We start from the raw sequence: 72,089 nt of genomic DNA, 5'->3' as shown, positions 1-72,089 counted from the left end.
GATGGACTGTCTAAAAACCACGTGTTGCATGCGTATTCATATGACACGTTAAGATGTGTAGAGCAATTTTCAGAAAAAGTGTTTCTTAAATTTAAACATATTATCAGTTAACATGAGAGTGAAATACAGATGTGTTAAAAAGTGCTGTCACGTAGCTCCCTCTCAATACTTGTCGCTTGGAACAAGACACTTCAAGCACAACGTCACGTGCTTTTATATCGTGCATTTAAAACAAGTTCAGAGATGTATGTATTGGGTAAAGTATTATAGTGAGGCCTTTGCAGTTATCCACAGAATGTTAAATATATATAGCTTCGTTTCAGACATACATGGTAAACCGTGTGTCAGATAGATGACTTCCATTTCACAAAAGAAATTAGTATGAAAGCTTTTCTTGCACTGTCTTGAATTGTTCTTAGTGTACATGCTTTTATTTTGGGAAATATATGAGCCGCGCCATGAGAATACCAACATAGTGCGTTTGCGACCAGCATAGACCCAGACCAGTCTGCGTATCCGCGCAGTCTGGTCAGGATCCTTGATGTTCGCTTTCAAAGCCTTTTGCAATTAGAGAAACCTTTAGCGAACAGCATGGATCCTGACCAAACTGTGCGGATACGCAGGCTGGTCAGGATCCATGCTGATTGCAATGCACTTTGTTGGTTTTCTCATGGCGCGGCTCATATATCAATTGAGTTTGAAACAACGACTAAAGACTAATGACAAATAATGATCTTATCGACTGATGACGAATATTTACGATATTATTATAGTACCTGCAGCGATACGCGCAAGTTCACACACTGACTGATCAGGGCCGGTAGATTTCAGGAAATAAGTAGCACTACTTGTATACTTTCAGAAGCAGATAGATTGATATGGTACTCGAGCTCTTTATTGGTATGGAATTATTTCTAATATGAGTCGCATATAACGAGAATATGGACATTGGTCGGGATTAAATTTTCAGCATTTCATTTTGAATGAGTAGTGAATGCTCTTCACACAACAATTTTGACGCATAGAGACAAAAGGCAAACTTATCGCGTCTTTAACCATTAGCTTTCTTATCTTAATTATTCAGCGTAAGGTATATAGTGCTTGTAACGAAAATCGGCAATTTTTGTGCACTCGCGTATTTTCGTCGAATATGTATTTTCGGCATTGTTCGTTCATAACAGAAAATTTCGCTTTCATAACAACCGGGAATTGCCGAATCCACTCACGGAGATTACGTAATCGAACGGAAAATACCGACAGTCATTATGGGTCTACTGCCTTAAATATTAATTTTGAAACACTTAAACGTCTTCTGGTTTTAAAATAAATAATTCTCCTTTTTCTTGAATAAGGACATAAATAGCCTATGGAAATTTTATCAAATTGTTTTATTTGGAATCAAATACCCGGTTTGGTGTTCAAGGGTGATATAGGTATTTGAACCTACATTCTAGTATAAAACTGTTCTTGCCACATTTCAGGGTGTTTTAACACGAGAGAAAACGTGTGTTAAGAGAGAGATTCTCGCGCTCACGCGGTGTTAAAAAATCTTTTCAAATATGCGCGGTCTGTGACAAAGCGTAAACGCAAAATTACGGACTCAAAACGGATATTTCAAAAGGAAATGAAGTCAACATGAAAAACAACGGAGACGGTCCCGTGTGTTTCATGGAAATTAAATGACATTGAGGGATGATTTATTCGTTCTTAAGATTTTTACGCGTTTTAAGTTAGAAGAGCGTCAACGTGTTGTAAAGTGTTCAGAATCTCGCGGGAAACGTTGGTAACCTAATTATTTCACTCTAATATTTCTATATTTGACAGAAAAACATGCAGTAAAAGTGTGATAATTCTGTACATTGCAAAATGCATGTAAAAGTTTTGTAACCGTAACACTAACCTCTATAGCAGTGTAGGTATGGCAATGGATGAATATTCACAGAAACCATGGAGAAATTGAAACAATGAGGACTAAGAGACAAATAAACGAATACAATCAGGCTGCATGATTTGTTAAGATTGATATAATTATCAGTAGTTAAGTCTAATTCAAAATTTACAGAAGATTTGTCTCGGAATACTATCAGATTATATCTACTGTACAAAGATAAAAGCACAGGGCAAAATATATTGCTTCGTAATTATAATTCCTTCCAAGACCATGTCTGAAATGGGAAGACAAGACGTTTTACGTAGGAAATGACACTGTTTATTGAAATGGAATTATTCTTTGAGGAAAGGGATGGTTAATTTCATTAATGATCAGTATACTGAGGTATTACAGTGCCTGATGTGTTACGATTGTTTGATAATCTAATATTTTCCTTAGTAAAATTTTACCCACACTGCTTGCAGAACTCTTTCAGAACAAACATTTTATTTTTGACATGATAACTTTAGAACGGAAATATTGGAGGACAATTCATTTTACTTGGAACATTTATTTATTCATTTTGTTGGGTTTAACGTCGCATCGACACAAGGTCATATGGCGACTTTCCTGTTTGGTGGTTGAGGAAGACCCCAGATTCCCCTTCGTGAATTATTTCATCACGAGCGGGCACCTGGTTAGAACCATTGACCTTCCGTAAGCCTGCAGGATGGCTTCCTCACATGAAGAATTCAACGCCGAGAGTGAGGCTCGGACTCACATTGATGTTGGGCAAGTGATTCGATGTCAGACGACCTTAACCACTCGGCGACGGAGGCCCCCTTTACTTAGAACAATTAGAAGAAAAACGTGACCTGGCATTTTGAAAGCTTTTGTAAGATAAAGTTTTGTAGTCCAATGAGTTTTTTTTAAAGAATTATTGATAACACAACTGAAAGGAAAATAACAGAAATAAAGAAATAAAGAGAAAGGTCTGCTTACAAACAATGAATCCATTTAATTTCGATAACTTTTATTGTGAAACATATATACATAATTTTCATGAGCTACATAAATGATGAAAATGCAATTATAATGTGTATGATATTTATTGAACTACGAATACCCGTGTATGGCATATCATCCAAATACGAAATGTTCGATGCGGTATGGAAAATATAAAATTGTTAAATGTCCAATTAGCTGTCATCCTTTTGTAATACACAAACTGTGTATCAAATAATCAAGGCTTTTTCGTGGTCTTGGTCGTGGTTCACAAACCTCAGATGCACAGGAATACCAAAGCAAGTGGTAGACTACAAACTACAAGAAGTCTTTTCTCATTCCCATTCTAACATGCTCGATGAAATATTACTACGACAGAACGTATGCTAGACAAGAAACCGCATGACTTCATGCAGCATTTGACGTCATAAATGACGACATAATTTTCTTTCAGCGTTCCACGCGTCAACTGTTGTTTATCTCGGAATATCCGTGACCTCTTTCTTCGTTTATCTGACGAGAAATTCGAGCTATGTTATGTTATGCTATGTTAGAATGTTAAATAGTAATATTCTAGGCAGGGTATAAATGTAAGGAAATAACACGCATTACATCTGAACAAGAAACAGTAGAGATTTGTAATTTCCCATGTAAATAAATCCATTCTAAATTCTGGATTCGCCACACCTCCTTTTAGAAGTTTAGGCCTGTAGAGCTATTAATGTAAGAAATATTAGATTCTACGCAATGTAGAACGAGAAAAATACATAGACAACACCCAGTGAGTCGAGCACTACTCTAACCTGAAAGAAGTCTCAAATATCATAAAAGTGTTATCCGTTCATTTCATTGCAGAATACAGCTAGGGAGTATTGTTAATGACTGTCTGCGACACGACCAGGAAAAAAAACAACAACAGAATATACTGCTTGATAAGTAGTCTTCTCCCTACGGTATAATGGCCATTTTTCTTTCCTATACTAGCATTTTGATTACAGAGAAATGTTCAGTATGAAGAAATGGCGGTATTTTATGGAAATGGATGCTAAATATTTAACAAAACTTGGACAGGATTCACTGATTAAAGCACCAAATATGCCACGATTGTTCCCTCAGGTTTAGAAAGTTAAATACACGCAATACCAGGTCTATTTCAAGCACCAAAGTGTAACTTGGAGTTTGGTACTATAATTTTGAAGGGGTTAGCAAACATATTTTATTAGAACAGATCTGAAGTATTAAAATAAGCACTTCGAAGTTTGCCTTGCATCAAGAACAGGGTTATAATAATTTTTGAGATTATTATTTCTTATACCTTATGTCGGTGTCATGTAAGCTATATATTACGTAATAATTATAAAGATTTTGTTGCCGACGAATGCTTATTTTGCAAATCAAAGTGTTAAAGTGTGATGCAATTTTACATTTGGAGCGGGCAATTTATATGTCCGGACAAGAAGGAAGCAAATAACGTCACAGTAGAAATATATGTAATAATGATCTTTTTATAGTTGAATTATCAAACAGGATTCAAACTGATCCCATACTCTTGCAATTAACACGCGCTTGTAAATACGTCTTGGAACATCATACCAACGCTAGATAAAACAAAATGCAAGTTGTCCTGGTAATATTAAATTGGCTTCTCAAACAATAAGCTAAAAATGCTAAGTTTCTGTCCAAAGCGTGTTTCGAATTTACATGACCGAAAGTCATGTTTACAGTCTACAGGAACATGTTTCCAGTGAACTGAAAACAAATTGAAGTAGAAACGCTCTTAGGAGAATAGACCTAAATATTTAGAATAGCCTAAGCAATCTGCGTAAATTGTATTTATGTGGAAACAAAATACATTGTACGGCGTCTGGGGGATTGGCATAACTCAGAAACTTAGAAGCATTTGACATATCATATCACAATATTCATTCACTATACAGTGGGTCTGATAAGGATCTTGAAACCTGTTATTTCTAAATCTCGCTTCAAATAAGCTGACAAATCCAAATTTATATTTTTGGTCACATTATTCAATTGTTTATCGGTTTATCTAGGCGGACAGGATTTTCTCAGATTCGAAAGAAGGGTCTCTGAATACATGTACATGAAATACATTTGTCTACTTTGACAGATTTAGGATATACACTGGACGATACCGTTCGCAATGACGATTATCACAAAATTTGAAACAAAACAACTGAGCCGTGCCATGGGAAAACCAACATACTATTAGTGGGTTTGCGACCAACATGGATCCATGCTGTTCGCTTTTAAAGCCTACTGCAATTAGAGAAACCGTAGGGAACAGCATGGATCCTGACCAGACTGCGCGGATGCGCAGGCTGGTCTGGATCCATGCTGGTCGCTAAGCCACTATGTTGGTTTTCCCATGGCGCGGCTCAATTGATTTTATAGATTAATCTTCCGTTCGAAATATGTCACTATGTCACATTTGATGTTAGCCAAACCAGCGTAAAATACCATAGTACTTGTGTTAGATAATATGGCAATTAAAGCAACGTTTTTTCGCTGAGATGTGATTGTACTTCAATTGTAGATATATAAGTTCTCAAAATGATTCATCAAAAGATTACACTCAACATAAACAATGAATTCGATAAGAATACGGCACAATTAGGCGAAATAATTACAGGTTTGCTTCGACTGAAATATATTGATTGAAACCTAAAGCACAGCCATGTAGAGCCATGGATCGCTCACTAGGCCCACAACAAAAAGAAGCTGTAACGGAAAAATATTGTAGACAGTTTGCTTAAAAATTTCAGCAATAAGTACATTTAAATTATACGCAGAATGCAGTAAAAGGGAAGGGGTAAGTGGTAGATAAAAAAAAGCCGGGTGTTAGGGGAAAGTGGAGCAAGGATGAATATTCAATAGGTAAAGCCACAAACTGAATGTATTCATATTGTTTTATAGACAGCGGACAACTCTATTACGTTCACCAATGTCTTTGTAGTCGATCAGCCATACCGTATGTGACATCGGAACGATTGAATTTGTATTCAGCTAAAAAAAAAATGATAGCGACGCTTCATATTTGCTCTGTGACTTTGAATATAAACTAGTAAAACAAAACACAAAACAAAAAACAACAACAAACAAACAAACAAAATAACAAAAAAAAAAAAAAAAGAAGAAGAAGGAAAAAAAAACGCGAGGTATTCATCACATACAAATAAGTTTAGATTCGTAGATAACGCAGATTAGAAAAAGAGAGAAACGTTAATAAACTAAAAGGCAAACATAAAGAATATTTCATCAGCCTTATATATAATATTGTTGAATATTGCTAATACCCGACACACTAACTGACAATTGGTAAACATATTTCATATAACGCTGATTTGTAAGTTTACATGGCTCGTACTCCTCATAAAATAAACAAACGTGTTTGTAAAACAGAAGTGGATCCATACTAAAAAGTAGTGACAAAATATAATGCATATCGCATATTCGTAGCCCTGACCAACCTATAAGCCAGGCCAGTCTATATTATAAGTACAACAACACTGTTGACCCATTTAGACGAGGAGTACGTGGGTATTTCCACTTTTGGTTTGAATGCGATAGAATAGCACATCGATCCCGTATCAGTTATAGTCAATATTTCCACAATTTCAATCAAATAAAATACTTCAACATTATTTTCAACAGGCGCTTGTATCATATACAATGGTTTTCGACTATAATATTTATGATAATTCAATCTACAAAGTTTTAGTTATGATAATCGTGTAAACTAAACAAAATTTAACGTGGAGGGAAAATACCGTGTTGGTATCTCAAAAGGTGTGGAATTTGAACAGAAACGTAAAGCAAAGAGATAAAGTGAATAAATTTGCAGGCGTTCGCAAAAAATTAAAAATATATTCATAAATCTCTGGTCTCAGGAATTGCCTAGCTCATATTACACGAATTCTTCTTTATTACAATTCAGAAAATACACAATTAAGTAGGTCATGTTAAACCGTGTTTCGTTTTTCATAGTTCTATTACACTGTATAAATTTTACATGGCGATTCTTCTGTATTCATTTAGACAGGGTTAAATAACTATATTACATATTACGTGGGATCGTAAATATTGTGGAAAACCTGTAGTAAATAAAAAATGGAAATGAAAAGACAAAAATTGAAAAGAAAGCAGCAGAGAACAACTTCAAACACGTGTTGCGGGAAAATAGATTCTTACCAGCATTATTGTACAGTCAATATCGACTAGCATTAACAAATCAAAATTGACAATAAGACGTTGCTAACATTGCCCGCATAAATACGTTTTTGGGAATCAAGAGTTTCATCTAGTCACAGAATTGCGTTATCAAAGTGTCCTTGTTAGTACTTTATGGACATTGTTTCTTGATTTTTATTGAAATGAATGCTTAATTAGGACACATTCAGACTTTATCACATCAGATTAGGCGATTTATACCATGCAAGAGTAAAGATGTTCTTAGGATCAATATGGGATTTTATTATATACCTAGTATATGAATTATGTCAAAAATACAGCTTGCATTTCACAAGAAAATACGAACAGGCTGAAGGCTGAAAAAATCTCGTGTTGTACCTTCCAAAATCCCGTATTGTACCTTCCGTATTGTATGTTGCCGGACTACTTTCATTAATATGCATGAGCTGACACAGTTATATAAATAGCGCACACAAAATCATCACTTATTTCATGTTAACATCAACAGACATTTAAGATTTCGTTTGATTATAAATAAACACACAAAACGATGGGGCATATAATAAAAGTATCCTTACAACAGTAGCTAGATCCGGGAGTTTGTATTCGGCTCTCGTGAATTTTGCAAGGACGGATCGAACCCGGCGTATGCGCGCCTCGTGAGATCCGATCTGGTAAAATTCATCCGAGCCGAACACACCATCCCAGATCGAGCTACTGTTATAATAACCCTATTATACCGGTACAAGAAATTAAAATGCAGACAAATGGTCAGAGACCACCAATTCAAAAAAGTACAGGGAACTTACTGGGAATGAGGTAAGTGTATACCTGGGAATAAGGTAGCATGTGTGTGTTCTGATTGGTCAGTCATGTAAACAAACCCAAGAAGTGATTATTTTTTTCAAAATGGAATATTTTTACTGCATGTACAGTATATCATTATACATTTTGACAAAATTTGCTACATTTTATTTGTATTGAAAAAAAGTTTCATCAAATGAATTTCTCCCGCCATGACAACGATGTAAACAGGGGGTCATCTCATTCACACGAAAATTACTTAAATAAAGTATCACTATTCATATGTTTTTCGTCCGATATTTTGGTGGAACTAAGATAGTTCTTGAAAAAAATGTGATTGGATATACATGTTTTTCGATTTATGGAAGGCCGTACACGCCATAATGTTATAATGGAAGTATATGGGAAAACAATTGGTGTTCTCTACCCAAATGATTGATTTGGGTTCAGCGTTGGTTTTCAAACAGTATTTCAGTTATGTAACGATATGCAGTTAAACTAACCTTGTTCCTGGATCTGTATCAGTACTTATCAGTTCTCCAAAAGTAACTGCTAACTTCTCAAAATGAATCAAAGGTGAAGGAACAGATTTTCAGACACAATGTCTTTTATCAAATCATCACGGAGAATATATGCCTTGCCCAGAGATCGAACTTATACGTCCCGCGATCTCTAGATCTGAGATATAGCTTAGTTAGATGAAGGCGAGAAATATAAAATGGATCTATTTGTTACTTGACCATAAGAAAGTGATGCCGTCCCTTACCAAGACTACTTCTTATGTAAAATTTGAAGATTTTAAGGAAAGTAGATGAAATGTTGAAAATGAAAGGCGCTATAAAACTGATACTAATGAACTTGATAACAGGTACAGTAGTTCAGATTGAAAAGTTTGCTATTGAAACCTCAACCTGCATGTAACGGCGAGGTCAGCACTTACGCCGACGGCAATGCAACGGCGAGTAGGGCGCAATATCTTTCGAATAATGGAACGGATAAAACGGACTTGAAAAGTGTAATAATCTATGCAGATGCTTCGAAATATTTCACATGGATTTCTGTATCTAAGCAACGGAAGCATTTTTGAACATAAAATTGTATATCACAGCATGATAGACACACAAATTGAAGAAGTAATGAAATATTTTCTCTTTAATTTCATTGACATAGCAGTTTAGATATAACAATATTTGTATGGCTTTTCACTAAATCTATGCCGCCAGATTTCTAGTATACCAAGGTAATCTTTAAAGGTATTAGTTGATTCCAAGAAGCTTATGTACAGCCTGTTTGTCTAGTGCGCATCCAGAAGGTGCATTTAACAGAATAGTAAAAGGGATAATGAGGACAATCTGTAAATTACAGAAGCCATGTATGATGTCTGTACTAGAAATTCTCATGTTTGACCTTAAAGGAACAATTCTTATTGTTGTTCAGTTAAGTAATTAGAGATTTTGGATTTGGTTTTGTAGCAATGGTGAGAAATGCTTCCAGTCCAGTCAGTGCTGTTTGATTTTTAGTACAAATGTACCTGGACTTGCTGTAGTGACATTAGGAACTCGTATTAACTATTAGTTAATAACTAATAGTGTCAATAATGCATTGTACAATTTACTATAATAATTTTCGCATTTTGTTTTATATAAATTGTGCAATGTACGCCTAGCTTTTGCTAGGTTTTCAGTGACGCGTATGAGGTAACTATTAACAACATTACACATTTAGTTTTATATATAATGTGCTAATTTAAATAATAATCAATTCAATATATCGTGTGACAAGAAAAGGATGGATTAGATGACATATTACGTATGTTATCTAGTTGAAATATATTACAAGTATCATACTTTCTTTCGTATTTGATATTTGTTTCTTAATGTATCCAAACTTAAATCTACGTGATAGTTTGAAGTACGGGAGCAGCTGTTTAATTAAAAGTTTAGTTTTCAAATGCGATCAACATATTGAAACATTTCTGAGATAAGAACTAAAGTCTTATTTATTGAGGTGTCATTTCACAGAGAAGTGTATCTCAATTGTTTGGTTTATTGTTCACATTTTCATATCTCCTTTAATTTAAACTGACTATCACATTCAGTTATTTCATTTATTTTATTTTCTCGTGGGCAATCTAAATTATTTATGTCTTATTTATCTTAGACCCCGATGTTCATAATATCCATTATGTTGATAATGTAGTAGCTGAAACTGAATAATTATATTGTAGTTTACTGTTCTCCAAGGAATCTATAAGACATTTAACTAAAAACACCAAGGATTCAACCTTCAACGAACGGACTGAAAACAGTCAAATGTACACTTCTAATGTATAGTTTCTGTTAATTCAATACAATTATATCAAATACATGAAACACAAACTTTATAACTTTACTACTTACTATTCTATCTTTTGCTTTTGACAGATAAGATGCTTGGGGGAAGAAGGGAATTACATGGCATTTTGAATGGCAGCTTGGTTAGAACTAGAGGGAACTTACAATTTACAAGATCTCCTCAAGACGGCCAATGCTCGACTATTCGGATTGTTGTCCGAGGAAGCAGAAATATTACCCTAAATGTTAAAATATGTATCAATCCAGTTTCAATCCAGTATCTACATTAGTTTTGGAGATAATAACTTGCATGCAAGGCTTTAACAAGAAGTTTCTTAGTCCAAAAGGGGGCATAATTTGGCGCAATCAAGGGACTGGACGATATCACCTAGTTCTATGACCTTGAAGACACATGTGAAGTTTAAATTTAATATCTGCATTAGACATGGATAAAGTTTGTGCATGCAAAACTTTAACAAGGTATTTATAAGTCCAAAAGGGGGCATAATTTGGCCAAAAATACATGTCAGAGTTGTGGGATTTGACCCATTGAGGTTGGTAATTGACCTAGAAAAAGAATAAAATAAGTTTCAAAGCTATATGCCTCTAAATGATAGTTATACGAACCTGCATGCACTACTTTAATTTAGGTGCGTCGTCATGGCGCCGACGCCGACGCTGACGCCAGAGGTAAATAGAATAGCTCGGACTATTCTTCGAATAGTCTTCGCGAAAACATTGTCTTCGAATAGTCGAGCTGAAACTGACTACGATACTTTTACCTCTATATTGGAGATACTGCAAATAATTTCCATGTGATCCGTACCAGTTCAACTGTCTGTAAGTATGTCTGCAGTAAAACTACATTTCCCAGCCATGTGGAAAGCAGTTGTCTTGATTTGACTGATAAAGAGTCCTCAATGTATGACCTGACAGTTTAATTTAGACCTGTTCATTTACTTTCACAAAATATTTTGGATGAATTTACATATCAAACAATCGTATCAGCAATATAGTTGGGCACGTTTCTAATGAACTGAGACTGTTAGATTGCTTGATTCATCCACAATTCCTGTGATAGGAATATCTCTTAATGATTTCAATAGCATCAATGATAATCGTAAATAGAATGCAAATTGCAGTGCCTTGGGCGTAAATAGAATTCGGAACTTTAAAGAAAAAACTTGACCTGTTATATAACAATATCCTCCATTAGACATTGTGTTTTTTAGTTAAATTAACGTCTGGTCGTTGTCTCAAGTCCATCGTTGTAAAGTTTAGTAACACATTTATTTTCAGATTTAAAACTAGTGTTCATTTTTGTATTTCACCAACATGAAATATTTCTGAGCAAATTCCATTACGTAACTTTTTAACTGTCTGGCACACATCTTTATTTTAGCATACTAAATGGCAAATAATTGATTAACGTCATTTTCGGAGAAAGTAAAACGTTCTTACTGTAAAGACCATAATTATAATGATAAAACAGACATTCGACATTAACAGACTGGTGAAGTTATGGTTATAATATACTTCCCTTGCCGTCTAAAAATATTGTTTTCATACACGGAATTAGCATCTCAGCTTTATATTTATTTTTACTTACACTACAGACAGCGATAGCCATTTCTGTACATGATAACGATAAGCTACTTTTGATTACTGTGTCGTGTTTTAGTTTCTATTTCAGTAAAACATTTCTAAGCGAGTCATGAACGAACTTCTGGCAAGATCGTGATATTGCCTAAAATGTCTAATTAATTGAAAATGCCAAATGCCACAAAATTGTTTTTTTTTACATTTAGATAAACTCTATCTCTCATTTTACACTTCTGTTTTCTCCGTTACACATGGTAGCCAAAGACATCACATTGTTAACCTGCTAAATTTTACAATCGACTGGTCCATTATTCAACTCGGGTCGTACCACTTATTATTCAAAGGGGTATCATGGCAAGAAAAATGTCTGATCATGAAGGCAGCCACTTAAGTGTGTTTATGCAGTCATTTACTCACTGCTGAATTCTTTATTTAGCAAATGAGGTTTTAATAGAATACTTTCCAATGTTTCTGGAGTGTAAGATGTAAACCATGGTAATTTCTTCCATTACAATCGGAAAAAGTAGAGAAGTGATTTGACAGAAATAAGCACAAACATTCAAAATATATATCTAAAATTTCAATTAATCTGCCATTTTGTTAAATGCTGCCATGGAAACACAACGGCCGCCATTTTGATCAAATATTGAAATGTTAATAATCTTCTTATTTTGAAAATTCTTTCACTTCGAATAATTCTAAAAATCCTATAGCAGATGGAATCTACACAAGAACAACATTGCCTTTCCCGTTCCAATAACAGAAGACTAAGTGCACGAATGTCAAACTTTTGCTGTAAATGGAGGAATACTGCATCTGTGACTTATTGCCATTGCTAAATGTATTTATTGTAACCCTTTCTTTTTATGACGTCATTTGCTAACTATAGTCAACACTATGGAATTAAAGAAATCAGTGCAGTGACTCTTCCGTATATTACTAGCTTCTGTAGAAAGATATTTATACAAGGATGAACGAAATTACAGAACAAGGTTTGAAGATGCTAATTAACACTTACCCTGCTAAATTTCTATAATGAACTTGTCCATCTAATAATTTGGAGAATACCATTAACTGTTAAAAGGAGTGCTTACCAAAAATAATTATACTGACGGAATGGCGAGCAGTGAAAATCTTGATCAGACTGCACGGATGTGACTGCTGATCATGATACACTGGTAGCAAAGACAGAATTAATCGTGTCCAGCATGATTAGTATAAAACAAGACGAAGGAACGGCTGGCATTGGAGTTTTTTTATGAAAATGGTTGATACAATAAGAGTCAGAAAACACTTTTTTTCTGTAGCGTATTAATATTTTTGGACTTTGAAGACTGGCCGTGCCCTCCCTTGCGTCTCCTTAGCCGATTTTCAAGATCATTATGCTCATATTGGTTCAATACAGACGAAAGTACATTTTTAGTTAGCAGAAGGGACCAGTATAAGGTACAAAACTCATATGTATTTTCTTTTGTATGTGAAAAAGAAGCAGTTACAGATAAATAAACTGATACAGGTTTTGAAAAAAGCAAAAACAAAAAAAACAAAAAAAAAAAAAAAAAAAAAAAGAACCAAACATTTGAAGTCATTATAAATAAGCAACTCATCGGCTTTGTGTTTTACCATGGATATTTGCATTAAATCTTTTTTTAGTAGATCATAATAAGTTTTTATAAACTCATTTTTGTTTTGAATTGCTGACATTTTCTATGATACACGCCAGTTTAATCTTGTTAATCTTTATGCATAAGTAAAAGTTTTAAGGATTCGTGAATGACTTTGCAATAGATCTAATATTATTCAGGAGTTTGTCCTATTACCTGTTACATGTCGAAATAAATGTAGGCTGCAGTAACATTTTTAAATGATCTTCTTTCATATGGACGCTGTCCAGGTTATTATTATATATATAGTGTTTATGCAGCATTTCCTCGTTTATAACAATTTATGCTTAATAACTGCTTGTCCTTAATATTATCAAAGCTTCAATTATCTACCGCACACGTGTATACCATAAACTGTTTCTGGGACCCCCTATGAATTTTAATAATTTATAAAGTTTAACATACATAGCTTTATGTAAGGGCTTTTTATACAATATAGGGTAAGATGCATTGTTACTGCTCCTGTAATAACTAATATGCCCTGTGTCGGAAATAACGTACATTTATGTATCACAACGTTTAACGCTATTTATTTGTATTACGTTTTGGCGTCACTGACGTCACTTCCTGATATTGTAAACATCTTGAGTTTGAATAATAGATTCATATGAACCAGACGTGCGTTCTTATATAAAGTTTAACCGCAACTCCCCACATTTTGGTGCCGTGACAAACGCAACGATGAAAGTAGATAAACTGCGATCACTGAGAGACAGTCAACGCAAAGTTATTGAAATTCAACTTGAGAAAATTCAACGTGCTAAAGAAAATTCATCGATGTTGGAATTTCGAACAATCTTGGAATCAATTACAAACAAAGTAGAAAATTTGAAATCACTGAACGAGAAAATTTTAGAACAGACAGAAATAACCGAAATTGAAGAGGAACTTATCAGCAGTGAAGAATTTTCGTTGCAAATTGAAATACAACTTCGTCAATTTCGTGAATTTGACAATTTTTCAAACCAGGAGAGAAATAATTCGTCATCTTCAGATCAACATCAGACTGTATCTTTTCCGAGCGCTAGCAGTGTAAATTCAGCACAGTATCATCGTCTTCCTAAATTATCGTTACCTACTTTTGACGGAAATATTCTACAGTGGCAATCGTTTTGGGACTCTTTCAGCACTACTGTTCACACAAATCCGAACTTGTCAGATGTGCAGAAATTTAATTATCTACGATCGCAGGTGGATGGCGACGCAGCCAGAACTATTGAGGGATTTGCACTTACGAACTCCAACTACGTTAAGGCAGTCGAACTTCTACAGGAACAGTATGGGCAGGCGCATAAAATTGTACACGCATACATGCAGGCTTTGTTACAACTTCCGTCACCAAACAACACACTCAGCAGTCTGAGAAATTATTATGATAAACTTGAAACCTATATCCGTGGACTTGAATCATTGAATCAACATCAGGAATCTTACGGAACACTTTTAGTGCCAGTTGTCTTTGATAAACTTCCGGCGGAAATACGAAAATCCTTAGCACGAGAACATAAGGGCAGTAATCTTCAGCTAAACGAACTTCGCAAAGCAATTTACGAGGAAATTAACGTTATGGAAGCAGGTCAGATCAACAGCCACAGCATATTAGAAAACCCCGCTACAATGTCACTCTTAACAAGTTCCGGTCCTAAACAAGGATTTCAGCGGAATAAAGATAGGAAACATTCTCAGCAGCAGCAACATTCTCAGCAACAAGATCGACGCCCTAGTAACCAAAAGGTATGTGTTTTTCGCTCAAGTAACACACATTTAGCAAATGACTGTAATGTAATAACTGATTACACATCACGAATGACAGTTGTTAGAAATAAACGCCTCTGCTTCAATTGTTTGGGTACGCATCAAGTGTCGAAATGCAAATCGCAGAAAAAGTGCAGAAATTGTCAAAGGAGACATCAAACAAGTATTTGTCAGAATACAGGCAGTATAGAACAGACACAAAACGGTACTATATATTCAACACCAGGTCCAAGTTCAGGTAATACCCAAGTTCATCAGCAAGCGGCGACTCTACATACCTACGATGACATCACACGCAAACAGACGACATCCTTACAATTGTCTTCCAATGTGCTACTGAAGACGGCTATATCAACAGTTACTTCCGGCATGTGTACAGCAGACACAAATATATAATTTGATGAGGGATCACAACGATCATTTATTACGCAAAATCAAGCAGAAAAGCTTAAACTTACAACAACGGGAACTGACACGATACATCTCGCAAGCTTCGGGAATTCAACAAATGAGGTCCGACATTTGGAAACAACCAGAATTTATTTGATCACAACTTCCGGTGAAAAGATCCCGATAGATGTGTTGATAGTGCCAACTATTGCAGTGCCTCTACAAAATTACAACAGAAGTGTGACAAACCTCCAATACATAAAAGGTCTGAAACTTGCACATCCAGTAACTGATGACGAAACATTTGAAATACAACTACTTATCGGCGCAGATTTTTACTGGAAGGTTATTGAAGATGAAGTGATCCGTGGCTCGGGACCTACAGCTGTAAAATCCAAGATTGGATACCTCCTCTCCGGTCCGGTTCCATTTCAACCGTCAGGACGAAAACCTACAACCAATCTAACTCTACATGTTATCACGCAAGCTCCGAACGAAATCGATTTAGAAAAATTCTGGAAGCTTGAAAGCTTAGGAATTGAACATGATGACTCTGAATACGACAAAATGGATTACATGAGTACATATCAAGAGAATTCCATCACGTTTACGGGTAAGAGATACACAGCCGAGTTGCCATGGAAATTAGATAGCCCACCCCTACCTACAAACTATGACATAGTGAAGCGTAGAACTGGAAACTTATTAAACAAGTTACGTCAAGACCCAGTTACACTGAACCATTACAATGTTATAATAAAAGATCAGATAAAGAAAGAATTCATAGAAGAAGTCATGCCTACAGATGAACCCGGAAAGAGAGTACACTACATTCCCCATCACGCCGTGAAAAAGGAATCTTCGACAACACCCATACGCATTGTGTACGATTGTAGTTGTCGGATGTCACGAAACCACCCGAGTTTAAACGATTGTCTGCAATCTACACCACCGCAACTCAACGACTTGACAGCCATATTAGTTCGATTTAGATTTCACAAATTTGCAGTTGTTAGTGATATCGAGAAGGCGTTTCTACATGTGGGACTACACGAGAAGGACCGAGATGTCACACGATTTTTGTGGCCTTCAGATCCAACTAATCCCTACAGCCCATTGAAAACATACCGTTTCAAGTCCGTACTTTTCGGATCAGTTTGCTCCCCTTTTATATTAAATGCAACAATACTGAAGCATCTACAGAGAAACTGCGACAATTGGGTCAGTGAAAAACTGTGCAAGGATCTGTATGTAGACAACTTCTTGTCCAGTTTTGATAAGGAAGCAGACGTATTAAGATATTTTCGAGAGTCACGTGATCTTATGTCAGCTGCAGGATTTAAGCTACGATCGTGGAATTCAAACAGTATCTTGCTCAGGGAAATGGCGACACATAACAATGTACTCGACGAAGATAAAGTAACAAAACTGTTAGGATTACGCTGGCAACCAGAAATGGACATAATGACATTTGCAGAAAGACCAATAGACACAAACCCGATTACGACCAAACGTTATATTTAACAAAGTACATCACGAATATATGACCCTCTCGGCATACTCAGTCCAGTTACCGTAAGAGCCAAGTTACTGCTCCAAGATATTTGGAAAGAACATTTCACTTGGGATACACCACTGCCTATTACTTATCAACGGAGATGGTTGAACATAGAGGCAGATTTGAATACTTCAATGAAAACACAGTTTTCAAGACATTATTTTGCAGTTGCAGACGACAAATCAGTACCCTGTTTACACGTATTCATCGATGCTAGTACACAGTCATACGGTGCTACAGTTTACATCAGCAAAGGCGATATTTCAGCCTTAGTAATGGCAAAGAACAGAGTTTCGCCAGTTAAAACACTCACTCTACCAAAGCTTGAACTGATGTCAGCCGTCATAGGAGCTAGATTATCACAGCATTTACAGTCAGCACTAGGAATACAGGAGATATACTATTGGACTGATAGCCAAATTGTACTACATTGGCTCATTAACACAGAAAACAACAACCGATTTGTGAGAACACGTGTATCAGAAATCACAGCTTTAACCGGAAATCAGAATTGGCGATACTGTCCAACCCAAGAGAATCCGGCAGATTTATTGACCCGTGGAATTTCTGCCAAACAATATCAAGAAAGTAATTTATGGTTTAATGGACCATTGTGGATCACCCAGAAGTCTCAGTGGCCGACATGGAACGTTAGAGTCTCAACCGTATTATCTACTTCAGCAGACGACAAAACCGGAAGTCGAACCAACGAAGAATCTCCAACCCACATGACGAGAAAAAATAGTTTTGCAATCCAAGATGTGATTGAAGTGACTAGATTCAGCAAGCTTAAACGATTACTACGCGTCACAGCTTACGTCTTGCGATTTATACGTAATTGTAGAACAATAAGTCGGTCAAGAAACAGTGGTTCCATAACACTACAAGAACTTGAGAATGCAGAAATGTTACTTATTCGGCAGTGTCAACAGTATTTCTACAGTGAAGAAATATCTAATCTACAATCCGGAAAATCACGCTTACCGGTTGTTAGACAGTTACGTCTTTATCTAGATTCAGATGGTTATATCAGATGTGGAGACAGAATACACAACGCACCCCTGGACGAAAATACCCGGTTTCCCATTCTCTTACCAGCACACATCACCTGACAAAACTTATCATATTTGATGCGCACGAGAAACAATTACATTCAGGTACAAGTGCAACTATCTGCCACCTACGACAGAAATATTGGATTCCAACAATACGTCAATGTGTAAAATCACTACTTAGAAAGTGCACAATATGCCGTAAAATCAACTCCAAACCCTACCTTGCTCCAGATCCACCACCATAACCAACATACAGAGTGAAAAATTCATCACCTTTTGCTGTGACAGGGATTGACTTCAGTGGAGCACTTTACGTCCGAGGAGAGTCCGGCCGAGAGTCCAAGACATATGTGTGTCTTTTTACATGTGCGGCTACCAGAGCAGTACACCTTGAACTCGTGCATGATCTCACAGAAGATTCATTTATGCAAGCGTTTCGGAGATTCGTTAGCAGACGATCATTCCCAAGGCTGATAATATCTGACAACGCAACAACCTATCATGCAGCGTCTAATACACTGAAGAAAATGTTCGAATCCTTAACATTGAAAGACCAACTCAATAGTACAGGAACAGAGTGGAGATTCATCCCAAATCGCTCACCATGGTTTGGCGGATGGTGGGAAAGAATGATTGGACTTGTTAAAACCACACTTAAGAAGGTACTTGGCCGGTCATTCGTAACTTACGGATCCCTGCAGACGATACTTACAGAAATCGAAGCCGTTCTTAATGACCGTCCTCTGACATACGTTACATCCGATACTTCAGACCCAGAACCGCTTACCTCTCCGCATTTAGGCCATACCAAATTGATTAATAGTTCTTCGGAAAATTTTCAAAAAAAAATAGGAGCGGGCGAGCGAAATTTTTATTTTATTTTTTTTTTCTCAATTTTGATTTTTTCAGAGGCGGGTAGATTTTACATGGAGCGAGCGGGCTTTGTTTATTTTTTTTCCCCAGCTTGGACCTTTGAGGAGGCGGTTATGATTATACATAAAGTTAACATTTCTTTAGAAATAACACAGAAATCAAACATTTACAGTGTGGGTATCACAGTATATAGCTTTTCTATATGTTTTAAAGACTACATGAATGATTTTGCAAATAAATTCTTGCCAAAACTCACTGAATCACTTTTTTTTTATTTTGTAATTTTAATTACTAAGGGATGAGTGTCTTATTTTTAATTTTGATTTTTCTACATTAATCTGAAGGCGTGCCTATTTAACGGCACATGATGAGGAATATTTAAGACAAAACAGGCACATGTGTGGAATAACATTTCTTCTGAAACACAGTTAGATGGCTTTGACACATGAACAAATTTGTGCCCCTAGTGGAACTCCAACCCATAGAGGTGAGGGGAAGTAATAAACCACTTGACCAGTGAGACCAAAGGGAGTTGGGCAGACAGATGCTTTGACATTGCTCAAATCCCTTTGGAATAATTTCTTAACAGATCAGGCTAGCTTAAGTTTTTGTGGTAGAGATTCATTTCAGGCAAAAATGATAACAGACGGTCAAAGAATGATCCCAATATGGCCACCCTTAAAAGTGGTTTGTTGTGCTTTGACTGAACTAGAAATTTAGAGTTGGGGAGGTCTGTTTTTTTTTTCAGTTTCTTTCGTTCAATCAATTTACAGCCAATTAATATATCCTGGCGTCATGTGTACAAACAGGCAAAATTGGGTTACAAAAGGACAGATTTTGTTAGAAATTATTTTCATATCAACACTACTTATTTGAAAAGCTAAACAATTTTTAAATTGACAAAATGCGTTTTGATAGAATATCTGACTGCTGTACTAAAAAAGTTGCGTTCAAAAAGATTTGGGCCGAGACAATGTGATAGGTCGGTCAGGATCTGTGAACAAATATTTTTTTAAGATAGTAGTTGGCCTCAGCTTTGGGCTCTAGATATAACGTTCTGAACTAAACAACTGATAACAAATGGTTTGAAAACTTTATATCTGAACAATATTTCCAAATACTTTTAACTGCATCCCCGTGCACGTCTTACAAATCGGGCTTCGTTCTTTTCACTGTATTGAACAAAAGTAGAATGTGCCTACTTCATTACCTACCGACACATCGAAGGCTATGTGTGGCACTAGCACAGACACTCCAGATTTAAAACAAATGATGAACAACACCATATTCCTGACTTTTTGACGCATTAAAACAGCGATAAAACCTGTTTTGCCGTTATTATTCCGGACTGCGTAATCGGGAAAAAAAAAATTTTTTCGGAGATTTTTATGTACGTGCGGGCGGGTGATTTTTATTTTTTTTTCTCGGGAATGAAATTATTGATGCGGTAGTTCCGACGAACGACATATCAATTTGGTATGGCCTTACTATATGGTCGAAGGATAACGACTCCGGCGGATTACTCAGCTATTCAGAACGTAAACAGTAACCACAACACAGCAAATAAACAGGTTCGAATCCAGCGAGAGTTACTCAACCGATTTTGGGAGAGATGGAAGACTGATTATCTTACGTCATTACGTGAACGACACACGCAAAGTGGTCAAAACAAGCAGACGATAAAAGTTGGTGACGTGGTACAGGTGCATGAAGACTGTCCTCGATTACGATGGAAACTTGCCGTGGTGGAGGAACAGATGCCGGGTAAAGATGGTTTAACCAGATCAGCCATGATCCGTACCGGAAGTGGTCTTACAACACGAGCTATTAAGAAACTTTACCCCCTTGAGCTGAATGAAAATGAGAGACAGTAATTTCATGCGAGAATTTATCAAAATTGAATTACGGAAATACGTGAAATAGATAAACTGTGTATTTAAGTATACATTTATAGACTGACAGAGTAAATTTATATTAACTGAAATTATGGATAATTTGAATTACATAGACACTGTACTTTAATAGTTCTAGAATCTACACGAGAATGTGATTTATGAAAGACTTATTCTATGATTTGATCAGCATTCTGGGATAACATTTTCATGATATTTTAAATAAAGATATTTTTCTATGTTTCAGATTAATTAACTTTGAAGCATTTCGCGGCCCCCAGAATGTCGGAAATAACGTACATTTATGTATCACAACGTTTAACGCTATTTATTTGTATTACGTTTTGGCGTCACTGACGTCACTTCCTGATATTGTAAACATTTTGAGTTTGAATAATAGATTCATATGAACCAGACGTGCGTTCTTATATAAAGTTTAACCGCAACCCCCCACATCCTGTAAATCATCCTTACTGATTCCCTCGTATTCACTGGTTTTTATTTTATAAAATATACATAATGTGCCGTACCATTAAAACAAAACTGTATAACTGATAAACAAATCAAAATAATAGATTACTATATAGTCATGAAGAACATAACCGTTAAAATGCGAAAATTTGAGAGAAAATCTTAAGTACTTCAGACATCACAATGCTTTTATGTTCGTCAACAAACGCAATTTTAGGCATGACGTCATGAACGCTGTAAATGCTGTTTGACATGTTTGCGCATGCCGTACATAATTCATGTTATTTTTTGCAACATATCAGTGTAAATCATTAGTATGACATTACAAGTATACTGAGTATTCAAAATAAAATCTTGAGACTGTTTGAAAAAATGAACTCTGCAGTATACCAATGATAACAGAATAACTTATTTTATTTGTCTACGATCCACTCTTTTCTCATGTTGCATATGCATTTTTCGAATTTTGTTTGTCATGACAACACGCATACAATGTGTTTGTGGAATATTTTAGAATTTGCTTGTCTAGGATACCTAAATTACAACATACATATTTCTAGGAAGAAAAGCAATGATTTTCCAGTTTGTTTATATACACGCATAATGCAATTATTATAGTGTCACTAAAGAAATGACCATATTTGTAATGTTTCTTCTTTGTTTTGTATCAAACAGCATTTAAAGTTTCTGCGTGAGAAGAATGAACCGGCTTCTTAAACTACATCGACGAAACAATTCAAATATCATTGTGCATGCAGCCTTCCACAGCATGAAAACTTTCTTGACGTACACTGCGCGGAGATAAACTGTCGGGTTAACTACGTAGAAATTCGTCTTGATTATTTACAAGAAGATGTTAATGTGGAAAATATATCGAGACAAATATTTTATGACTTGGATTATGGTGATACTTGTTTTAACTAAGACGTCAAACTGTTTCACTGAAGACCTCGAGCCTGGTCAGTGCCTCTCCAAATTCGACTACGATTATAAAGTGATGCAGAAATTACTGCAATTTGAGAGAGAAATACAGGAACTCAAGCAGAGAATTCGTGCAAAGGTATGTAAAATTTTACCGAGCATTTGGATTAGTTCAAATACTTATCTAGATTGAAACAGAACACCTTTTACCAATGGTTATTGAGATATTTGATTTCCGACCAGTTCTAGCAAAATGTTTAGCTGTTTAGTATAACATAGGCAGTGTGCGCATGCGGTATGTATTCCCTCAAAATGTTGTTTACATTACATGCTATATATGATTAGACAAATAAACAAACTTTTCTTCTGCGGACGATGTAGAAACTCATTAATATGAAAGGTAGATATCTTTTATCTTGATAGACGCTGAGAACAGTTCCGAATGATAATAAAATATAACTTTGAAGTTCTTTTATCACGCTTTATTTCCGTTTTAGATACTCAACAGGTGGCCTTTATGGCCCAGTTGTCAAAACACCTTGCCGATCCCCCTATCGGTACCACAGTCGTGTTTGACACAGTGCATACAAATATCGGAAATGGTTACAAACCTGGACCAGGGATATTTGTTGCTCCAGTGGACGGTACATACAGCATCAACCTTGTTGCGTCTTCAAGTACTAAGGCGACTTCAGCACACGTATGTTCGCAATTAATATTACACATAAAACTTTCTTGGGCATGTTTTTGACAATTTAAATATTATCAAGGTTTACTTTTATTAATGGTATTATATGAATGATATTGCATCCACACCATTTCTCAATAATTGTTAATACCTTTTTAAAAGCACTTTAAACGTTGTCATAAAGTTGTTCAGAGCGACATTTGTAACATGAAACAAATCAATTTAATGAAAATAATAACTTCTGGATCTACTACAACTGGGGATTTGGTGGGGTGGGAGATGGGGGTAGAGGCAAATGTCCCGCAAACCATTTTTTTTCATTAAGGAGAGGGGCGTGGGGTGAGGCAAAATGTCATACAACCACATTAAGAATATGCACAAAATCTACATTTTTAAGATAATTTACTGAACATTAATTTGTTTTATTTTTATTCTCAGCTGCATTTGCACATGATGCACAACACTTCGAAAGTTGGCTACATTTTCCTGGATCACAACTCTGATAGATGGCTGCTAAGATCGGCAACCATCGTATTAGAACTGAAAGCAGAGGACACGATATATGTTAAAATTGGACATAAAACCGGAACAGGAATGCTTGCAGGCTGTTGTTTCCATACTCACTTCAGTGGTTTCCTGATTCATTAAAACACAATTAACACATATGCCACAACAGTTATGTATAGTAATGCTGAAATGAGTACCAAAACAAAGTTAAAAGCTTTGAAGTAAAATGATTGAAGAACTCAATGTATTTGCAGTAGGTGAGTGGTTCTGCAATATTTCCATTGATGAGGATTTTGTTAAATATTGCATTATTTATTTCACCTGACTATGCCTCTTTGTTAAATGTATGAAAATTATTGTACTATTTATTTGAACTGTCAAAACTTGTTCCCGGCTTTCATTATATTCTGTTCACGCGTATATAAGATTAACATGAAAGCCAGAAACATATTTTGACAGGTCAAATAAATAGTACAATAACACAAAGAAAGATTAAATGAGGGAGCACAACAGCAATTGCCACATTTATTCAATACCTGACTATTCATTTAATAGGCAGTTGATTAATCTCTTATTTATATTGGACAATTTTATACATAATTTGAATCATGAGTACATGTAAAACTTACCACATTTTGTCGAAAATATTCTCTTGTGAAATAATGGCTTAAACTTTGTATATAACTACTTTAACAATGAAGACAAAGTGTTTATTTGAAGTGCAAATGAGGGTTTAAGAAGACGAACAGCTGATTTTGTCACTGTACCGCGACATGTATGTTTATAGAATTTGTATGGGTTCAATACGTATATAACTGATGTTGAAGAATGCTGCAATTATTAAGATTGTTGTCAAATAGCAACCTAAAAGCACAGTCAAAATTTTAAAATTGTTTAGAATTCTACGGAGTATTCTGGAATAGTTTAAATGGTTCCTCATTAAGAAAATGGAATAACAAATACAGTCAATGTTTTCCTTTATATCTCTAATAATAATCACAAACTACTTACCGGCAAAATCAATTAAGAAATAAATAACGATTAGGTATATAGTTTCGTTTTGGTTTGAAGTGCACGAGTGTGTTTGAAGAGTACTTTCACGTATACAATAAACACATTCGTGTCTTTCATACCAAACTGAAAAGTTATCACTTGTGTTCTTTCTTTAATTGTTTTAAAGACGCGCCACGGAATAACTGTATTCTTTTGTATTTGCATGATGGTACATTTGTAATTATATATGATATGCATTAAGAAATGGAGAAATTTATGTTTCCATTTTTAAACTGACAGTGACAAATATTTTGCCAAGACAATGTGTTTAAGTTGTAAACATTTCATTAAATGGTTATAGCAGTATGCACATCGTTTAATGTATTAAGCTGAGTGAATACCATATTTTGTTTCTATAGGGTAAGATAGTTATTTATATTTGTTTATTAAAGTCTGTGCTCAAAAGACTAACTAATTTCTTATGAATATGTAAAATCATATTATTTCAGAGAGGGCCTGAATTGTCCTCCTGTCATCTGGTAGAATAGTTGTATTATACCAGTATTATCAGAATCATTTTCACGAACTTCCTGTGGGAGGAAAAAGTGGGTCACTAGGTTTAGGTGGGTCTTTAACCGATCCGTCGTCAATCTTGTCCGTTTGAATAACAAACGCACTAACGATGTCATAACAAAATCTGTAAATAGTTGTTTTAACGCAACCAGGCAAAATAATATCAGACCCTAAAGTATTTTTTTTTATTTCAGAGACAGAAATATATTTTTATTTCTATAAGAGTTGTATCTGAGTATAAGTGAATGAGGAGTAGACAGCTCTTTTCATTATGTTATTTCAATTTTGAGTATGTTAATAAAGCTTTATATTGGCAATGTTCTATAAATGTAGCTTAATAGCCTGCTATGATAGTTCAACTTGGTAATAACAATTACCAGCAGGTGCCAGAACTTTCATAAGAATACAACTTTGATCTGCCGTTATCACGAATGTCCTCGAGTCAATTAAATGTCTATTAATTATCTAAAATAAAATGGAATTACAAATGTTTATAATGGTGCATGAACGTCAGACCTACAGACTATATAATAAATAAGAATAAAAAGAATGATAAACTGTCTTAGATTTTATCTATAGAGAAAGAGCGTTTTTGAAGACATTTCAACATTCGTTATGACCTCTGCTTTTATCTTGGTAGAAACTGATAGTCGTTATCGTTCTTCGCATATAGATAGAACTGTTCGTCCGTATGTTCAATGGTTGAAAGAATGTTTTGGTAACCTACACAATACAACCAAACAATCAGTTCGCCTCATTAATATAAAACTTTAAGTTGGTTGACATTATTCATCAAGAACATTACATACATATAGAGCATGTGTACAGTTTACAATGAACGCGTTACCCCATAATGATTTCTGTTGGATGTATTGGTTTAGCAGTTATTAGATAGATCACTGGCTGTATCAATTTGTTTTAATTTTTCACATTTCTTTCCAAAAATGCAGACGTAAAATTATGATATAGCCGTATAGATATATATTACTGGGGAAATATATAGATCAAAATATAAACAACATAACATTAGAATACAGCAGTCAATTTCACTGATATGTAAAGCAAGACAAAATCTATCAAAGCGATGACCTTATGCTTCCCTTTTGGTCTGCCGATGAATTATATCTCTGTAATTAATCAACATTGTATACGTATGTATTGATTTACAAGATTATTGTTATCTCGACGAACGATACTCATTTGTTTCATATGATGGTTGATTGTCTTGGATGTTCTGTTTCTTTGTTGATATTCAATACAGCCCACTTACTTAATGCAAGTTATGAAAGTACGCCAGGTATTTGTTATGTAGGCATTACAATCAAAATCTGCATCGAAGTGGAGCGTTTATTTGTTTTGCTTCGGAACTTAAAGTATATAGGGACCTGAATTAAGGCAATTTGCGTCACATTACAGTGAAAATGTATTTTGCTTCTTTTCGTGTCGGTCCATCACTTGTTTTTGAAAAGTGTGTAGAATGCATTATGTTATATTTCTTTTGAATTGAAGTTGACAGTGTGACTAAATCAAGGTCAGGAACTGGCCCTCACAGGAAAACATCCACCTTAAAATTGGTGTAATGTCACTTTCAGAAATGACATAGATATGATAAGAGTAACCGTATATATTGATTAGTTTAAAAGCAGATTAAATGCACCACAATTATTTGTAACAGTCCTAACTTGACGGAAGTATGCCGAAAGGCTGATAAAATATAAAGCAATAAAGCAAAATTATGAAAGGTTGACGATAAAACGTTAGTCTTTATTTTCAGTTTTATAGTACGACTTCACATTTGCTAGCAATAAAAAAGTTTAATACAACTGGCGGCAGAATTCAGAATAATATGATTTAACAACAAATTGATTGCGGGTCAACTGGGCTTACAGGTTGATATTAGAAAAAGATGTTCAGTCAAAGCAACTTAGCAACCATTTCCGTTATTTTCAAATTCATTCGGTTTGAATGCATCATATGGCACGATTCATACTGTTTCAAATTTACGGTTAGGCCATACCAAACTGATTACTTGTTTGTCGGATTTCCCGCATCAATTGGACAAGAAATGAAAAAAAAATTGGCCGCCCGCACCTGACGTATTTTTTTTTGCGCTGGGTCGAAATCGATAAAAAGGAAATTCCGAAGTTTAAACGCACCTTGCTTGTAATTTATCGGAACGTCGGAAGAACATGTTCTCTGTCACAGCCACCGATGCGACTACCTAGTCTCCCTACCGCACAGAAAGAGTACCTACCCCGGTAGTATCAGTTTATTCCATTAAATTTGTGTAATATTCGGTCGCTTTAAAAATCGGGCATAACAAAATGGCAGCCCTCTATGTCTATTTTGTCTCATGCCGAGATGACGAACTGTAATTATTTCCAGCAACGGCGTTTATGTTGTTAATCGAATGCAAAGAGTTTTAAATAAAGTTAGGTCATATTTTGTGAGCCTGATCAGTTGTTAGGAAAAGAAACTATTTCTTTGTATTTCACGTTTGACCACTATTTTATGTTGACTCGAGTTTATTGGTCAATTCAAAGTTGTTTCCCTTAGATTTTCTTGGGTAGGTACCATCACTACCTTAAGCTTTTGTTTGTGCTAAGTAAACGATTTTCCTACGCCTTTTACATACTTTAGCTGTTTCTTTACTTTCTATAAACAAGAAAAGTACTTGAAAAATACTGTCTGACTATTGAGAAAAAATACACAAAGCAGGAAGCGCCTTTAACGACAATTTATGTGTGATACTAATGAAAAGGAAATTTTGATTAATAATTTGTAAATTTCAAACACCCTTTTCAATATTACATTTTGTGAGTTTTCTGTTACTAACTATATTTGATTTGTTCGATATAGTATTTCATTTTTAATAATTATTTTTTTAATTGCCTGGAGTGTGTGTTTCTATCTAAATGACGTCAAATTAACGGAGATATATTGAAGACTATATGATATGAATTAGACTTTGACATTCAAGAAGGATATTTCAAAAGGGAATTTTATTGCAGGTTAGCATTGTGAAAATGAGGTAACACTAGAATCTAGAGGAAATGCTTCATTTCAAAAATATTAAATGACGACACATTGTTACCACAGCGCAATAACCGTCTTACTTCACTGTTTGCACAAAATGATATTTTTTTTTTACATTTTTGTTTAAAAATAGGTATACGGTATACATGAACTTTAAAAACATTGGACATGAAGTCCAGTGAAAAATGATGACTTTGTTAAAATTGCAAACAATGGTTTAACTCCGCATCAATGGTTGTTCAGTGCAAACACTTTATCGTCTCTATTCTCCGTTAAGTTAACTACGGAGCCGGAAGCGTCGATATTTTTCTATTTTGACGTCAAATTTCGGGTGCGTTCATATCATACAAATGTAAGATAAAACAAAGATATGTATTTCGACACCAAAACGGGAACTCTTGTTCTGTGACTTAGCTGTTGTCGGGTAGTTTGAGCGAATATGATATCTTTTATTTGACTTACCGACTTTTGCCCTCAGAAATCAATCGCACAAAATACACACATAGACACATATTTTGTAAGGTTGTTGTTTTTCCAAATTGTATACAAAATATGTTTTTCACCCTAACGATTGATTAAATAGAAAAATCAAAGAATTTCTGTAGAAATAGATAGTCGAGTTTTAGTTTTAGCGAAATAAGTATCATAAAACTCAAGAAACTTTACAAAAGAAATAAGGGATGGATCTGTAATGCCGTCCCAAATCTTAAAATTTAAGCCCTTCATGTTTCAAAATATGACATAAATGTAACATTAACTTTAAAAATTCATCCTCTTAATCATATAACCATGCAATGAATTGTGACACTGTTCATCAAACATGTTGCTTCTGTCAGACATTTTATTTAGCATTTATTTGAGAGATAATATAGATTTTTAGTTTGTTTTGGTATCTATTGTTCTTCATTGGGCTAGAATTGTTCATTTGTAAGTCGAGATATTTGACACAATATCTAGAACGGCAGTGTCTTTTATAATTCATACTTAAAATCTTGAAAAGTTTTGGTAAGTTGGGTCAGTATGGTTTCCGGGATAACTGTCTGTAAGTAAGTTATGCAATAAAATTGCAATTCTAAACCAAATGGAAACAAATTATCGTAGTATGACGGATAAAATTTCTCAAGTCATTACCTCCTATGAACAATCGGGCCAATTCGTTTATTTTCACCAAATTAGTTGGATGGATTTACATATTAGGAAAACATATCTACAGTCAAGATAAACAAGATTTCGGCGAACTGAAAATGCCAGAAATCTTTGCATGGAAATATTTAGTATGCGTATATAACTGAACCTTTCAGCAAATGCGGTACAAAGTCGAATTCCGTAAGAAAGTTGGAATTGTCAAAAAGCAATATCTTTTCGCATTTTATCGTAACTAAGTAAATAATGCAATTGTCTTCTCAGAATTTGAACAATGATCTATTTTTCACATAAATTAACAAACTAATTATGAGAAATTTATCCAGAGTAATGCATGCATTCAATCATGATGTTTTTCGAAATGATGATATTTATACAAATTGTGACTTTGTCAGAAATTCTATATTTGATGTTATATACATACATAAATACTACAACAAATAAAGGATCTGAAACATAATGGTGATTTGAATGTGCCTCAATGTCAGAAATATGCTCTTATAAATCATTGCGCAACAACTTCCAGATAAAATATGATTAAGGACGAAGTATGGTATCTTAGATAGCAAGGAACCAAGATTTAAAATGCGCTAAGTACACTAAACAAATCTTTTCGCAAATATCAATATCACTATGTGCAATTTAAGTTTGATATTTATACGTTATACTTTACTTACATTTAAAAAAACGTTTTATGACATTCAAATCAAGATGTGAAAAATGTACACAACCTTAATACAGCTGTCGCGTATAAGTATTTATCCCAAGTCGTATACATAACAGTCGGGTGAGTACTGTAGCTGAAAATATGATGCAATTAAAAATCAAATTATGCATCCAGCATAATTATGTATGTTTCAGATTCCATAGAGAATCATGTTGCTTAAATGATATTCCTAGTACATAATCGTTTTGCATTCTACTTTCTTTCCTTTGTACATTGGCTCAGTATGATTCTGAATGTCAGTGTACATCAGAGATGTTTTAATGGATATACTATTTCTGAAAATATAACAATTTATAAACCTGGATCCAAAATTGCCTAGCACATATTATATGTTTTGGCTTCAATACAGAAGCTCCTTATTTGTTTTAGGTACAACATCTGCTGAAGATAAAGACTTTTCAAGTTGTTCGCTTGAAAACAGAACAACTAGACGGGCCTAATTACACTATAGTCTGTTTACAATTTTTTTCTGCTAAAAACAATAATTACCAATGGGTATATACAAAGTCTATAATAATGAAGACAGCTCATTTATATATGTAATTTTTAATGTTCCTATCATCACGGAAGCTGAGTTTTCAGGTTTATAGTCAGACAATTTTTGAAGAACCGTTTCAAGAAATATTTTGGACATTTTCATTGAGATACAGATATTTTCAGGCAACATTATAAATGTATACCGCTTTAAAAAATTGTACAAATCTATTACGTTGTAATTTCGTATAACTGTTTTTAAGCATTTTATAATTCTTTATTCAGTATACAGGGATTAACGTGTTTTTTAAAAAGTCCAATAATTTCTGTTTTTTTGTGTGTTATTTTCTTTGTGCTGCAAGCAAACCAAAGGAATAACAATAACTTCTGCATCTAAGATTTATTATTGATTCATATCAGATTTATTACAGTATCTCTATATTAATCCTATGTTATAGATCAACTTTTGGCAATATGTCACAGCGGAAAATTTGCTTCCAACAAGATGTCATAACAAAGCCAATCTGTTTGCAATATTAAGCCTAAATATAGATAATGTTTAACGATAAAGACCTTCTCTAGCAGAGAAGATGAATTTATTTGTATGAAAGAAATAATTTGCATCGCATTTAACATCATTGTGACAATAAGGTTCAAACTATACTCTACTTTGGAGATTTTGCTATTGGAAATATCGCAATTTCATTAATCTATAAACTGGCTTGTAGTATTCTAAGTACATTTCTAAATTTTCTTCGTGCCCTTCACAGCTCTGGAATATGTTCACATCGTGTTGGGTCAAAGCAGAAAAATATTTAAGATAATAATTTCTAGCAGTACTCAGTCTACTTGAAATGTTCCGCAGTTCTTCAGAATGATGTGTTACATCAATGGAATAGTCTTTAATCAGATACCTACAAATTTTCTGTCTCAAATACAGCATGTATTTCACGAACGAATACAAAACATTGCATTCAACTTTCATTTATCTACAATCATAGTCATTTTGACTGAGATAATACTAGAAACAGGGATCCAGGACTGGCATAATCCACTCGGGCCGAATAGAACATTACACACCAAGGTACTGTTATAATAACCCTGTTATATTTAGAAAGATATTAAAGAAAAAAAAATACAGAAAAGGCGAATCAAACAGTGCTTCAACTGACCATTGATAATGACCTGTCCATACCAGGGGTCAAATTTAAGTAAATCAGTTATTTAATAATACTTTCCGTAATCTGAATGTCTGCCTTACAAATTCAATCTATCAACTAAAGCGTCATTAACACAAGACATATCGAAGTAATTATTTGAGATACAGCTTGGTAGATACTTGAATGTAAAACTTCAATCGAATTTTCTAAGTCGACAAAGGGTCATAATTTACATAAACTTGCAATGGTTACTGAGTGTTGTTGTTATCGTGGAGTCCTTTCAATATCTAAGCATTGCTAATGAAAGTCCGCTCAAATCGGTGCTAGGGGTGTGTAAGAGGGATGTATTCTAGGCTGTAAAAATCTTCTTATAAATTTGTTAACCAAGGTGTGATGCAGACGTCCAGGCAGGGGGGAATCGTTCTCACTACTCTCTGAAAGGTAGAGCACAAACGCAACAAAAAATTGATACAGGCAGAATGTGTTCCGAGTTTTCAGCATGTTGTTCTTATATCAACAACTGTATCAGAGAACTTAACTAAACATACATATAGAAAAACAGACATAATTCCAGACCAGACAGACAAACATAAATATGAAAATAAAAACACTAAAACATGATTCTGATCGTTAACTTTACGATAAAAGCCGTTGCAAATTTACTCGCATGGATATCCAGGACTTGCTTGAAGCGATGATTTTGTAAATACGTTTTAAAATGGAATAGTCTGTCTGGTATATCTACTTACTAAATAAAATGAGCAGAAAATTAAAAGAGTAATTACAATTATCTTGCTTCACTCGGGTCATTGAATTCTTCATGTGAGAAAGCCATCCAGCTGGCTTACGGAAGGTCGGTGGTTTTACCCATGTGCCCGCTCGTGATGAAATAATGCACCCATTCAAAACATCTTTGACACGCTTATCGCCGCGTCCGGTATGTTATTTTCGCATGGGTATCAGCACAAATCTATCATTATATTGTATAGAACAATATTCCTTGACATCGATTATAAAATAACGTACCCACTTTTGTTTTGGGAACTCTATAACGATGCAAAACAAGTGCTAGTGACAGATATAATTATTTTCTTCCTTAACACATCAGAGAAACAAAAGGGTTAAACTATAATTATATAAAATGGTGATTCTAAATATTAAAGCAGTTATCCACTAAATGCATTTTCACAAATAAGATATGTATACATGCATGTTTTTACTTTAAAATGTTCGAGTCCGATCGGAACACGGTGTCCTTTGAATAGATTTTGCGCAACAGAAGCGGTGCTAGAGGGTCATGAAAGTTGTCGCACATTTCATTACCGGTCATAAACAGACGAAATCAAACCGATCCGGGTAATATTTTATTATTGAATTCTAGTCATTTATTCACGTGCATAACGTCTGCAGCATTGCAGACATTTACATCGTAAGTATCCTACACGTGCTAACAAAATTAAAAGGTGGCATAAAAGATAAGAAATCTAGGAAGCAGAATTTAAGAAAAAATATATCCAATGGATACATTTCCTTCGCATTCCACGCAATGATTTTATTCAACAACAAATCACTGTAAATTTTAGATATATTACTTGGATTTATACACGACATCAAGGATAGTTATCTACACCCTTGACAATATCCACCTAACATATGCCGATGGTGTGGCGTTCTTCTTCCAGCACGCCGTTACAATGCTTGACGCTATGACGTCACTTGTTTGACAAACAAACTGTGATCTGATGCCCAATAACAAATAATTTCATTCCTCTTCGTTTAATATAAAATACAAATAGGACTTACATATCTATTAGTGAAACCTGTTTTATTTGCTCTTACTCTGTATCAACCAAACGTTCTGTATTGTGATTTTCATACGTAAATGTAGATTCCGTTACGTCAGCAAAACATTCACGTGATTCCGAAGCAACAATGAAAATATTTTGTTTTGAAATAATTCGGATTTTTTGTAGACACCTATACATTGTTGCCAAAATGAAAACACCAAAAACGACTCCAGATATAACAAGAAATGTTATTGCGAGGTTATTGTGACGAATTCCTCCTGATTTCTTTTGTAAAATTAAAGTCATCGCTCTAACACACGATTTATCATTTAAGTCTGAAAATGAGGCTATACATATTTCATATTCTGTGAATGGTTGCAAATACCTTACTATAAACACTTTCCAGTATTCATTCAAATTCTCAATAATATAATCAGAAGTTGTTTCAAATGCACGATATAAAAGCACGTGACGTTGAGCATGTTGTGTCTTGTTCCAAGCAACAAGTATTGAGTGAGAGCTACGTGACAGCACTTTTATACCTATATCTATTTGTTTTACATGTATATTAAAATTCTTATGGACTATTATACTGTTTGACATTGCAACACATCGGTATTTTCCTTCGAAATTTAACGATAATATGTATAGATTTAGGAAATAACTTGCGGCTAATTGCTCTGTACTACCTAACGTTCCATTCGGATAAGAATATATTCTTTCCCATGTCACAAGTGGTTTAGGCAGTCCAATTGCAAAGCAATCTATTTCGAGACGTTGGCCAACGTATACAAAATAGTTGTCCGTTATCTGTGAAACAATGCTCGGCTCACATACTTTTGTAGTCTGTCTTTCATCTTTCGACGAATCATTACGAGAACATATATCTGCTACAGAGGTACATTCACATCTCAGAGGAGTCTCCGTTGCTTTAATTTTCGTATTATTTGGTACCTTTGGAAATGATTTTAACAAGGTGAAGCTAATGTCATATGTGATATAGTCTTGCATATTTTGAAAGGCATATTCTTCGATAAAAAATAGTTTTTTGTTTCTGCTCAGGTCAACTTTTGTAAGGCGATCGCCGTTGCGAAAAGCGCCATTCATTATATATCTTAAACGTGATAAATTATTCAAAAACAGTTTGTGTATGTGAAAGACATTTAGAGACCCTTCTTCAAAACTGACAAAATTGTTTCCGCTCAAGTCTAATAAAGATAAATTGACACAGGGAAACAAAAAGTTTAATTTTGCATTTGTCAGCTTATTAAAAGCGAGATTTAAAATTCGTAGATTTTCAAGACCATTAAAATGTCCACTGTCTAGCGAATGAATAGCGTTATTTGACAAGTCCAACTCTTCTAAGTTCCTTAGCGGTGACAATGTCCCGGGCAGTATGCTTTGTATTTTGTTTGTTGATAGATTCAATATACGTAGATTTCTTAGGTTATCAAAAGTATCTAGGTATATCCTCTTGAGATTGTTATTTGATAAATCAAGCACTTCTAGCATTTTCAGGTTATTGAAAACACGTTCTTGTATTTGATGAATATGATTTCCGGTCATGTTAATTCGTATCACGTATTGGACGAAAACAAATGCACTGGCTCTTAGCACTGTTAGCTCATTATTTGAGAAGTCTATTTCCTTTATGGCAGGACAGTTACATTGTATTTCATCCAGTATCGAGATATTGTTCCAAGACATGTCTATAGACACCTTTCTTGGTAAGGAGCATAAAATACAGATATGTTTTTTCACTGTCTCAAATCCACAGTTTGATACATTAACTACTAAGAAATCATTGTTATATATGTTATTACCATGACCCGATGTATTTCTTTCTAGTCCTAACGCATAGCTGCCAGTTCCATTTGCAAAATCACACTGTTTTTCTTGAGTTTGACGTGCAACATAAGAATCTGTTGTCCACGAAACGTTCGTTTTAGTTATCATGTCATACATTTTACATGTCATCGACAAAGCGTACAGATAAAGTAATAGTTTCATTATGTCAGTAAAGTTTTTATCTGATAGAATAGTTTTTTTTTGTCTTGAAAATGTTGGATTGCTTATTGCAATATTTCCGTACTTTTGTATACTTTGCTCAACAAATTGGTGCCAGAAACGTCTTTAAAGTTATAATAATACATTAAGTATTAAATGTAGGTCACCTTGTCGAAGTTATAAATTAATATAATAATCCAAAAGAAAAACTTCCATAGACCATTTCCATAAGACATCATATTCCTAACGAATTCTGTGCAACATTTGTTAAATATTTGCCGTCCATTTCCTAAGAATACCAGCTTTATCCCAGAGCCAGCTCTTAAAGTCAGACATTCCTATGTCCACCATCAAAATGCTATAAGAAAGTAAGATTGTCAATCTAACGTAGAGAGAAAACTACTTATTTAGCAGTATATCTCGTTTTGCTCTTCGTGTCGCAGACAATATCCGGTACAACTCCAGGATAATCTCCTACAATGAAAAACGAACAAATAAAATATGTACGACATGACAAAGAAATCAGATAAGACTTGTATTGCTATTCACCCTTTTTCTCTTTCATTTGAAACAATGTATGGTTCTGAAGGGAGAACGTTTAATATAAATGAACTTTTAAATAATAATTAGATATTTACATATTTTTTTACCTGGAAAAATGCAAACAGCGTCTTTGAAGACTGTGTGTAAGCAATTGCTGAAGATAACAGAAATTGATATCGGAAATTATTCAGTTGATATTTTGATAGGTTGTGTTTCAAATAATGTTATTATCTGCATATGTCAAATAAACGTATTCTTATCAATAACTATTACCCACAGTGTGATTATATTAATTTACTTTATTTATAATTTAAAATAACGATATAAAACTATAGCTTATTATATCATCAGAAACAAAAATGCGAATTTCTACTGAGAGCATCCGGTGAATTGTATGCAATATAGACCACGTTTAGCAAAATAACTATCCGCACGCTGACTGACATCTGATAAAGTACAATTTTCAAAACATCAGCGGATTCAAAACTCATTATACTTTGTGCTATACCAATAGCGGAGACATCTTTTGGATTTAATGGCATAGGTAATGAGCCTACCCCTGTAGCAAATAGCCGCAACAAATTATTTCTAGTTTAATGATCTGATTATACAGTTCAACATGACAATGAAAGCAGATGTTCCCCCTTACTGAACAGCTTTCAGAAATTCCCACTTACTAAACTGCTTTCAGAAATTCCCACTTACTGAACTACTTTCAGAAATTCCCACTTACTGAACTGCTTTCAGAAATTAACAATTAAGATAAATCCGGTTTCTACTGAGAAGGCTACAGCTTCGGGTACTTTCTGCAGTGGTCAGAAGATGGAAGATATGTTAATTTATTACTAACTATTATAATAAAATTGCAAATACGAATTTCTAACTATTTCAGCAAAACTTTAGTGTTGATAGACAGCATTCCTTTTAAGAAAGACATTTTGTTGTCCTTTAAATGAAATTATATCATTTCATTGAATGTTGGAGGAATATTAATTTCGCTTGCTTGCTTGTTATTATTTTGCAGTCAAAGTCAAACCCCAAACACACATACAATATTGACAGTTATAAAGAAGACATCCTCTCATATAAATATTTACCAGCTGAAAGTAACAAAATTGTGATAAGTGTACTGATAGATGTATTATAATACGAAACAACTGCAAATGTTTGAAAAGAAATACGATCTTCCTAATATTACACAGAGGTTATACATATATAACACACATTTTAAAATTTAAAGTAGATATGTCTATACCACAATACTGTCAAAATATTTTCATTAATGTTGACAATGTTTAAATATCTTATTAGAGATACATGAAACTGATTAAAAAAGTTTAGGTAAATATTTGCATATACCGCATATCTTTTATTCAAGCAGAAAATGAAAGATAGCTTACATTTGTTCAGTATCCTGTCAGTTTTATATTTAAGTAGTAAACATCCTTTTCAACAATACAAAAGTTTACATTAAGAACTAGATATCTTTAATAGATATTAACATTCAGAATCTCCCTTTTGGTCTATTACATTGGAAATTTTCTGTAATTCTGAGAGACTTTCTTCCGAAGTGAATATTTATATATACACAAACTGGTATTGGAAATTTCGGGTCGCGGTACACAAGACCTGTATGTATACTGTCAGGAGGATTTGATTTCAAGATATTGTAGATTTGAAGGACATGAAGCATGATGCCTTAAACTACATGTAGTCCTTGATAGAAATTTTTATGATGGGTTATTCGTTTTACTGTGCAAGCAATTGTCCGCGCTTGTTTTCAAACATGAAACTAAATGATATTGAACTTTAGAGCTACTGTTCCTATTTCGATTATCAAATTCGTAACACTATTTAAAAATCAAAGGTGCCCTGCTTTTTGAACATGGCACCTTTAAAGTAATATATGATTAAATTAAGTATATATTATCGAAATGAATCACATGTACACTCATTTGAAGGACTTGTTGATCAAATGCACATAACATTATTTTTCAAATATCCACCTTTTCACCACTTGAAGAGATGATCAGAAAATTCATCATTTAGAATTGCAAGACTTACTAGTCTTTCAACCGTGTACATGTATGCCTATAACATCGTTTGATTCTAAATGCAACAGTGCAATATCGATATGACGTTCATAGTAGGAAATTGATTAATCCTTACCTTGCCGAAATGAATTAGTCCATCTTCTAATTTTATACAAGCGTGACCAGTATGACAACAGTTAAGTTCTGGTTGCAACTTTAAACTGTTTGTTTCATTGTCAACAAGAATAACATTTTTCTGATAAAGTAATTTTCACTAGGTAATGAAGTTTTGCAACTGTAATTACTTAAACTTCCTGTGAATAACAGTTGATAATTCTGGAAGACCTGATATCGTTATACTTAGTTTGACAGAAATTGTAGTGGCTGGAGTTCAAACCTCCTGAAAATAGAGATTTGATGTACGAAAGCAATTTAATGTTTGATTTTCCTAATTGTTACTTCTGCTATTTGCAAGATAGTAAAGTAACCACTAGAAAAGAATTACACAAGTATGCTTTAACGCGACAGAGAGATGAAAATATATGTGTATGTACTTCTTATCATTGAATGACTTATTTACATTATTGACATGCCCAGTTAGGCTATCTTTTCTCTAATAAATCCGCAGTATAACTTCATGGCCTCATGTTGTACATGTAGCAACCATCTAAGTTTAATAATCCTTCATTTATTGCTAGATAACCATGGTATCAACAGATTTGGTGCATAACATTTGGTGCATACCTTTGTAACATATTCCAATAAAAGAGAAACTCAGCAAGTTTATATATTGGTTACATGGTTATTATCACTATGTTTAGTATCATCTGTTCAAGACTTTATTAAAATGGACTTTAAAATTTAAATAGTTTAGTGTCTCAACATGCACATGTATTGCGATATTATTGACTAGCTGTCTTGAAATATCACCTTAATCCCAAATGTAGTGTGCACGTTACGTCATAGCGACATATGCATATGTATCCATGCTTGCTGGACAGTTTCTTTACAAATATAATTGAATAGGTTAGAAAATTTTATTGTATATATAGTAAGAGAATTTCCAGATAGTACTAACACTAAATTTCTCGTTTTTGCAATAAAGCCTGCACTTTTAATGAGACAAGCATTTGACATTCAGTAGAGTAAGGACTTCATTAGACGCACCGTAACAAATGTGTGAAATCTCAAACATAATCAAGTCGTGTCTATCTAAGCCGTTTCCAGTAAGTTTATTTGAGTTTAACATCTATTATTTACAAATTTTCTCGGCAAACTTTTTTGAATTTTCACGGCAAAAATGACAGGCATTGAAAAGAAAGGAATAGCGCAAAACAAATACTGACTGTGGGTGGACAACATTTGCTGCTAAATACAACAAACGGCGGACAAACTATCTACGGCGTAAGTTTTAAATACTGAATCATTTTCGTAATAGAACAAATCGGGTGAAGGTAATTTAAAGACAAACCTATGAACTTCATGGAGAACCTTAAGATAACTCAGGTTTAATACAGCTATTGTACAAGAGGTCTTTTTGCCACTTTATCTGCTAGCTATTTCAGATTCATTATCGAGTCAATTGTTTTCAGTACAGTTAAGAGTTTAAAACTAGGTAAATAATTGTAACACACAGTTTTACATTGCAAAAGCTAGAATGAACTAATAACTTCGCATACTGCTACAATAATAAAACACGTTGTCTTGGCATCCTGTACATATACGTCGCTGTAAATTTGTAATAATGTACTGTAAAAACAAGTTAGACTCTTGCATTCATCAATATTTCAAAGCATATTATGAATAATTACCACCATGGAATTAAATATGAAGACACTTATTCTGTGGTGTCTTTAATAAGATTTATCATGTCATTAAGTAGTAATTTAGTAATTCATTATAAACAGCTGTATTTGTCACACCTGCTACGTAACTATATACGAAACCTTGTTCAGTACGTGGCTATGTTGTAGCATCTGCATAAAGGCCTAATAAAGGTTTTTATAGATGCTCCAATGCAGATACAAATGAATGATGATCACTTCAATAAAATCTCTTTGGTAGAAGGATATGAATTTACGATGCAAAATCTTGATTTGATTTTGTTTTGCACTATGAAAAGAGATAAATTAAAGGTTTAGATTCCTTACCCAACATCTTGTCTCTTCAAGGCGGTATTGATCATTGGAATAAATCGTTTTGAAAATGTCGAACGCACCTGTTTGTTCACTTTGTAAAATTTGATTTTCCTGGAAGTTGGAATGGAAAAGGACTCGCTTCCAGATTTATTTCATCTGTGAAAATGTCCGAACAACATTTATTTATTTGTAATTATTACGAAAATGATTTTATGCATCTGAGCAGATACTCCGGAAGTTTTATTTGCAATATGTAGGACAGTTAGTAGTATCTACTTTATGTAGTTTTAATGTCATGAAACAAATTATATTTATTTACCAACGCAGCGTCACGTGCATCGCATTATGACATCATAATATCATAACCTCACGATATCTTTTTTTGGAAAACTGTCAAATACATCTATTACGATTCCATATATCTTTTATAATGATGTAACATATATATTTATGATCCTGTAAGTATTTATATACATCTATGTCTTTACTGAAGTATCTTTTGCAAGAAAGTATTCATATTCTTTCGCATTTAAGTTTACTTCCGCACCAGTGAAAAGTAAAACTGATATCTTTACTGTTTGAAACAGTGTAAATACCAATTTAATTTCACTCATAAATTCCAGTATTTCACTTGTAAGCATTAAATATATCGATGCAATGATGGGCGGAGTAGAGTTGAGTCAATTAAATACAACTAAAGCATTAGTAAGGGATGGCAATTTATCACTGAAATTTATTAATACATGTGTATACCTACATGTACATATTTTCTGTATGAAATATAACATGTATTTCACTAACGAATGCTAAACCCTAAATTTCAAACTACAACACGTTTCGTCGTATGACAATTTGATTTACTGCTTTCAATTTGCTACGAGTACCATATTCATGATACATGTAAGACACGACTGTGTATGAAAATGAGAATAGAAAATATTCTACGAAAATTTGCAATTTTGCATGTCTTTTTTGCACGTTCATGCTCCTACTACATTGGTTTTAAAACACTGTAGATTGTACACCCACGTTTTGCTTTTATTGTCAAATACTGTCCACAATGACTGAAACAGAAGACACGTTGATAACTCAACTTGAGGAAACACTGTTGCTAAACAAATACGCGCATAAGCTGCGATATATATGAAGACGTATGTTTTTATATGATATATCTATGTCCTGACAAAATAAAAAATGATTGTCCTGGTATTAGGGATACAGTTTCTAAGGCAACAATAGGAGCTTAAGATCAACTGACATATTTTCGCTAAATACGAGAGAAAATCTTACTTTGTAAGAAATCCTATTAATCACATAAAGGAACATATTTTCAATGGACTGAGAACAAAATGTCAAAATTGTTTGATTCATCAAGAAATGTTCGTATGGGAATTTATCTAAATGTTTTCAGAAGCGTAAACAATCAGTGTAAAATGTATTTATTTTCCATGAAACGAAATTCACAGAATACTGTCTGGTGCATTGATTGGACTTGGAAACATAGAAGAATTGGACTTGCCACTTAACAATATCAAGTCATTAGTACAACAGGGTATATTAATCTGGGATTTTAGCTTTTTTAGGCTCTTTCTGTCAAATTTGAAATTACATTTCTTGTGTTCGTTTCTTTAAACTGAAGTGGGGCCATTTTATCAGTTGCTCATATTAAATGATTTTAACTGACATGAAATTGTATAGGGTGGCTTATTGATCAAGCATTAGATAGACAGATGGATGGGTGGATGGATACGAGGATGGCTGGTTAGACTACTTTAGGTTAGTGGGCCAACAGCCAAAGAGCCATTTTAAGGGACCCTTAAGGGTCTCTCACCCCCACCCCCACCCCACAGTTTCGGACAAATTGTATAATGGGCCATTTCTTGAAAACAAATACTTTACCTCCCCTTAGGCCATGTGATTCATTTACAGCAAACAACAAGGCAACATTGCTCCTTATTGTAGACTGGCCCTCTAGTCACCTGTGGGCACTAAAATAGCCCGCAAACCAAGTTTGAAGGCATCGACGGATGGTAGGATGGACGGACTGTCTGATGGATAAAGGAATTCTCTCTCCTATTCAAATACCGGTAATGGTCACTACAACTAATGCACCTACAAAAAGTAAAAGGATCCCCTGGAACCATTTTACTGAACATAAGGGAATAAGAAAACTGTTTTTCTTTTATATATAAAACATTGAGACACCAGATTAATTTTATTTTGAAACATGTGGTGAATCATGGAGAAAGAGAAACAATATTTTTTGTCTCTTTAAATCATTCGGCGGCTTAATGAATTGAAAAAAGCCTTTAATCAACAGCAAATACGAGTTTGAAGAATGGTTAAATTATGAATAGATATTACGTCCCAATGATAGCGTGATGTGAGCAAACATAACAGTAAATAGATTAAATGAATCATAGGGAATTCAACAATTTTGTAACTTGTCAAAATCTAAATATTTCTATCTCTCGTGCCAGTTACAAGTTAGCTCAGATGTAAAACATATTGTTTGTGTTTAATATATCTTAATTTGCTATGTGGGTTCGAAATTCAACGTCGGTAGTTGAGTTGATTTTCTTTTCCTTTTGGCATCAAAAAATTAGAGTCCTTCATTTTCCTTATGACACAACGGCAGAGAAATACATGAAGACGATATGGCAGATGAGAAAAGTTTAGTATCATATCTAGGTTTAATTTTAGTTAAATGTATGTACACAAAACATATATTGACAGATTGAATGATAAACAGATGTTACAGAAAGTCATATTTGCAAATACAAACCATCAAAGAAACAGTTTGGTAGTGCATAAAAATAAATTCATAAAATACGTAAGTTCCTTTAAAGAAATTCTACGACATTTAGACCGAGCGGGAATGGAACCCACGTCGGTGAATGGCAAGTGACTTAAGATCAGCGTCCGTAACCACTCGGCTACGAAGCCCTCCAACACCCTACCCCTTCTCACTAATACATGTGACATAAGTTGATAAGTTAAATAATGAACAGACATATCAGCTATTGAAATGAAGTGTTCACGTACTTTCGTTCTTGACAACGGTAAATAACAGAAATCGTTCTGAAAGTCGCCACATGTTGCACAGAAATTCTTTATTAAGGCTCTTTCTTTTCTTCCATTTCGTCCTGTGACAGAGATCCCTAAGCGTAAAGAAAAGTTCATGATTTTTCGATTGCAATCACGGTTCAATTACCTTAACGGCAGTTGAGGACTGCAATTTTTAAACAGTATAAGAATTGAATTTAAAAGATCAAAATTATTATAATGATAACTATTCAAAATAAAAATAATCAAGAGCTATGGCTGTGTTTGGGGTGCTCTGCGCTTCCTGGAAATCTACCCTCACCGTTTATTTTTTTCTAATTATTGTATACAAAGACAACTTATTTGTAGATATAGGGTTAAACATAAGTGCAATGTTTGATAAAGAAGAATGAAATTTTGATGGCATTGCTGATACAGGCTTCTCAAACATTGATTTAACTTTGAGTTTGGCCAATTTGTTTATGTTCGCCTAATACATATGGTGTCGGCCCAGTACAATTTCTCCTTCTTTGCTGTATAGTAAAACAAGCACTTTTGGACAGGCAAAATTGCAGCATTGACAGCTCTGTATTTCTGAAGAGTAATACTATCCCAGTCAATATATCACAGAAAAACACCATAATCAACAATGAACTTTTTTGCTACACATCAAAGTATCTAGTCCATGTTCAAATTTCAACTGACATCTGTCATGGCCGCCAGTCTGGTGTAGTTTTTAATCCTTCCGCACAGAAATGTAGTCCTCAAAAACACAGACAAAACAACTGTTAATGACATCAGAAATGACACAAAATGTACACAGTGTCAGTAAATACATCTAGAATTTAACATGTCAAAGTAGGTATGGCTTTAAATTGGGCACTTCAAAATTTCAAACAACTACTTCCTAGGATACAACGACCCGGAAGTACTTCAATACCGGGGTGACACCTTATCATGAACACTTATTTATTAATCAAGGCGATTATGTTTACAATGAAACGGAAATTGAAGAACTGATCGATTAATGCGGAGATTGTTTGTGAGGAATACATATATATCTTAATGTTTCAAATAATTTACCTATCTGCTTGAGCCAATACAAACCGCATCTGCAAGTGTTATGTACATGTCATTTCCCCTTATATTTTACTTTTTTATTTTTCTACATTGATAATGCATTGTCTAATGTAAACCCTGACCTAGTTTTGAGATATTATGTATTGTCAATAAATAACTTATCCAGAAGGTTCCATCACGAATACTGATAATCAGGGTGTTACAATTTATTTCAGTCTGGATTATTCTTGGGGTTTCCTGAATCTTCCTTTTTATTCTTCACGGTACATAAAAGTTCTGGAACCTTCCGTGATGCTTTAAGTACGAAGCTGTTTGACGTCAGGTAACCCCTAAGTAAGATCTTATTGAACAACATTCCTGTATTTCTTAATAATGAAATATTACCAGTTTTGACATTTAACATTTGATGGACTTACATTAACATTGTGGATTGAACAACTTATATCTAAACAGAGGATTTTTATTCTTTTGATATACTAAATTCAGTTTAGATATTGTGAGGAATTCGGAATGACTACTAATTGGATTTGAATTTGACCAGGACAAGGTTTGGACTATTCTTGCATATTAGAATTGGACTTAACGGTTAGTTAATATTTTCAAGGTATTTGAACTGTTGATTTAAAACATAAAAAAATTGTTATTCCTTTCTTTTCACTTACCTTTAGTATTTTACGTTATAAGCATTTTGTTACCCTTATACGTTACACAAGGTTATCATAATCTGCCGCTGACTGTAGATGCAGTGGGGAATATACGCTTCCAGGGTAACGAGGCTCTGGCTCCGCCGCGTTAACGCAAAAATAGTTACCTGGGATCCGAATATTCTCATCTGCATCTACAATCAGTGATATATCATTTTTCTTCCATAATGTCTTTTACAAATTTAAGAATGAACAAAGCAAAATGAAATACTTATTTTTTAGCATAACGTTATGTTTTTTCCCTCGAAGTAACTAATTTTGAACCGAGAAATGCATTTTCAGGATCAAGATATCTGATTTATGTATACTTTTACATAAATAGTATATAATCAGTCCACGAATCGTTAGTTGGTATTAATAGCACTAGAATCTTCTGGCATTTGGGTTATAAATGAATTTTGCCGACATTGGTAAAATATCAGGAAACGCCTAGTGTTAGTAATGGCAATATGAAATATAAATATGACAATATGAGAAGACACTTAATATTCACGCATAATGCAATATTTATAGAATGCCACTAATATATTAACTTTCTTCAAGAAATGACCATATTTTGTAATGCTTATGTTTCTTCTTAGTTCTGTTTGAAAAAGCATTTAAAGTTTCTGCCCGAGAAGAATGTACCGGCTTCTTAAACAATTCAAATCTCATTGTGCATGCAGCCTTCCACAGTATGTAAACTTATTGACGTACACTGTGCCGAGATTAACTGCTGGGCTAAGTATGTACAAATTCATCTTATTTATTTATAACAAGAGGTTAATGTGGAAAACATATCGAGACAAATATTGCATGACTTGGATTATGGCGATACTTGTTTTAACTAAAATGTCAAACTGTTTTACTGAAGACCTCGATACGATTATAAAGTGCTACAGAAATTACTGCAATTAGATAGAGAAATTCAAGATCTCAAGCAGAGGAATTCATGTAAAGGTAAGTAAAAATATACTTAGCATTTGGTTAAGTTCAAACACTTAATATCTAGATGAAAACACAAAGGGGTACCAACGGTAATGTGCGACTTCGATTTCCGACCAGTTCTAGCAAAATGCTTATTTGTGAAATATAACGTAGACAGTGTGCACATGTGGTAGATATTCGCTCAAACTGCTTTTCACATTACATGTTAAATATGATATGAAATATAAACACAATTTCTTCTGCTAACGATGTAGAAACTCAGTAAAATGCAAAGGAAGATATTTATCTTTTATCTCAGTCTATAGACGCCGAGAGTTCCGAATGATATTAAAATATTACTTTAAAGTTCATTTATCACGTTTATTTCCATTTTAGATATTCAACCCGTGGCCTTTATGGCCCAGTTGTCAACCAACCTTCCCGATCCGCCTATCGGTACCACAGTCGTGTTTGGTACTGTGCATATAAATATCGGAAATGGTTACAAACCTGGACCAGGGGTCTTTGTTGCTCTGGTGGACGGTACATTCTGCATCAACCTTGTCGCGTACTAAGTCGACTTCAGCACACGTATGTTCGCAATAAATATTATACATCAAATTTCATTTGGGCATCTACTTGAGAATTTAAATATTTTTTGAAGGTTTATTTTTATTTATGGAATTATATGAATGGTATTGCATCCACACCTACCTGTCATTTATTTTTTATTTTGTTGGATTTAACGTCGCTCGGACACAATTATAGGTCATATGGCGACTTTCCAGCTTTAGATGATGGAGGAAGACCCCAGGTGCCCCTCCGTGCATTATTTCATCACGAGCGGGCACCTGGGTAGAACCACCGACCTTCCGTAAGCCAGCTGGATAACTGTCAGTAATTGCTTTTTAAAAGCACTTTAAGCGTTGTTATAAAGTTGTTGAGTGCGACATTTATAACATGAAGAAAATCAATATACTGAAAATAACATCTTCTGGATCTACTACAACTGGGGGTTGGATAGGGTGGGGGATGGGGGTAGAGGCAAATGTCCAGCCGACCATTTCGTTCATTAAGGAGAGGGGCGGGGGGCGAAATGACCTACACCCACATTAAGAATATGCACAAAAATTACATTTTTTAGATAATTTACTGAAATTAATTTGTTTTATTTTTATTCTCAGCTGCATCTGTATATCATGCACAACACTTCGAAAGTTGGCTACATTTTCCTGGATCATAACTCTGATAGATGGCTGCTAAGATCGGCAACCATTGTATTAGAACTGAAAGCAGAGGACACAATATATGTTAAAATTGGACATAAAACCGGAACAGGAACGCTTGCAGGCTGTTGTTTCCATACTCACTTCAGTGGTTTCCTGATTAATTAGGATAATTAATATATATGCCTCAACAGTTATGTTTAATAAAGCTGAAAGTACATGTAGTACCAAAACAAAGTTAAAAGCCTTGAAGTAAAATGATTGAAGTACTCAATTTATTTGCAGCAGGCGAGTGGTTCTTGAATAATTCCATTGATGAGGTATTTGTTAAATATTGCGTCATTTATTTCACCCGATTATTCTTCTTTGTTAAATGTAATGTACTTCCGGACAAAGTCTTCATTTGTAGTTGCGCATTTTCTTACGAAAATGCCAGATATCAATCCCCAAGGAAAATAAATCTAGACTGCCAGCCATAACGTTGAAAGATATAGCATTAGGAGGGCTTTATGAGAAAGGAAAATAACGCAAAGAAAGATTAAATGAGTGAGTACAACAGCAATTACAACATCTTTATTCACTAACTCTTTATTCATTTTATAGGCAGTTAATTAATCTCTTATCTATATTGGACAGTTTTATACATAATTTGAATAATGAATACATGAACAACTTATGACTTTTTGTCAAAAATACTCCCTTGTGGAATCATGGTTAAACTTTTGGAAATATTGTTTTGTATATAATTACTTAAACAATGAACACAAATTGTTTATCTGAAGTGCAAATGAGCAGGAAGACGATCAACTGTATCTCGATGTGTACGTTTATTTACGTAGTAAATGTGACAATTTTAACAACTGAGAAGTGTTCAAACTAAAGGTTCAATTAATTTCCTTAAGAAGAGAATGTATAAGGTTATATGGAAACTTAATGTGTGATATAGAAAGGCTTATGAATAACAAAATCTGTAAGTAGTTCTTCTAACGCAACCAAGCAAAATAATATCAGACTCTTAATTTATTTATTTTATTTCAGAAACAGTTAGAAAGATATTTTTATTTCTATAAGAGGTGCATCTAAGTATAATTAAATAAGGATTAGACAGCTCTTTTCATTATGTTATTTTATCAATTTTGAGTATGTTAATAAAGCTTTATGTTGGCAATGTTCTATAAATGTAGCCTAATAGACTTCTATTATAGTTCAACTTGGCAACAACAATTACTAGCAGGTGCTAGTACTATTATAAGAATACAACATTGATCTGCCATTATCACGATTGTCCCCGAGTTAATTAAATGTCTAGATTTTTAAGGGAATGCCATTGGTATCTAAAATAAAATGGAATTATAAATGTTTATAATGGTGCATGAACGTCAGACCTACAGACTATAAAATAAATAAATGAAGAATGTTAAAACTGTCTTAGATTTTATCTATGAAGAAAGCGTTTTTGAAGACAATGCAACAGTCAATATGGCCTCTGTTTTTTCTTCGTAGAAACTGATAGCCGTTATAGATTGAACTGTTCGTCCTTGTGTTCAATGGTTGAAAGAATGTTTTGGTAACCTACACTATACAACCAAACTATCAATTCGCCTCATCAATATAAAAGTTGGTTGACATTATTCATCAAGAAAATTACAAAAATATACAGCATACAGTTTACAATGAACGCCTTATCCCATAATGATTTCTGTTGGATGTATTGGTTTAGCAGTTATTAGATAGTTTACTGGTTGTATAAATTTGTTTTAATTTTTCACATTTCTTTCCAAAAATGCAGACGTAAAATTATGATATAACCGTATTGATATATAATACTGAAGGAAAACATGGATCAAAATGAACAACTTAACATGAGAATAAAGCGGTCAATTTCATTGATATGTAAAGCAAGAAAACATCAATCTTAGAGATGACCTTATGCTTCCTTTTTGGTCTATCTAATGAATCATATCTCTGTAATTAATCAACATTGTATATGTATTGACTTACAAGATTAATGTTATCTCGACGAACCATATTTATATGTTTCATATGATGGTTGGTATTCTTAGTCGTGCTGTGTCTTTAAATAATTTTTTACTATTCAATACAGTCTCTTAGCGTAATGCAAATTACGAAAGTACATCAGGGGTGTCGTATGTTGGCAATTGCAATCAACAGTTTATCTCTGTTGAAGTTGAACATTTATTTTTAATTTTGCTTCGGAACTTTAATTTACATAGGGTGGGGGCATGCGTTATTAAAATGCAATTTGCATCATATTACAGCGAAAATGTCTCTCACTTATTTTTCTCTGTTAACCATTTGTTTTTGAAAACTATGTAGAGTACATTATGTTATATTTCTTTTGGATCGAAGTTGACAGTTTGACTTAAGCAAAATCAGGGACTGGCCCTCACAGGAAAACATCTACCTTAAAATCACTGAAATGTCACTTTCAGTCATTATATATATATGATCCAAGAAACGGTAATTCATGATCGGTTTAAAAATAGGTAAAAACACTAGAGTAATTTGAAATAGTCCTAACTTGACGGTAGTTTTTCTCTAAACGTACTGTCAAATTAGAGCATATAAAACAAGTGGTGCTGATTACACACCGTTTGTATGCCAGAATGTTGATAGAAATAAAGCAAATTATTTAAAAAGATACAGTAAGACTTCACATTTGCTAACACTAAAACGTTTTATACGACTGGCAGCAGGATATTACAATAATGTAATTTAACAACAAAATGAAGGCCGGAGTACTGGGCTACAACGTTGATATTAGAACAAGATGTTCGGTTGAAGCAACTTAGCAACCATTGCCGTTGTTTTCAAAATGAGCCGTGCCATGAGAAATCCAACATAATGGCTTTGCGACCAGCATGGATCCAGACCAGCCTGCATCCATGATGTTCGCTTTCAAAGCCAATTGCAATTAGAGAAACCATTAGCGAACAGCATGGATCCGCGCAGTCTGGTCTGGATCCATGCTGGTCGCAAAGCCAGTATGTTGGTTTTCTCATGGCGCGGCTCAAATAATTTAGTTTTTAAACATCGTGTGGCGCGATTTATACTTTTTTTCAAATTTACGATTAGCTGAAATAAAATTATAAGCTGCATAGTATATTTATCAGATTGTGTATTTTGTATTTGAAAAATATATTTATCAGTAGTGTAATTACTATGATATTTAACAGGATATATACAGCGAGTTAATCCACATTAAGCTTGCCTCCTGTGGTATATTAGAAAAATAAACGTTTTAAAGCAAACGATTTTGATATATGAAAATAATGAAACAACTTTCAGTTACATTAAGTTGTAGTTTCTGATACCTTAAGCTTTTGTGTGAGCAAAGTAAGCGATTCTCCTACGCATTTTACAAACTTAAGCTGTTTCTTTACTTTTTTACAATCTAACTGTCAAGAAAATTACATACTGGTACTGATGATAAACCCGAACAGAAAATGAGGTTTTTACCTGTAACTTTTTTATTTCTGCAATTTGTAATCAATGGTCGGTATAAAAAAAGCTTAACATTTGCTGAAAACTTTACATAATTCAAATTTATATTTAGTTAGCAAACTCACACGAAGTGAGGCGCTGAAAGGGGTTTGTAAAATGGGGCCTGTACGCAGGTTGACTGATGATAAATTCGACCACTTTGTCATTTACAAAACTTTGTTCGTACTATTATGTTGAAACTTTCCCCAAAAAGCTGCAAAAGTCAGTCCTGATCAAGTAATGAAAAGTGACCCAATGTCAGGTATTAAAATGGGCTGTTTTTTCCCCTTAACACTTAATAGTGTTTACGATGTACGTTACATTTATACGTAATCCATAACTTACAATAAGAAGACATATGTTGTTAGTAACATGTTAATCCTTCAAAACATCAAGATGTGGAATCTATAAACAACCTTAATACAGTTCTCGCGGCTAAATTTTTACTGACATCGTATCAATATGAGTCGGGTGAGTATGCTGCAGCTGAAAAATTAAATATGCTTTAATTAAAAATCAAATTATGCATCCAACATATCTTTCATATTCTATAGAAAGTCATATTGTTCATACAATAACAAAACAACTTTATGTTTCTTGTAAGTATGAAAACATTTGCATAATACATAAATGTCTTTTTGCGTTCTACTTTCTATCATGTGCTTATTGGCTTAGTTACATATAAATGGATATTTATACTTCTGAAAATATAATCATTTACAAACCCATGACCCAATATTGCCTAGCACACGTTATATGTTTGGGCTTCATTACAGAAGCTTCTTAATGTTTTAGGAACTTCTGCTGAAGATATTTTCCTATCATATTAAGAATTTTTTAATTTGTTCCCTTTAAAACAGAACAACTGAACTATAATTACACTATAGTCTATTTGCAAAAACAACAATTATTAAAGGCTATATATAAAGTCTGTAATAATGAAGACAGCTCATTTATATATTTCTAAATTTTAATGTTCAACTCATCAGGTGATGTGAGTTTTCAGTTTTATAGTCAGATATTTTTTGGAAGGATCGTTTCAAGAAATGTAATGGGCATGTCTTGTCTTTTGTATTAAGCGGAATGCCTCCGAAATTTCCAATGTATAGTAATTTTCATCGAGAAACAGATATTTCCAGGCAACAAAACAAATGTATACTTTACCGCTTTTACAAATTGTACATATCTATTAACTTCGTATAACTGTTTTTAAGCATTTTCTAATTCTTTATTTGGTGTACAGAGAATACCATATTGTTTAAGAGCCCGATAATTTATGCTATGCTTTTGTTCTTTTCATTCTGGTGAAAGCCAAACAAAGGACGAACAATGACTAATGCGTGTCAGACTTATCATTCATTAATTTGATTCATATCAGAATGTGACTGATTTATTCCACTAACTCTATATCAATCCTAATGTTTTAGATTATTTACTGGCAATATGTCACAGCGGGAAATTTGCTTCCAGCAAGATATCATAACAAAGCCAATCTGTTTGCAATATTAAGCCTAAATATAGATAATATTTAACGATAAAGATCTTCTCCAGCAGAGAAGATGAATTCATTTGTTTGAAAGAAGTAATTTTCATCGCATTTAACATCAATGTGACAATAAGTTATTGGCAGTTTGCACTTTCATCAATCTATAAACTAGCTGGTAGTATGCTCAGAACATTTTAAATTTTCTTCGTGCCCTTTTCAGTTCTGGCGTATGTTCACATCGTGTTGGATCAAAGCAGAAAAATATTTAAAGTAATAATTTCTAGCAGTACTCAGTCAACTTGGAAGGTTCCGCAGTTGTTCAGAATGATGTGTTACCTCAATGGAATAGTCTTTTGTCAGATACCTACAAGTTTTCTGTCTCAAATACAGCATGTATTTCACGATCGAATACAAAACATTGTATTCGACTTTCGTTTATCAACAGTTATTGTCATTTTGACTGAGATAATATTAGAAACTGGGATTCAGGTTCGGTTTAATCCGCTCGAGCCGAATATAACATTATAAACCAAGGTAATGTTATAATAACCATGTTATATTTAAAGAGAAAAAAAAACTTTTTAAAGAAAAGGCGAATCAAACAGTGCTTCAACTGACCAATGATAATGACCTGTCCATACCAGGGGTCAAATTTAAGTAAATCAGTTATTTAATGATAATTTCCGTAATCTGAAGTCTGTATTACAAATATTTTCTGTCAGCTAATGTGTCATTAACACAAGACATATCGACGTTATTATTTGAGATACAGCTTGGTAGATAATCGAAAGGAAAACTTCAATAGAATTTGACAAAGGGTCATATTTTACATAAACTTGCAATGGTTACTGAGTGTTGTTGTTTCTGGCCCACTGGAATCGTGGAGTCCTTTCAATATCAAAGCATTACTAATGAAAGTCCGCTTAAATTGGTGCTAGGGTTCTGTAAGAGGGGTGCATTCTAGGCTTTCAAAAATAATCGTATAAATGTGTTAACCCTGGTGTGATGCAGACGCTGGGCGGGGAGAATAGTTCTCACTATTTTTCGAAAGGTCGAGCGCAAACGCAAAATATATGATACTGGCGGAATGGTTCAAGTTTTCAGCATTTTGTTCTTATATCAACAACTGTATTAAAGAAATTAAATAAACATACATATAAAAAACAAACACACTTCCAGGCAAGACAGACAAACACAGTTTAAAAATAAAAACATTAAAAAATGAATCTGATCGTTAACTATACGATAAAAGCCTTTGCATATTCATCCGCATGGATATCAACATCAGTAATCGCTTGAAACGATGATTTTGTTAATACGTTTAAAAGTGGAATAGTCGGCCTGGTATATTTACTTACTTGGTAAAAAACGGCCTCACTCGGGGAATTGAATTCTGCATGTGAGAAAGCCATCCAGCTGGCTTACGAAAGGTCAGTGGTTCTGCCAAGATGCTCGCTCATGATGAAAGAATGCAAGGAGGGGCACCTGAGGTCTTCCTCCGCCATCAAAGTTGGAAAATTGCCATACGACCTATAATTGCGTCGATGGGACGTTGAACCCAACAAAACAAACAAACAAACAATTATATTGTCAATACGTAATATATCTGTACTCATACATATCCAAAACATCTTGAACTCACTTATCGCCACGTCCGATACATTTTTTTGCATGATATTGTACAGAACAAGTCTTTAACATCGATTGTAAAATAACGTATCCAATATTATTTTGCGAAATATATGATATTGCAAAACAAGTGCTAGTGACAGATATAATTATTTTATTCCTTAATACAACAGAGAAACAGGAGGGCTAAACTATAATTATATAAAACGATGATTCTTAATGTTACAGGAAAAGAAAATCTCCTATATAAGTGATCCCCTCCCCCACACCCTTATGCTAAACATCTTAATCCCCAATAAACCGGACTCATAAAACTCCTGTAGACTTGACATGTAGTCTATGTCAGAGGATACTACATTTTATTGATAATAATATATTTCTTGTATTTCGTATTTTATCGACTGAAATGCACCTTTTTTTAGAATATACACAAAATTATTTCAGTAGATAATATACTAATCGTAATTGCTCAGTCATGTTGAGTAATGTCCTGACAAATTAAATTATAGCTCTTACAGCAAAGCAATTCTCACCCCTTTTAGAAAACTCTCACCTTTATTAAATAAAAATAAAATAATAATTTAAAACTGAATAAGAGAAATGACAAGTATTTTTAATTCAATTATTATGATCTTTTTATCTAAGTAACAAAATAAAACCAGAAAAAAATGATCATGTCTGGATTTTTTTAGAAATTAAAGAAGCGTTCAGTTTTACTTTTGATAAATAAAAAAGAAATATGGACAGAAGGATTTTATATGTTAAAAATGCAATATATGGGCACGATGGATGTGTTTGGCAAGAGACCTTTCTAAATAGACACTATGGAATGTGCTATGTGAACTGACTTATAAGAAAACTTTATTAATTGTAGAAAATTCTGATTATATATTAAGAACTGTGATTTAGGAATATATAGTTCCCCGTTTGTGGCCATAATACATGTTCTTTTATTTTTGATAAAATCCAGCGATAAAGAGATATCATTGTTCAAAATACACATGATGTATTATTTATAAAAGGTGCCAAAATGCAATTTCTTTCATTTTTGATAAAAAATCCAGCAATAATGAGATATTACTGTTATAAAACTTGATTTATTAAAAAATAAAAATACTGTTATCACTTTATTTGTTTAGCCCTAATTTAATCAGGCCTAAGTGATATCATTGTTAAAAAACATATGAATTATTATTTATAAAAGGTGCCTAAATGCAATTTCTTTTATTTCTATAAAAATCCAGCGATAATGACATATTATTGTAAATAACTTGATTTATCAAAAAATAAAAATTGTGTTTAATCTGATCACTTTGTTTGTTTAGCCTTAATTTAATCAGGATTTCCAAACTCGTTATCAAGGAGAACTGAATTGAATTTCGTTACAAAGGTGAGAACTGGTTTGCTATAAAGGTGATAAGAATGCAGCATTGCAGACATTTACATCGTATGTATCTCAGGCGAGCTAACAAAATTGAAAGGTGACATATAAGATAAAGATAGAAATCTAGGAAGCATTATTTAAGAAAGAAAATATATCCAGTGGATATAAGTCCTTCGCATCGGGATTCCACACATTGATTTTATTTAACAAGAAATCACTGTAAGTTTGAGATTAATGATTTGGTCTTATACACGATATCAAGGATTATTATCTATATGTTTGACAATATCCACCTAACATATAGCTGTAGTATAGCGTTTTTGTTCAAACGCACAGCTATTATATTTGACGCTATGACGTAGTAATTTTGACAAACAAACTGTGACCTGATCCACAATAACACATATTTTCATTCTTCTTCGTTTAATAGAAATGCAAATCGTACTTTCGTATCTATTAGTGAAACCCTTTTTATTTGCTCTTACGCTGTATCAACCAAACGTTCTGTATTGTGATTTTCATACGTAAATGTAGATTCCGTTACGTTAGCAAAACATTCGCGTGATTCCGAAGCAACAATGAAAATATTTTGTCTTGAAATGATACGGATTTTTTGTAGACACCTATACATAGTTGCCAAAATGAAAACACCAAACACAACTCCAGATAAAGCAAGAAATGTTATTGCGAGGTTATTATGACGAATTCCACCTGATCCTGATTGCTTTTGTTGATTTAAAGTCATCGCTCTAACACACGATTTATCATTTATGTCTGAAAAAGAGGCTATGCATATTTCATATTCTGTGAATGGCTGCAAATACCTTACTATAAACACTTTCCAGTATTCATTCAAATTCTCAATAATATAATCAGAAGTTGTTTCAAATGCACGATATAAAAGCACGTGACGTTGTGCATGTTGTGTCTTGTTCCAAGCAACAAGTATTGAGTGAGAGCTACGTGACAATACTTTTATACCTATATCTATTTGTTTTACGTATATATTAAAATTCTTATGGACTATTATACTGTTTGACATTGCAACACATCGGTATTTGCCTTCGAAATTTAACGATAAAATGTATATATTTAAGAAATAGCTTGCGGCTAGTTGGTCTATACTACTTAAAGTTCCATTCGGATAAGAATATATTCTTTCCCATGTCACAAGCGGTTTAGGCTCTGCAACTGCAAAGCAATCTATTTCGAGACGCTGGCCAACGTATACAAAATAGTTGTCCGCTATTTGTGAAACAATGCTTGGCCCACAAACGTGTGTAGTTTGTTTACCATCTTTTGACGAATCATTACGAGAACATGTATCTGCTACTGGGGTACATTCACATCTCAGCGGAGTCTCTGTTGCTTTTATTTTCATATTATATGATACCTTTGGAAATGATTTTAACAAGGTGAAGCTAATATCATATGTGATATAATCTTGCATATTTTGCAAGGCATATTCTTCAATAAAAATTAGTTTTTTGTTTCTGCTCAGGTCAACTTTTGTAAGGCGATCGCCGTTGCGAAAAGCGCCATTCATTATATATCTTAAACGTAATAAATTATTCAAAAACAGTTTGTGTATGTGAAAGACATTTAGAGACCCTTCTTCAAAACTGACAAAATTGTTTCCGCTCAAGTCTAATAAAGATAAATTGACACAGGGAAACAAAAAGTTTAATTTTGCATTTGTCAGCTTATTAAAAGCGAGATATAAAATTCGTAGATTTTCAAGACCATTAAAATGTCCACTGTCTAGCGAATGAATATCGTTATTTGACAAGTCCAACTCTTCTAAGTTCCTTAGCGCTGAAAATGTCCCAGGCCGTATGCTTTGTATTTTGTTTGCCGATAGATTCAATATACGTAGATTTCTTAGGTTATCAAAAGTATCTAAGTATATCCTCCTTAGAGCATTATTTGATAAATCAAGCACTTCTAACCGTCTTAGCTTATTGAAAACACGTTGTTGTATTTGATAAATATGATTTCCGGACATATAAATTCGTTCCACGTATTGGATGAAAACAAATGTATTGGCTCTTAGCACTGTTAGCTCATTATTTGAGAAATCGATTTCCTTTATGACAGGACAGTTACATTGTTTGTCATCTAGCATCGATATATTGTTCCAGGACATGTCTATAGACACATTTCTTGGTAAGGAGCACAAATTACAGATATGTTTTTGCACTGCCTCAAATCCACAGTTTGATACATTAACTACTAAGATCTCATTGTTATATATGTTATTACCATGACCCGATTTATTTCCTGCTAGTCCTAACGCATAGCTGCCAGTTCCATTTGCAAAACCACACCTTTCTTCTTGAGCTTGACGTGCAAAAAAAGAGTCCGTTGTCCACGAAACGTTCGTTTTAGCTATCATGTCCTGCATTTTGCACGTCACTGACAAAGCGTATAGATAAAACAATAGTTGCATACTTGATAGGATACCTTTTGTCATAAAAATGTGGAACTGCTTACAGTAATATATTCGTAATTTCGTATCCGTTCCTCAAAAAATATGAGCCAAACCTTGTCGCATTCAAATCATATTGATGTATTTAGTATTACATGTAGTTCTCCTTGTCAAAATTTTTATAAAAACTTTCGTAGAATATTTTCATTAAACATTTCTCTAATGAATCCAGTCTAACTTTTGTTAAATATTTGACATTTATTGCCTCAGAATACCAGTTGTATCCCAGTGCTAGCTCTTAAAGTCAGTCATTCCTATGTTCACCATCAAAATGCTATAAGAAAGTCAGATTGCCAATCAAACATAGAGAGAAAACTACTTATTAAGCAGTATATCTCGTTTTGCTCTTCGTGTCGCAGACAATATCTGGTATAATTCCAGGATAACTCCCTGCAATAAAAAAACGAACAGATAAAACATGTATGACATTACCAAGACATCTATCAGATGAGACTTGTATTGTAATTCACTGTTTTGTGGTTCTGAAGCGAGAAATTTTTCTATAAATGAACTTTCAAAACGTAGTTATTTCCTTGATTTTAACTTTGATGATAAAGAGCAGCGGGGCTTTGAAGAGTAGTGTAGGCAATTGCAGGCGAATCGCAGACGAGAACACAGAAATTAATATTGGAAATTATTGAGATATTATTATTTGCATAAGTCTTTTTACAAATGTAATTAAATTAATATACTTTATTAAAAATTCTAAATAACTATATCAAACAATAGCTGAGAGAACAAAACAAGAATTTCTAGGATTGTGGACCACGTTCAGCAAAATAACTATCCGCACGCTGACTGACATCTGATAAAGTGTTAAATATATTTTCAAAACATCCACGGAAACTTATTATACTTTGTGCTATACCAATAGCGAAGATATCTCACACATACAATATTGACATTTATAAGAAATACATTCTCTGATATAAATATTTTTCTGCTGAAAGCGACAAAGTTTTGATAATTATACTCATAGATGTAATATAATACGAAACAAATGTAAATATTTAAAGAAATATGTGATCTCCTGACTATTTCATATATGTATTACATGTAAAACACATTTTTTTTTAATTTACTGTAGATATGTCTATGCCACAATATTGTCAAAATATTATCATTGACGTTGACAAAGTTAGAAGCATGTTATTAAAGATGCATGAAACTGACTAAATATTTTTAGGTAAATATTTGCAAATACAGCATATTGTTTATTCAAGCAATAAATGAAAAATAGCTTACGTTTGTACAGTATCCCAACAGTTTGTATTGAAGTAGTAAACATCCGTTTCAACAATACAAAAATGTACATTAAGCACTATATACCTTTAATAGTTAGTAACATTCAGAATCTCCTATTTGGTCTACTAAATGGGAAATCTTCTGTAATTCTGAGAGACTTTCTTCCGAAGTGAATATTTATATATACTCAAGCTGGTATTGGAAATTTCGGGTCGCGGTACACAAGACCTTTACGTATACCGTACCATCAAGAAGATTTGATTCCAAGATATTGTAGACTTGAAGTACATGAAACATATAGCCTAAAACTAGTCCTTGGTTGTAATGTATACATACTTTAGAGATATGTTGTGCTATAACAAAACGTAAATATGATACCGTAAAGACGGAGTATTCGTCTTACTGTAAAGACAAATGTCAGTGTTTGTTTTCAAACAAGAAACTAAATGATATTTAACTTTTAACTCTTCCTAATTTCGATTATCAAATTCGTAACAGCATTTTGCCACGCTTTTTGAACACGGCGCCTTTAAATATATGATTAAATAAGGAATATATTATCGAAATGAATGTTCTGTTCTCTCTAACAAGTACAGTATCACATGTAAACTCACTTGAAGGACTAATTTACTAAATGCACAAAACATTACTTTTTCCTCGCTTAATGGGATAATCAGAAAATTAATTATTTCGAATTGCTACACTAAGCAGTATTTCAAACGTGTATATGTATGTATACGTATAACATCGTTTGATTCTAAACGCAAATGTGCAATAAAAGTAGAAAATGGATACCCTTACTTTGCTAAAATGAACTTATCCATCTTTCAACTTTGACAGTATCATTAAATGTTTAAGAAGGGTGATTCCCAAAAAGATGCTGACTGAATGGCGAACAGTGCAGATTATGATCAGATTGCACGGATGTGCAGACTGATCCTGATCTACACTGGTAGTAATTGGTAGAATCAATCGTATTGCAAATTGTCAACAAGAATAACATTTTCTGATAAAGTAAATACAACTATATGCAATGAAATTTTGTAACTGTAATGCTTAAACTTCCTGAGAGTAGCATGTTGATAACTCTGTAAGACCTGATATCGTAGTACTTAGTCTGACAGAAATTGTGCAGTGTCTGGAGTTCAAATCTTCTGATAATGGACGTTTGATATAAGAAAACAATTTGATGTTTGATTTTCTTAATTGTAACTTCTGATATTTGCAAGATAGTAAAGTTACCATTGTAAATACCTACAAGTATTTGCTTTAACGCGACAAGGGGACAAAAACATATATGTATGTACTTCTTATCATTAAATGACACATTTATATTATTAACATGCTCAGTTAGGTTGTCTTTTCTCTAATAGATCCGCAGGATAACTTCATGGCCTCATGTAGTAGCAACCAGCTGAGTTTAATTATCCTTCATTTATTGCTTGATAACCACGGTATCAAATGATTTGATGTATAACATATTTCAATAAAACAGAAACTCAGCAAGTTTAGTCATTGGTTAAAAAAATAAAATCACTATTTTTAGTATCATCTTTATAACACTTTAGTAAACTACACTCTAAAAATATTTTAGTGTCTCAACATGCACATTTATTGCGACATTATTGACTAGCTGTACGCAGAGATGATCTTGAAATATCACTTTTATCCCAAATGTAGTGTGCATGTTACGTCATAGCCAAATATACATCTGTATCGACGCGTGCTGGACATGCCTTTAGGAATAAAATTAAATCGGTTAGGACATTTTATTTTAAGACAATTTCAAGATAGTACTAACACTACATTTCTCGTTTAGGAAATAAATTGTGCACTTCTGAGAATAAAAAGATGTCAAGCAAATAACATTCAGAAGGATAAGGACTTGATAAGGGTCTTCCTGCGTTAATGTGTTTTGCCACTTTATCTGCTAGGTATTTCAGATTCTTTATCCAGTCATTTGTTTTCAGTACAGTTAGGAGTTGTAGGTAAATAATTGCAAAAACTAGAATGCACTAATTACTGGCCATACTGCTACATTAATAAAACACGCCAATCTGACTGAAGTACTTGATCTTCTAAACGAAGATCTGAGAACGACCCATTCACATACGTCTTCTGTATATTTTGGATTTCCAGCATTGCTATTTTTATTTTAACCAATGAGACGACTTGTTAGAATGTCAAAGAGTAAGAAAAATGTGCAGTTATTCCAGGGCTCGAACTCGGGACCCCTCGATTACTAAGCAAGTGGCCTACCGACTGAGCTAACCGGCTATCTGACATATTCAGACATAAGAATTGTAAATATCAAAAGACAAGGCTACAGGTAATTTGCTAAATTTTGTAAGTTAAGCTCTGATTGGCTAGCGAAAGGGTCGTCAGAACGAGGCTATGAATAGGTCGTTCTCAGATCCTATGCGTAGCGTAATAGGAGATGTACTTTAGTCAGATTGTAAAACACGCTGTCTTGGCCTCTTATACATGTTAGTATACGTCGCTGTGAATGTGTAACAATTTACTGTAAAAAAAAGTTAGACTCTTGCATTCCTCAATATTTTAAAGCAGATCATGTATAATTACCATCGTGGAATCAATATTGGATACACTCATTCTGTGGTGTCTTTAATAAGATTTATCATGTCATTAAATAGAAATTTAATAATTCATCATAAACAGCTGTATTTGTCACACCTGCTACGTAACCATATACGGAATCTGTTTCAAAACGTGGCTGTGTCGTAGCATCTGCATAAACGCCGAAAATCATTTTTGTAGATACTGTCAATGAATGATGATCACTGCAATGAAATCTCTTTGGTGGCATGATATGAATCTATGATCCAAAACCTTAAAATTTGATTTAAGTTTGTTTTGCAATATGAAAATAAATAAATTAAAGGTTTAAATTCCCTACCCAACGTCTTGTCTCTTAAAAGCAATATTTATTGTGGAATGAATCGTTTAAAAATATTGATCACACCTAAATGTTCAACGTTTTGCAACATGTTAAATTCGACTTTCCCGAAAGTAGGAATTGAAAAGAGCACGCCTCCAGATGTTTTTTTTCGTCCGTGACAATGTTGAAACAACCTTCATTCATTTATTACTAATACGAAAATAATTTAAGGCATAACTTAAGTTTTATGTACAATATGTTAGACAGGTAGCAGTATATACTGTGTTAGTTACGCAGTTAACAACAACGGCAACAACACCTGAAGGTGTATATGGTCAATATTCTACGTATATGTATAACAGTAAACTTGAAATAATACAATGTACAGGAACATCATTAAAATGAGAAATGTAAATGAGCCGTGCCATGAGAAAACCAACATAGTGGGTTTGCGTTCAGCATGGATCCAGACCAGCCTGCGCATTCGCGCAGTCTGGTCAGGATCCATGCTGTTCGCTTTCAAAGCCTATTGCAATTAAAGAAACCTTTAGCGAACAGCATGGATCCTAACCAGACTGCGCGGATGCGCAGGCTGGTCTGGATCCATGCTGGTCGCAAACCCACTATGTTGGTTTTCTTATGGCACGGCTCAAATTATTCTACCCGTCCTTTGAATTCCTAGGTTATTTGCAAAGCATATAAAGTTTGCTCAGTTATTTACTATACTATTATAAAATTATGTAAATGACGAATTTAAATATAATTTCACTGTGTTTTATATAAAACTAATAACACACCAATTTAAGTAATATTCTAAGTTAAAAAGGTGCATACTTTTGACAAAATAAAAAAATATGTTTTGTAATTTGTCCTTTTGCCAGACTGTATCACACCCGGCACAAGCGTCTTGTGGTAACCAGGCCTGGCAAAATCCACTAGCGTCAAATACAAAATTGCAGACGAAGGTACGGTACTCATGTTGCTACTGAACTGGTCTTTAAAGTCAATGTCATTTGATACATAGTACACACAAAATTCGCTTTTTGTCAAATACTGGCCGCGATAACTGAAACAGACGACAAGTTGATATACAAAACGGCAATACCCAGCCAGGCTTGAGGAAAAAGCTGTTGCTAAACAAACAGCTATTTAAGCTGCGATACGTATGAAGGCGTATGTTTTACATAATATGTCTAGGGCTTGACAAAATGAAAAATGATAGTCCTGTCGTGAGGGATTAAGCTTCAAAGGCAACAATAGGAACTTTAGACAAATCGCCATATTTCAGCCAAATACGAGAGACGATCTTATTTAGAAGAAATCCTTTTAATCATATAAAAGAACATATTTTCAATGGACTGAGAACAATATGTCAAAATTGTTTGATTCATCAAGAAAAGCTGTTGTGGGAATGTAAATTTTTTCAGAAGCGTAAGCAAGCAGTGTTAAATGTATTTATATTCCATGAAACGAAATTCACAGAATATTAGTCTGGTGCATTGATTGAACTTGAAAACAGAACTGAACGTGTCACTTAAAGATATCAATTCATTAGAGAGCAGGTCTGTTCAGGGTCTATTAATCTGGGATTTTCTTTTTCTTTTTAGGCTCTTTCTGTCAAATTCGAAATTACATTTCTTGAGTTCGTTCCATTAAAGCGAAATGGAGCCATTCTTCAGGATTTGATCAGTTGCTCATACGTACATTAATTTTGTAAATAGTTTTAACTGAAATAAGTTAATTTTCCTCACATTATGCGTATTCAGTAGACGTTGATATTTACGGACGTCGTCAATACTCGAGGCAAGAAGAGGTGTATTATCATTAAAAATAAGCTTTTCAAACAGTGCAAATCCGCTAGCAGCAGCATCAACAGATAATTTCAATATGACATACTCGCTTAACGATAATTCCTATGTATATATGTTATTCTTTTTTACTTTTATTTACAGGCATGTCCTTTATTCATTACATACATTGGGCTACATAATGGGAGCTCTACATATCTTCATACAGTAATAAACACTGCGTACCGGTGTGCAGCCTCGGTCCTGAGTCAGCTAGCCCTTCCATTGTGCTTCTCTCTTCCTCCATAGCCAGCTTGAGGCCTCTTCTGCCTTCCTTGTTACCGTGGATAGCAGGGCTCTTCTCTTGGCACCGTTTATACCAAGGTTGCCATGTGCCTGCCATTATGAATGGGCGGCAATCCTTTGCATCCCACCGTTACGGCATATTGTCTTGCTTTCCATCCCTTCTGCCTACACTTATCCACAAGTGTCTGGTACTTGGACAGTTTCCTCTCATGGGCGTCCTCCATTATTGTTTCCGACGGCCCAGTTATCTGCACAGTCGCGACATGTCTTGTTGTTTTAGCTCGATGAGGATGCGTACACCGGATATTGCCATTTTGTACTAAGGTATTTTCCAAAAACTGATGATTTTTGTCAACAAGGTAAATAAAAATCTATTTTACTACTCCATTTTACTACTGTAGAAAAGGGGGATTTTATTTCCAGCTACTGTGTATATGCTCTCACAAGCGTAAAATGTGTAAAATGAGTAACTCTTTTGAAAAAACGCTAAATGGCATATATCTGTAATGAAGTGTGTAAAAATTCAGGAATACATTTGACTATTTCCTCTACGTTAAAACAATGTCATGCTATGACACCATTTTGTTTCGTATGACAACTGTTAGCTGATCATTGTGGAAAACTTTCTATATGTTATCGATCTATTTGTTTATACAAAAAACATATCACGGTTACGTGTGCTGACCTTTATTTGCAATGGCCAGTCTTTAGACAGTTTCTCGAGTGACTATTGTAGCGCGAATTGTAAATGTAAATTCAGTGTTCAAATGGTTATGTTTTTTTCGCGTGAAGTCTACATGTCATTTTGCAACAAAAAGAAATTCCATATTTGGGCCAATCATTACACCCTTGTTATTTAATGACCACCATGTTGAACAATATGCAACGATTTCAGTATCAACTCATACAGCTAAATGCAAAACAGTAATATATTTTAACTGATCCAGCACCATCGACGCATTTATCCTGTTCTCGTTATTTAAACATTAAAATTGAAATGTTTCATTTTTCTTGTAGTTACTACTCTAAATAGTACGATTCAGCATTCTCCAATGTAATAGTGTGGATCGAATCTGTATGTGTTCACGCAGTTATATGTAAATTGACTATTTTACAGCTTGGACATGTTACAGCAGTTTTATTGTTATTTACAAGTAATGCTATTTCTCTCGGACAGTAAAGAATCAATACTGAATCGAGGTTTATATTACCTTACTGGCAAAATAACCACTTCGGGAAAATACATATGAATGGCAAGCATCTCACCGTGTTAGAAAACAAGAAAAAATGCTTGTGCGAGATGTTGATATAATCACAAGTGAAATTGCATCTTCTCCGTAAGGTCCGCCTTCATTTCCCAGTCATATCACTGGATGTGTCTATGAAGCCTCTCACTTTTGGTTTAGCTTTTGTTGAGTTGACTGACGGACTCCTACTTCTGGCTGCTTTCCCGTATCATTCTGCGGTGAATTTCTATAGTAGCTGCCAGCTCTGTCAGGACCTGATCATGTCGCCATGTGTATCTACCCTGTGTCAGCACTGTGTTGAATGCCGGCAGCACGTGCTCTATGTCTGCAGGTTTTTCCACAAAGTTTGCAGTTTGGGTCTTCTCGTGGTCTCCATATCTTAAAATTTGTGGGAGACGGGAGAATGTCACAAATTGCTCTCAGCATGAAGCTCATGTTCTGTTGGTCGACTTTCCTGATTTTCCACAACTCAGTTTTCTGGGCATGGCTTCTTCCCGGCCAATTGATCAAGCAGTTGGTAGATAGGTAGGTAGGTAGGTGGATGAATGGATGGGTGGATTATTAGATCGATTGATGGACGGACGGACTAACTGTCAGATGGATAAAGAAATTCTATCTCTTATTCACATAATAGTCATTACAAATAATGCACCAGTAAAAGGGAAAAGCAGAATTCGCTGGAACCATTTTATTCAGCATGAGAGAATAAGAAAACTGTTTTTCTTTTATGTATAAAACGTTGAGACACTAGATAAATTTTCTTTGAAACATGTGATAAATCAGCGAGAAGGAGAAACAATGTTTTCTGTCTCTTTAAATCGTTCTGCAGCTTATTGAAATGAAGAAATCCTTTAATCAACAGCAAATTCAAATTTGAAGAATGGTTAAATTATAAATATTTTGCCTTTCACATCGGTTGTGCTGTAAAAAAGATATAATGCCCTGATGATAACGTGTTGTGTACAAACATAACTGTTTGTAGATTTAAATGATTCATAAGGAATTCAAGAAGTTTGTAACTTGTCAAAAGTTAAATACTTCTGTTATTCAGAGAGCACCCAAACCATGGTTCAGTGAAAACTTGCAACATCTAAGACAACAAGTTAGAAAATCTGAGTGTACATGGATGCGTTCGGTAATAACCAATCAGTTTGACTAGTATAAAGCAGTAAGAAACGAATACAATTTTGAACTCAAACGTCAAAAGAGAAACACGCTGAGTGAAAAGATAGTGAACGCTAAAGGTTATTCCAAGTCTCTGTATGGATAAGTATCTGAACTAACTGGTATCAAATCTGAAAACCAACTGCCTCAATGAGAGTCTTATAATTTATTGGCCGCAGAAATGCTGATTTGTTTTCATGGCAAAAATCTCAAAATTATGTCGAATCCTAAGTGAATACCAAAACCTCAAGTAAGGGATGTACAAAATTTAGATAAATTTACAAAGATGGCTCAAGATGGAGAGTAAAAACTCATTAGTGAAATGAATACCACATCTTCAGAGCTAGATATTTGACAACACGTATCCTGAAATCACATGTAGACGAACTTCTCCCTATTATCACTAAATTGGCGAGTCTCTTATTACAAGGTGTTTTTCCTGTGAAATACAAATAATATGTTGTTACACCTTTGCTAAAACCAGCAGGTCCTGAACTAGAGCTTTCTAACTATTGTCCTGAGAGTAACTTATCATTTCTGTCAAAAGTTATTGAGGGAAATGTTCTTTACAGATTAACAAACATATAAATCAAAAATGTCTTCTGCCTAAGAACCAGTCTGCATATAGGACATATTACTCCTGTGAATCTGCCTTGCTTCGGCATCGGTCGGTTAATGATCATCTAAGTGGTATGGAGAAACAAGAAGACACAGCCCTTATTGCAATTGACTTAAGTGCGGCATTTGACACTGTCGGCCACAACATTCTGCTTGATGTCATAAAAGCATATTATGATGTCTGTGAAACGACTCTTCAAATGGTAGACTCCTTCTTAAGGCCTCGTACTTGTAAGGTTGATGCCAGCGATACATATTCATCACACCGCCAGCTTGAATGCAGTGTGCCCAGAGTCAGTTGCCTTGGCCATGACTGTACATCGTCTATTATGGAATCCTTTCTGATGTCATTTCCAAATTCAAATCAGTCTACGGTTTTGCTGATGATCATATAGCAAATAAAAGATTTGATCCAACATCTGCTACCGTTGAATTACAAGCGGTCGTAGACCTCGAACAGTGCGCTATAATAAATAACTGGGTGAATCCCAATTCCATGCAGTGCTATTGTTATCATCGTGAGCTTTTAACTTGAACAGGGTCCTGTAAATTATGAAGGTATTATGCATAAAATGCAACACAAAACCAAATTTAATAAATAATGCACACACATATATTGGCTTGGTATGGCGTGTTACCCTGTCTGTGTGTGTGTTTGTATGTTTGTCTGTTTGTGTTCGGGAAAGGTGTTTTAGCACTGAACAATAAACAGTCTTCAACAGATTTACATTGAGTAAATTAGACCAAATTCAAATTTGACCTAGAGATCATCAAGACAAACATTCTGACCAACTTCATAAAGATTGAATCACAACTGTTGCCTCTACAGTGTTCACACGCTTTTCCTTTGATTTGACCGGGATACCTAGTTTTTACTCCAGGTGACCCATATTCAAACTTAAGCTAAATTCATCAAGACAAACATTCTTACCAACTCTCATAAGTTTCAAACTTCAATAGTGGTCTCTAGCAAGATGTTAATTTGATCTGGCTTAGTTACCTACATTTTGACCCCACATGACCCAGTTTCAAACTTGACCTAGAAATCATCAAGACAAACATTCTGATTAAGTTTCATAAGAATTTGAATATACCTGTGGCATCTAGAGTGTTCACAAAATTTTAATTTTTAAGAACGACGCACGATGGACGATGCACGACGGACGACGAACTCCGACGCACGCCGGACAACGACCGGTCACAATAACTCAACTTGAACATTTCGTGCTAAGGTGAGCTAAAAACTAACATCCATAGTTTTGCCGCAACATTTGCATGGGAGCAAACGCGTTGCTGCAGTCCGTACTTAGATACGTCCGTTTGTACGTCCGGCCTGACATCTTGTGTGTCCAAAACCTCTCATACTGATTATGGTCCTTTGATAGTTGTACTGTATAGAAACGTATTTAAGATAAAAATATCTCATATGTCCAATTCCTCAAACACTATTTAAAGGACATGCTTAAAGATTCACAGATGAAGAACTTTGATGTGACTTTGATGTGAAGATGACCATTAATTATGGACTTTTTGTGGCTATTTATTTTTCTAAAATTATGGCCCTGTCTTTATTTCACAAAATCTAGTTGCCTCTTGCTGAGTTTGAACTTTTAGCAATCTGAACACACCGAGAAAGTCAATGCATAACTCGACTGGCTCCGAGCCAACATCGGTGAAGGGCAAATGTTTCGAAATCACCGGCCTTAACCACTTCACATTCTCACCCAAAACATATGTTAAATGATATGAACAGACATATCACTTATGTGAGGCACCAGTTTACATTTGTTTGTTTCTTAAAACGGTAAATAAGACAAAAATCGTCCGGAAAGGCATCACACTTTGCTCAAAAATCCTTTTCCAAGGCCCGTTCTTAACCATTTGTTTGTTTGACTGACACACCTAAGCGTGATTTTGGCCTTATTAAGAAAATACGCAGTTTGATGATTGACGCTTTCATCACCTTAAAGAAGGCTGAGAACTACAATTTTGAAACAATATAAGGATAACATTTCAAACTACAAAATTATTATAATAAAGCGCATTCCTATAGTTCCCGAAACTAGTTTTAAAATCCCTTCATGGGTGGCAGAGTTATGGACCGAACACGAAATTGCGGACGGACGGACTGACGGAATGACGGAAAAGCGCATTCCTATAGTCCTCGTAACTAGTTTTCAACCAGTAGGGGACTAATAATCTGTATGGGGCATTAAATATATTCTCTCTGTATAAGAATGGGACAAACAGTGATCGACAGTTTTAGAGTGGAAGAAAAACAGTATCTCAAAGAAATGCGCAGCTTGAAACAGTTTTGCAGTTATAACGCGTCTACATTCATAACAATTTCTATTATTACATGACTCTAATAAATTGCCAGTCCATAGTTTGTACTATATGACAGGTTGATATTAAACACACGTTTACAGGGTTAATATGTCAAAAGTTTAAACAGTGAGAATCAATTTCTATGTCATGTTTTAAGCATTTATTGAATGGCTTGCCGATCAAATACTCAAACTTATTGGCCCTCGGTCTGAGTTTTGACTGCTGACCGGAACGTCAATTTACTCGCTTATCTTGGAAAAAAGCAAATGATAAAAATTGATGTAAAATTAGTGTTGTCAATTTATGTATGGATTTATGACCCTAATATTCATTTGTCATTTGTGTGTTGACTCACATATTCATTGAAATATTGTTTTGTACATTTTATTATCTCCCTTTAAGATTTTTATGAAACACTCAGTTAAACTCTCCATACTAGTCTTGTCGTAGTTGACAATTTCTGGTGAAACTTTGTTTTAAAACATATCATTTTAAATTCTTCAGCTTCATTCTCAAATACCAATTATGGTTTCTGTTTGAGAATAATGTTTCGGCTACTTAACCTACTCATTGTGAAAGCGGCCTCTCACAGCGAGTAAATTTTGCTGACGTGATGTACAGCACAGAGATAACCAAATCCAGTAAAGATAAGTACATTCACCCTCGTCTTGTATATTTTGAGAAAAGGTTTATTTCAATATAGTTGTTAACATCATGTTGATGTGGAAAACATCGAGGTAAATATGTCATGGTTTGGATTATAGTGATACTTGTTTTGAGTAAACAGTCAAAGTGTGACATTGATGGTCTTGAGCCAGGTCAGTGCCTCTCCAAATTCGACTACGATTATAAGGTGATGAGGCAACTGTTGAAATTTGAGAGAGAAATTCAAGAACTCAAGCAGAGGAATTCATGTAAAGGTAGGTTTATATACCTATAGCGTTTTGTTTAATTCACACTTAATTTGCGCGCTCCGGTCGACTTATGCGCGCTCCGGTCGACTTAGAAGTGACATATAATCCTCAAGTTTCACCCAACTATTTTGACAAAGAAATAATACTTTGTTTCTTTTCTTACCAATAAAAGAAAGATGTTATACGTTATAGGTATATATAGGTACAGTATTTCGGGTACTCAGAATATGACCATCAATGAACCAGAGGACACCATTTTAATTTTTAATAAATTTCTACCTTATTGATTGAAAAATAACGTCTTCATTTTGGTATTATCTTCCACAGCCATATTTAAGTTTCCGACAAATCAAGCATCATGCTAAAATGTTTAACATTTGAAATGTAATATGATATGGGCACAGTGCGTACATCAAACTAGAAATCTGTCACAGATACGGATGCCCCCGCAACATGAGACAGGTCACAAACTAAAAGAAGGACCCTTGGCTCTATTTATTTAAAAATATTGTAGGGAAACCAGAAAATTTAGTAGTCTGCATATGTAGTGAAAATTGGCTAAGTTCAACCGAGGACTGTGACCTTTACCTTTGCCCTAGTGAAATGGTTTTGCGTATGACACATCGTCTATCCATGCTTATCATTTGTGTTAAATTCCTTTTTTAAATCTGACCATGCATGTCAAAGTTATGGCCCGGACGCGAACACCACCCTTTCCCGAACACAAACAGACAAACATACAAACACACACACACAGACAGGGTAACACACTATGCCCCAGAGCATATTCTTCGATATTTAAGAGAAGAAGGTATAATACGATTGCTTTTATTTAAGGCTAGGGTCATTATCTAGTTTAAAAAAAATGTTTGGAAACTTCTACAATATTGTGGTAACTATTAGGGTCCAAAATTGGCAAAACTACCCTGTCACAACTCTGGGTAGCTTAATTACTTTGATCTACAAACTCTGGTAGAAATTTGCTTTTTGTATGAATGTTTTGCATGTCATTGGATATGGTGACATGTACAAAGACAACTTAGCAAAAATATTTGAGCAGTTTAAAAACATAGAAAAATTAAGTGATATTGTTATGTCACAGACATTCCTGTGAACTACGTTACCATTTTGAGCTGAACATTTAAAAGTAAGTACTTGTATAGATATGTACTATGATCAGTCTCAAAAACAGTAAAACATAAAAAGGGTACAGTATGAAATTATTTTTTTTCATATGTCGTTGATAAAATTTCACAAAAATGCCATTAAAATCGATATCCCGTTTCTTTTACATTATTTGTTAACTACGTTACCATAGATTACTGCTGTATGCAATAACAACAAAGGTATGGCTATTTCGCACTACATACATATTAGTGAACAGTATAATATTAAAGCAAAAATGCTTTACTGTGCTTCATGTTTATTAAGTCAGACAGACTTAACCTAATTTTGTGAACTACGTTACTGTGAACTACGTTACTATCAAAACAGCAAAATGTCTAATACTTAATCATATGACTAGTTTCTTGAGGAGCAATACACATATACAGCAACCTTCATGGTGTTCTGTGTAAACAAAGATGGTGCGTTTAGTGTTTGATTTGATCAAACAAAAGTAACACAAACAATCAGATTCAACCAGTCATCGGTTAGTAACAAATCAAGCAAGTTAACCTACTGATATATATCAATTTTCTACATTTTCTGGTGGTAATATGATGACTCTGTGGTGTGTTACTGCTACATTATATGCAAACATAGGTATGAAACATGGAGAGCATGCTGGAGATGGTAAAGTAGTTCACCAAATGGTAACGTACTTCACAAAAATTTATTTGTGATCATAATCGTTTTTATTAATTCCGAAAATACGTTGCATTGTTGTTTCACAGACTTAAACACTATATCACATGTT

The 72,089-nt window shown here is 34.1% G+C and overlaps 3 protein-coding genes and 1 long non-coding RNA gene across 4 annotated transcripts in view; 3 read left to right on the top strand and 1 right to left on the bottom strand.

Annotated features, from left to right (window-relative positions):
• Nucleotides 1-20,596: 20,596 nt before the first annotated feature.
• On the top strand, nucleotides 20,597-25,666 carry LOC123561644 (uncharacterized). The gene is made up of 4 exons (XM_053524213.1): nucleotides 20,597-20,988; nucleotides 21,258-21,316; nucleotides 22,900-23,102; nucleotides 23,529-25,666. Exons 1-4 carry the CDS (start codon nucleotides 20,597-20,599, stop codon nucleotides 23,736-23,738), a joined length of 864 nt encoding a protein of 287 aa, XP_053380188.1. The 3' UTR covers nucleotides 23,739-25,666.
• A 7,761-nt stretch (nucleotides 25,667-33,427) lies between these two features.
• LOC128549054 (leucine-rich repeats and immunoglobulin-like domains protein 1) lies at nucleotides 33,428-35,956 on the bottom strand. The gene has a single exon (XM_053525114.1). The coding sequence runs from the start codon at nucleotides 35,498-35,500 to the stop codon at nucleotides 33,539-33,541; it is 1,962 nt and encodes a 653-aa protein (XP_053381089.1). The 5' UTR covers nucleotides 35,501-35,956; the 3' UTR covers nucleotides 33,428-33,538.
• An 8,735-nt stretch (nucleotides 35,957-44,691) lies between these two features.
• LOC123561674 (uncharacterized) lies at nucleotides 44,692-48,586 on the top strand. The gene is made up of 3 exons (XR_008367449.1): nucleotides 44,692-45,979; nucleotides 46,343-46,537; nucleotides 47,131-48,586. It is a non-coding gene; the product is annotated as an uncharacterized LOC123561674 (long non-coding RNA).
• Nucleotides 48,587-69,904: 21,318 nt separating this feature from the next.
• Nucleotides 69,905-72,089, top strand: part of LOC123561685 (complement C1q tumor necrosis factor-related protein 3-like) — a 5,191-nt gene continuing 3,006 nt past the window's right edge. The window contains exon 1 of the mRNA XM_045354217.2: nucleotides 69,905-70,177. Within this exon, the coding sequence (XP_045210152.2) occupies nucleotides 70,006-70,177 (172 nt within the window). The 5' untranslated portion in view covers nucleotides 69,905-70,005. The remainder of the gene's footprint in view (nucleotides 70,178-72,089) is intronic.

The sequence above is a fragment of the Mercenaria mercenaria genome, chromosome 15 (genome assembly GCF_021730395.1).
Source record: "Mercenaria mercenaria strain notata chromosome 15, MADL_Memer_1, whole genome shotgun sequence".
NCBI lineage: Eukaryota > Metazoa > Mollusca > Bivalvia > Venerida > Veneridae > Mercenaria > Mercenaria mercenaria.
Note: the sequence above shows the minus strand (reverse complement) of the source record. Positions and strands in the feature narration are given on the sequence as shown.

Coding starts and splice junctions, on each gene's coding strand:
- LOC128549054 (XM_053525114.1), bottom strand. CDS start 35,500: ATGAAACTATTACTTTATCTGTACGCTTTGTCGATGACATGTAAAATG.
- LOC123561644 (XM_053524213.1), top strand. CDS start 20,597: ATGGCCTTACTATATGGTCGAAGGATAACGACTCCGGCGGATTACTCA. Junction 20,989..21,257: donor CTGAATGAAAATGAGAGACA/GTAATTTCATGC, acceptor TCTATGTTTCAG/ATTAATTAACTTTGAAGCAT. Junction 21,317..22,899: donor CGGAAATAACGTACATTTAT/GTATCACAACGT, acceptor TTTCCGTTTTAG/ATACTCAACAGGTGGCCTTT.